Consider the following 72,089-nt stretch of genomic DNA (forward strand, 5'->3'; position numbering starts at 1 on the left):
CCTTGATCTTTGGCGCCGGTGGAGTCTTCTTAGTCTTCTTTGGACATTTACTCTTGTAATGTCTAAATTCCCTACACTCAAAACACATTATATGCAATTTACTTGAACTTAAAGTGTTTGAGTTACCTAGGGTCGAGGATGGATGGATGCTCTCTTCTTCATCCCTCCCGGAGGTAGAAGCTTCTTCTTCGTGCTCCGATCTTGAAGAAGAACTCACCTCCTCTTCTTCTTTAGATGTTGAGTGGCCCTCAACTTCTAAATCTTCTCCTCCATGATGTGAGCTACTTGGCTCACTTAGCTCCTCTTCATGGCTTGAATTTGAGCTTCCCTCATGGAACTTGGCCAAGTTATCCCATAATTCCTTGGCATTGTTGTAACCTATCTTACACAAGATGTTAGTAGGCAATGAAAATTCAATTATTCTCGTTACCTCTTCGTTGATTTCGGATTTGTGAATTTGTTCTCTTGTCCACTCCTTCTTCTCAAGTGGTTTTCCTTCCTTATCCACCGGAGGAGTAAAACCTTCTTGTACACAAAACCAATTCATTATGTTAGTCATAAGAAAGTACTTCATCCTTACCTTCCAATACGCGAAGTCGCCGCATTCGTAGAAGGGTGGAATGGTGATGTCTTCTCCATAGAGATCCATTCTCTAGCTTTGCTCCCACGGGTGTTGATCCGATGAAGAGCGACCTTGCTCTGATACCACTTGTTAGGATCGTTCATACTCGGCTAGAGAGGGGGGGTGTGAATAGCCGACCCCAAATCGTCGTTTCTTTCTACAAAACGTGTTAGCGCAGCAGAAAATACAAAGAAACGAAAGAGAAGAAAACCAAACCTTAACACAAGGATGTAACTCGGAGATTAGGGCTCCTACTCCTCGGCGTGTCCGTAAGGTGGACGAGTCCAGTCAATCCGTCGGTGGATGAGTCCCCGGAGAACCGGCTAATACAATATACTCCTTGTGGGTGGAGAAACCTCGCCACAAACGTTTGCAACAGCAAACAAAGAGTACAAGAACAGTAAGAAAAGCAATACAATATGAATATAATAGCACTCTACCAATTGCTTGCTTTCTTGTCGACTGGAGGTGAAGCAGCAACTTCATAACCCAAACGCAGCAGCTTGTCGACGACTGGAAGCTCATGCGAAGCTTCGGAGGCGAGCTCAATCAAAGCTCAGTTGAAGCAGAAGCTTCAACAGCAGGAGAACAGAAGTTCTAGGAAAAGAGAAGAAGAAGACCTTTGCAGCAGCAGCCCTCGACCCCTTTATACCTGCGAAGAAGACAGCGAAGAAACTAGCCGTTGCGTCGCAACGGATAGAACCCTGATCGGTCTGTGGACCGATCAGGGAACCTCCTGATCGGTCCATGGACCGATCAGGGAACCTCCTGATCGGTCCACAGACCGATCAGGGAACTTCCTGATCGGTCTGGGGACCGATCAGGCCGATCAGTTATCACACAGTATGCTACTGATGTGTTACTGATCGGTCACCAGACCGATTAGAATATTCGCGGTATCACTGGATCGATCACCAGATCGATCCAGCTCATGGTTTTCGCCCAAACCAAGTCCAAACCAACATCCGGTCAATCTTGACCTGTTGGTACATTGCGCCTAGCATCCAGTCACTCCCTTGACCTGCTAGGACTCCCCGCTAAGTGCCCGGTCAATCCCTTTGACCCACTTAGACTTTTCTCTCCGTACCAAGTATCCGGTCACTCCTATGACCTACTTGGACTTCCCATCACCAGATGTCCGATCACCCTTGATCCATCTGGATTTTCCCTTGCCCGGCTTCACTCACCAGGACTTTCCACACTGCCTAACATCCCAGTTAGGACTTTCCCACTGCCTGGCTTCACTCACCAGGACTTTCCCACTTGCCAAGCTCCCTGCTTGGACTTTTCCCGTGCCAAGCTCCCTGCTTGGACTTTTCCAGTGCCAAGTCTCCATACTTGGACTTTTCGCGTGCCAAGCTCCCTGCTTGGACTTTCCCAGTGCCAATTCTCCATACTTGGACTTTTCAGGTCAACCAGGTCAATCCTTGACCTAGGGTTGGACCAATAATCTCCCAACCATCTATTCTTGTCTCACATCAAGAATAGAACTCTCTCACGAGTGTCAAACATCAACATGCAACTCAACTAGGTCAACCTTGACCTAAGGTTGCACCGACAATCTTCCCAAGTCAAACATCAAAATACAACTCGAGTAAAGTCACCTCGAGTCGGGTCAACCAGGTCAACCTTGACCTAAGGTTGCACCAACACTTAGGATACATACTTTCGCTCAGAACAATACCTCTCACTATAGATGTCTGTTCAATGTTACAATTTGACATATTGAAGTGTTGTAGCATCTTAGTGATATAAGCCTCTTGAGATAAACCTAAAAGTCTTTTCGATCGATCTCTAATGATCTTCACTTCTAAGATGTACTCAGCTTTTCTCATATCTATTATGTCAAATTATGATAAAAGCCATGATTTGATTTCTATCACAGACTTTATGTCATTTTTAACTATTAGTATATCATCAACATATAATGATAAGATGACAAACTTTCCTTTTTCTTTTCTTAGATAAACACAATGATCCTCATTGATCATTTCAAAACCATAAAACAAAATAAATTCATTAAATCTTATGTTCTATTGTCTCAACGCTTGTTTTAGCTCATATATAGACTTTTTAAGTCTATATACTTTATTCTCCTGACCTTCAGCAATATAACCTTTTGACTATGCCATATAGATTTCTTCATCAAGATTACTATTAAGGAAAGCCGTTTTTATATCCATCTAATTTAATTCCATATCAAATTTAGCTACTATAGCTAGGATGACACGTATTGACACAAACTTCACAACTGGGAGAATGTCTCTTCATAATCAATACCCTCCATTTGGGTATATCCTTTTGCAACTAAACGAGTATTGTATCGATTAATCGATCCATATACTTTCTTCTTAATTTTGAGAATCCACTTATTCTCAATAACCCTTCAACTCAGAGGAAGATCGACTAAATCTCAAAATTGATTTTTTTCTTATAGACTTCATCTCCTTATCCATTAGAATTTTCCATTCTTCTCTAACTGAGTATCTTAAAGTTTCCTCAACAATTCGAGATTCCTCATTGTTAACTGGGAGAATCAATGTCTCATTCTCAATATCAAACCTTCTCCGAGAAATAATCTGACGACTACTTCTTCGTAGGTTAGACTGTTGAGAAACTAACTCATTTAACGACAAATCACTCTCACCCGATTGACTAGATTTAGACATCTCCCATAATACCTGATTTGTTAATAAAAGAATATTATCCTCCTCCTCTATTGCAAATAGAGGAATTGTCTTATCAACTTCACTCGTGTTGGGAACTCAGTTTTGAGAAAAGTAACATCTCTTGACTCTATTTCAAAGATGGTTCTATCTTGTCGCTCACCAATGAAGACATAACTCTTAGAAATCTCAGAATACCTTATAAAGATACATTTCTTACCTCTAGGTCCTAATTTTCTATATTCGTGAGTTTTATCATGAACGTAGGCAATTGACCCCCAAGGTCTCAAATTACTCACATCCAATTTTCTGCCTGTCCAACGTTCATATGGGGTAGATGGAACTGACTTTGAAAACACTTTATTAAATATATAGGCTGAAACTAATAATACATCTCCCCAATAAGAGATTGGCAAATTAGCCTACGCGATCATAGACCTAACTATTTAAAAAAGAGTCCTATTTCTTCTTTTAGCAATTTCCTTTTGTTGTGGAGTTCTAGGGATAGTTAACTGTCTAATGATCCCTTTCTCATTACACATTGTGTTGAACTGACAGACAAATATTCACCTCTACGGTCAATGCGTAAAGTTTTAACCTTACATTCCAATTGATTCTCAATTTCATTCAAGTAACTATTGAAGCAATATAATGCTTCAGATTTATAAGAAATCAAATACACATGACCAAAATGTATGAAGTCATCAATAAATGTAATAAAATAAGAACTTCCATTTCTAGCCTTCACATTTATTAGACTGTGATATCTGAATAAATTAATTGCAATGGTGATTCAGCCCTAATAGTCTTACCAAATGGTTTCCTAATTATTTTTCCAATGAGACAATACTCACGTATTGACAAGTTAATCTTAGCATGAGCTCACAATAGGTTCTCTTTAGCTAATCTATTCATTTGTTCTTGTCCTATATATTCTAGTCTAGCATGTCAAACTTCATCATTAATATCAGCATCACTCGCAAGAGTAATGTTTGAAAAATAATCATCATTTTCATAATTATTATTTGGTTCTATATCAAGAGCCATAAAATCATTTGATACAAAACCATTCCCAACTAACACGGAGTTAATCCGAAGTTCCACAGAGTGACTCTAAAAGTTTACACAATAACCTAAATCAAGAAAACTAGTAACAAAAACTAGATTCCGTCGAATCTGAGAAGCATATAGGACATTATGTAGAAACAAAGTACACTCACTAGATAGGTTGAGTCTGCAAATGTTAATTCCTTTGACTTTAATTCTTGCATTATTGCCCATATTGTTGCTAGTTAGTACTCGATGATACTCCATATATGTAGCTCGATCATGTGCTACATAGTTCATTGCTCCTTAATCTATAATCTACAAAGGATAAGAATCAGATAACAACACTGAACTTGCAACATAATATTCAAAGAAATAAGATAAACATAGATCTACCTTTTTCAGCTCAATACAATCTCGAACAAAATGACCCTTCTTGCCACAGTTGTAGCAAGTCACCTTGCTCTAGGTTTTTGTCATTATTTCTTTCCTTTCTTCTTGATTTAGTTTTGGACAGCAATAATACCAGCTTCTTTTCCTTTTCCCTTTCCTTTCTTAAGTCATCTTTTCTTATTCTTGAAACCAAAACCTTTAGCTACAAAAGTCAGACAAAAAATCCTTGCGGATTCAATCCTCTCCGCCTCCAGTTCAACATAGCATGAGACATCAGTGAAAGTCTTGATATTTTCACTATAAGTCAGATTCTGTTTCACCATTTCCTAAGAATTAGGAAGGGAACGGATAAGTGCTTGAACCTGTTGTTCATCAATCAACTCATGACCAACAGTCTTAAGCTCTCGTATTATATTACCTATTTCCCTCATATGTTGGGTTATGATAACATTCGAGCACTTTTTATAGCTGTCAAACTTAATTGTTAGCTGACGAAGCTTACTCAAACTTACTTCACTATACTTTTCTCTAAGGGCTGCCCAGACAGCATGAGTTAATAGTAATAGCTCATACTCGAATACCAAGTCATCCACCATTGAACTAATGAATATTCTCTTAGCAGTGGAGTCCTTCCTTTTCCATGCCTTATAGGCATCAAGGTCACATATATTCTGTGTTGTAGAAACATTAGCTGGTTCTTCCATGAACTGATTTACAATCTCTAGAACTTCTTGCTCCTCAAGAACATATTGTATCTTGAGATGTCAGATTTTGTAGTTATTGTTGGGGATCTTGTATGTGGTCTGTTAGAAGGGGGTTGAATAGCCGGTGCCCCCAAATTAATAGTTTCCTACACTTGTTAGTTTGCGCAGTGGAAATACAAACTAATATGAATACAAAGAAAGCTAAAGACAAGAAAGAGCAACCAAATAAACTGACACGTCGATGTAACGTGGTTCGGAGATAACTTTCTCATACTCCACGGTTGTCCGTAAGGTGGACGATCTCTCAATCCGTCGGTGGATTAGTCCCTGGCAAACTCCGGCTAGCTCAAGCCTCCTTGTGGGTGGAGAAACCTCACCACAACACTCACCAAGATCTCTTGGATTACAAAGAACTCTTGAGCACTTGTTGACTACTAATTAGGGTTAACCACCACTAATTTTGTCAACTTTAACCAATCTTCCAAGCCTTGGTTATATAAGCCACGGGTTGAAAAACTCCACTTACTGGTCGACTGGTAAAAGTGTCAATCGACTGGCCTCTGTGGAGATTCGACCGTTACAACCCAACGGTTCGATACCAGTCAACTGGCGAAAGTATCAGTCGTTTGCTCCACACTGCAAGCGAACAGAGTCATTCTGTTCTATCCTAATTGACTACCCAGTTGACTATACCAGTCAACTGTCATTTTCATCACTCGAATGGTACCCCGAGTATAGTCTCTCAGCACTCGGAGCCTCACCCTTACGACTCACTTAACTCTTCTTCATTGTAGCCTTGACCTCTTGCCTTCAAGCCTACTTCCTTTAGCTCTCGTCCCTCGGATGCATCTAAGCCATCCTTCGCGTATGCCTCGAAGTCGCTTCCCTCGGCCCTTGTCCTTACTGCCTTGTCCACGATCCCTCGGATGCTCCATCCTTCACCGAACCCGAAGCCATCAAGCTGAGTCATATATGTATCCTGCAAACCTGCACACTCACATACACATATCAAATACAAGGGTGAATCTAATTTAAACTCTTTGCCTAAATACCAAAACACATGGTCGCACAAACCGTTGGGATTGCTCCAACAATCTCCTCCTTTTTGATATTTGGCAATACGTTTAAGTTAGAGAAAACATAATAGAAAAATAATATGTTAAAAACAATGGACTTACATTGCCAAAGGTATACACTTGGACATACACTGTCGAATGGACTTACGTTGCCAAGGATACACATTTGGACTTACACCGCCGAATGGACTTACATTGCCAAGGCTACACACTTGGACTTATACCGCCGAAACAATATGCAACATGCATTGGAATCTATCCCAATGCTCCCCCTACACCTATGCTCCCCATTAAGCTAGAAATTTTACCATAGGGTTATTTAAGAACCTATCACAAGGCTCTCCCTATATCTATGCTCCCCATTGAGCTAGGAATTTCATGCAAAGACATTTAAGGTTTTCCCAACTAAACTTTACTTCTCCCCCTTTGCCTAATATCAAAAACCTCCAACATTATCCCAATTGTCGGAAACTTGATCATCAAACTGACCATAAACTTATGTATTTATCCCCCATGAATCTCATACATCTAAACGAGTTGACCTGGTCACTAACCCAGTGCTGAAAATAATTTCAGACTAGTACCAGTCGACTGACAAAAGTACCAGTCGACTGCCCTTATCGAAACAACACAGAAGCATTCTGTGTTTGATATGCATTGTTTCCAGTCGATTGACACCCTAATTCCAGCCTAAACAGCATTTTGAACTCAATTTCAGAAATGCATCAAAAATTTCACAAACATCCAAAAATCCTCAAATTTTATGGAGATGTATGTTTTACCTATGTCTACTTGGAAAAAAGACATTCAAAAATGTATCTATCACCAATTCCAAGATTGACACAAAATCCAAAACTAGCTAAATAGTTCAATTGAAGCTTGACCTAAAGTCCTAGTTTCGACTTCCTCTTGATGTATTTGCTCATACTAAACCACAATGTATTCCTAGCATTGGTTTATATGACATCTATACATCCAAAACCAATTATAATGCAATATGACCCCAATGTCATATTTCCTTAAATGAAACACAACCCGTGTGTGCCAATTCCCTAGATTTGAGACTCAAGTTCATCTCGAAACCATGTGGCACACTACATGGCTCCTGTAGACTCCCAAGTAAAACCCACTTGAGATCTATTGACCATGGGTCTCAAATTGACTCTTTGAGCTCCCCCTTGAGCTCTTAGCCTTAGCCACCTCCTTAGGTGACTCATCCACGGTTGCTAGGCCACATCGGTGCACCTCCGGTGACACTTAGCCTACAAACCTAATCTTTTTAACCTTGAACACCTTGTCCTTGGTTAATTTATTCTTACCATTAAATGACTTTCCCTTGACATTTATTAGCTTCTCCTTACTAAAGTCATATGCAACCCTAGCATAAGACTTTCCCTTAGTCTTGTAGACATTAGATCGGTTCCTAAACTCGATCTATCATTATTGGGTCTTTAGCTACCCAACACCATACTTAACCCTCTAGATCCAACCGTGAATCTAGCTAGGGTTTTCTCCAAACTATCAAGCTTTATCTTCAAAGCTTGATTCTCTCTTTCAAGGTTCCTAAACCTAGAGTCAACATGTCCACCATGGACATTCCTAAACCTATCCATTTTTCTAGGCATATGTCTTCCCTTCTTGGGATTTTTGCCTAGGTTCTCCATTACCTTCTTTTCCTTAGGTAATGAGAATCTAACATGTCTAGGTTTATCATGCATAAATTTTCTAGGATTTTGATCTACATTAACCATATTCCTATCATGATATTTAAATCCAATATTTTGCATAGGATAATAATGAAAATTATTCCTATCATGCATGGGAGTATAAGAATTTAAATTTGAATTACACTTCAAATTAGGGTATACCTCCCTTATCCTTGAAGCTCCCCCTCGACTTGAGTTTTTCTTCTTCTCCCATTTCTTTAGATGCTCTAACTTCTTGGGCTCTCCCTTGGGCATCTTGTGTGGTAGTGTCTCATCTCACCACACGTGAAGTATCTAATGTGTTTCTTCTCATTCTTCTACCTACAACTCAAATTAGATTCTAAAAGAATTGAATTTTGTTTAGGAGTTACCTCTTTCTTACCCAATGAGCACCTACTCTTGTAGTGTCCCTTCTCATTACACCTGAAGCACACAATGTGGTCCTTTGACTTTGCTTCAGTGGAGGTGCTCACTAGGTTGACCTCCAAGACCTCTTCTTCATCCATCTTGGATTCTTCTTCAACCCTTGAGGATGTTGATGATGCTTCCTCATCCTCCTTCTCCTCCTCAGATGTTGAGCATGACTCAACTTCCGGTTGCTCCACCTCCTCTCCTTAAGCAATTGAACCCATTTTCTTGGGCTCTTCTTCTTCTTGTGTAGGCATAAGTTCTTTTCCTAGAACTTTCTTTACTTTACTCTATAAATCATGGGAATTCTAGTATTCACCTACATCACTTATCGCATTCGGTGGCAAAATATCAATTAAAATCGATATTACCTTTGAATTTGCCTTTGCCCGTGACATTTTCTCTTCCGTCCAATATTACGGCCGGAGTTTCTTCCCTTTCTTATCTTTTGGGACTTCAAATGGTTCCTCAACAACCAACATGGTGTCCCAATCCATCTCGAAGAAGTTCTTCATTTTCATCATCCAAAAGGTGATGTCCCAAAGCTTCCTCCTTCATACTTTGACGGTTCTATCAAGTCAGTCATCTTCTTGTAATTGCTCTTCTCGACGGTTAGTCTGGTGAAGTACGACCTTGACTCTAATACCACTTGTTGGGGATCTTGTATGTGGTCGGCTAGAAGGGTGGTTGAATAGTCGGTGCCCCCAAATCAATAGCTTCCTACACTTGTTAGTTTGCGCAGCGGAAATATAAACTAATATGAATACAAAGAAAGCTAAAGACAAGAAAGAACAAGAAAACAAACTGACACACCGATGTAACGTGGTTCGGAGATAACTTGCTTCTACTCCACGGTTGTCCGTAAGGTGGACAAACCCTCAATCCGTCCGTGGATTAGTCCCCGGCTAACTCAAGTCTCCTTGTGGGTGGAGAAACTTCACCGCAACACTCACCAAGACCTCTTGGATTACAAAGAACTCTTGAGCATTTATTGACTACTAATTAAAGTTAACCACCACTAATTTCGTCAACCTTAACCAAGCTTTCAAGCCTTGGTTATATAGGCCACGGGTTGGAAAACTCCGCCTACCAGTCGACTAGTGAAAGTATCAGTCGACTGTCCTCTATGGAGATTCGACCGTTACAACCCAACGACTCGATATCAGTCGACTGGTGAAAGTACCAATCGACTGCTCCACACTGGCCGAGTGAATAGAAGCATTCTGTTCGCTCCCAGTCGAGTGTCCAGTCAACTATACCAGTCGGCTGTCATTTCCATCACTCGACTGGTACCCCGAGTATAGTCTCTTAGCACTCAGACTCTCACCCTTGCGACTGACTTGACTCTTCTTTATTGCAGCCTTGACCTCTTACCTTCAAGCCTACTTTCTTTGGCTCTTGTCCCTCAGATACATCCAAGCCCGCGGCTTGTCCCTAATGTCATCTTTCGCGTATGCCTCGAAGTCGCTTCCCTTGTCCTTGTTGTCTTATCCACGGTCCCTCGGATGCTCCATCCTTCACCAAACCCGAAGCCATCAAACTGAGTCATATATGTATCATGCAAATATGCATACTCACATACACATATCTGTTGGGATCCTTCGTACGGCTAGAGAGGGGGGTGTGAATAGCCGACCCCAAATCGATCGCGTTTCTTCCTACAATTCGTTAGCGCAGCGGAAAAACAAACAAGGAAACGAAAACAAGAAGATCAAACCTCAACGCGTCGATGTAACGAGGTTCGGAGATGATACTCCTACTCCTCGGCGTGTCCGTAAGGTGGACGAAGCCTCTCAATCCGTCGGTGGATGAGTCCCCGGAGAACCGGCTAATAATATACTCCTTGTGGGTGGAGAAACCTCACCACAATCTTTTGCAACAGCAAACAAAGGAGTACAACAATAGAGACAACAAACAAGAACAATAGAAATTGTAAAACACTTGCTTGCCTCTTGTTGTCGATGGAACCTTGATGAAACAGCGGCTTCTCGGATCCAACCTCAGCCAGAAAACTCACGCGAGCTTGGCGATGAGAGCTCAAAAAGCTCAAGAGCTCAGTAGTCGAAGAGCGAAGCTCAAGAAGAAAAGAAGTCTGTAGAAGCCCTCGGCCCCTTTATACTGCGAAGAAGAAACTGCCAAGCTTGCATCCTTGAACCCGATCGGTCTACGGACCGATCAGGGACGGATCTGTATCGAGGGACCGATCGATGATCTCCTTCTGATGTCTACTGATTGGTCCGTGGACCGATCAGGACTCCCGATCGGTCCACGACCGATCTAACTGGCGTGCTTAGCGACATCGTCTCGATCGGTCCCCCGATCGGGGGCATAACTGATCGGTGGACCGATCAGCTGCCTTCTTTCGCCTCTGTTGCTTGCGATCGGTCACCCGATCGATGCAAGAAACTTGATGTCGATCGGTCACGGACCGATCGAGCAAACATATCCTGGATCGGTCGGTGACCGATCCGAGCAATTTTGCCCAAACCAAGTCCCAAGACTTCAAACCAATATCCGGTCAACCTTGACCTATTGGTTCATCATGCTTAACATCTGGTCACTCCTTGACCCTGCTAAGACTCCCACCAAGTGTCCGGTCAATCCTTTGACCTACTTGGACTTTCCAACACCGAGTCCGATCATCCCCGATCCATCTGGATTTTCCAACACCAAGTCCGATCATCCCCGATCCATCTGGATTTTCCAACACCGGAAGTCCGATCATCCCGATCCATCTGGATTTTCCCTTGCCTGGTTTCACTCACGGGACTTTCCAACCGCCTAACATCCCGGTTAGGACTTTCCCTCGTGCCACTCACCAGGACTTTCCACCCGCCTAACATCCCAGTTAGGACTTTCTCATTACCTAACATCCCGCTTAGGACTTTTCCTTTCACGGCTTTACTCACGGGACTTTCCACACCTAACATCCCGCTTAGGACTTTTCCTCGTGCCAAGCTCCTGCTTGGACTTCTCCGTCCAAGTCTCCATACTTGGACTTTTCGATGCCAAGTCTCCATACTTGGACTTTTCCGTGCAAGTCTCCATACTTGGACTTTTCATGCCAAGCTCCTGCTTGGACTTTTCCAATGCAAGTCTCCATACTTGGACTTTTCCGAATCAGGTCAACCAGGTCAACCTTGACCTACGGTTGCACCAATAATCTCCCAAACATCTATTCTTGTCCCATATCAAGAATAGAATTCTCTCACGAGTGTCAAACATCAACATGCAACTTAACTAGGTCAACCTTGACCTAAGGTTGCACCGACAATCTTCCCAAGTCAAACATCAAAATACAACTCGAGTCAAGTCACCTCGAGTCGGGTCAACCAGGTCAACCTTGACCTAAGGTTGCACCAACAATCTCCCCCTTTTTGATGTTTGACAAAACTCATAATCAAGTTAGGTTAACCCGATAACCTAACTTAGGTTTCCCAACCATCTTCCAATGTCCATGTTCTTTCCTTGAACATTCTCTGGACATTCTCCCCTTAGGTTAACCCGATAACCTAACTTGGGTTCTCCAATAATTCTCCCCCTTTTTGACACACATCAAAAAGAATTCCAATGTTCTACCTTGAACATTCCTTGACATTCTTCCCCTAGCTTAGGTTAACCCGATAACCTAACTTGGGTTCTCCAATAATTCTCCAATGAACACTCTCCCCTTTTTGACACACATCAAAAAGAAAAAGGAGAGTATCAAGGTCAAGAGTTTCTTCCTAATGAAAGTCCCATACCTTTCATTGAAACTCTTAATTTCCCCCTTGATACTAAACTCAACAATCAACTTAGTGATAATCCCATATCACTAATCCTTAAAAGTCTTAAGGAGTAAAAACTCCTCCTAAAAGTCAACTCCCCCTTGACAATTAGGTAAAACTCCCCCTAAAGGTCAACTCCCCCTTGACCATTGCACCAATAATATCTTGGAGAGTTTCAAACCCTTAGAAACCTAAACCACAAACTTTCACAGCTGGAATTTCAGATATACAGTTGAAATTCAGCTTTTGGCATGCCCTGATCGGTCACCAGACCGATCAGGATCCCATTGGATCGGTCCCCAGACCGATCCACATTCACTGGGATCGGACTGCCTCACTGCCTCTTACTGGATCGGTCTCCGGACCGATCCACACTTCCCTGGATCGGTCCAGTGACCGATCCACTCCTTTCTGGATCGGTCCAGTGACCGATCCAAGATCCCTTATCAGAATTCCTGAATTTTTTACCCGAAATTCAGAAACCCATAAACAATTCTAGAAAATTTCAAAAATTATGAAACTTTTAGGATACACTCCTCATAACATATACTATCAAGGAAAAATAGTTTTCTATGAAAATAACTTCCATTTTTCAATCTTGATACAAAGTTCAAAAACTTTGAAATAGTTCAAGTTTAACTCAACTTTGTATCACAATGTTCAATGATGAATGCTATCACTAGGAAAGCTTCATCAAGGTTTTTCAAATCAATTTTAAAATGCTTTTAAAACCATTTGAATTTAGGACCATAATCTTAGGGCTAGATGTACATGACTTGTACACAAGCTTTCCCTATGATCCTTCGTTTCTTGAATTAGGCTCATCTAGGTACAAGACCTATGCACCTTGATCCTAACTCATGATCCTAATATCTCACACACATCTAAGATGTATCAAACCACATTCAAGTCAATTTGATGTGAGATATGGGTTTAGGTATCTTAGACTAAGGTCTCATGCATTTTCTAAACACAAATTTGATCTCAATATCAAAATGTGTTTTTCATCCTTAAATCAATTCAATTGATTATTAATGCAAGAGATGATGACATGGCATAAAGTTTGAGACTAAACTAACACATGACATATAGATAACCTAATCATTATCATGATATTTCAAATGATAATTAAATTAAATATGATGTCATGGCATGACATATGGCAACCAATCATGGCAAGTTAGCACAAATAAAATATCTAAATTCCCTATCTAAGTATCCTTAATCACTTAGCTAACTTAAATTCTAATCCTAGATTGCCCAAAGTGCTCCAAGAAAATGTCAAAACCCAAATTGGCATTTCTTGATCTCTTGTTTGATTTATACCATTTAAAATTTTACAAGAGTAGCACTTCTAAATTAAGGCCCGGATTGCCTTGATTACCTAAGAGAATATCAAAATCCCAATTTGATATTTTTCTAGGTTTTTCCAAATTGTGCCAATTGAGATTAAAAATGAGATTTCCAATCTTTAGGCACATTTAACTCTTCAAAGGAGTAAATGATAATTCATTTCATTTTCAAAGGTTCACAAAACCTTGAAAATGCTCCTTGAGTGTCAATTTCCTCAAAGTTGGGTTAACTACCCTTCTTATTGGAGTTGACACTCTCTAACCCATTTATGGGGTAGAGAAGATGCTCCTAGGAACCCAATACCTATTAGAGCTCATTGGGTTCACTAAATATTCACTAGGGATAACTTCCCTAGCAACCCTCCTAATGACCCTCTTAGGCTTTAAAGCCTTGGTCATTTGGGTCTCATCAAGGTCAACTATAGGGGTGACTCCCCTTGTGACCTTGGTAATGGTCTTCCTAGCCTTAGGTTTTGTTCCATAATCGAATGGAGCATTATGATAAGTGGGCTTGACCAATTGGGACTTAGGTTTGTGACCTAAAACTTTCTTGTCCTTGGACATTGGTTTTTGACCCTTAAACCCTAGAGATGACTTCCCTATGTTTTTAAGAGCCTTTTCCAAATTATCAAGTCTTGACCTCAAGACTTGATTTTCTCTCTCTAATACCTCAAGTTTTAATTTGTCATTTTCTCTTGAGATATTCCTAGGCATGTGTCTAGTCTTCTTGGGATTTCTACCTAGGTTTTCCTTAACTTTAGAAGCGTTAATCCTAGGGTTGGTATTTCTAGTGTTATCCTTGTTGGTGCAACCTTAGGTCAAGGTTGACCTGGTTGACCCGACTCGAGTTGACGTGACTCGAGTTGTATTTTGATGTTTGACTTGGGAAGATTGTCGGTGCAACCTTAGGTCAAGGTTGACCTAGTTGTGTTGCATGTTGATGTTTGACACTCGTGAGAGAGTTCTATTCTTGATGTGGGACAAGAATAGATGTTTGGGAGATTATTGGTGCAACCGTAGGTCAAGGTTGACCTGATTCGGGAAAAGTCCAAGTATGGAGACTTGGCACGGAAAAGTCCAAGCAGGGAGCTTGGCACTGGAAAAGTCCAAGTATGGGGACTTGGCACGGAAAAGTCCAAGCAGGGAGCTTGGCACGCGAAAAGTCCAAGTATGGAGACTTGGCACGGGGAAAGTCCAAACAGGGAGTTTGGCACGGGGAAAAGTCCTGGTGAGTGAAGCCAGGCAGTCGGGAAATCCTGGTGAGTGAATCCAGGTGAAAATCCTAGTGAGTGAAGCTAGGTGAAGGTGAAAGTCCTGGTGAGTGAAGCCAGGCATTCGGGAAAATCCTGGTGAGTGAAGCCAGGTGAAAATCCTAGTGAGTGAAGCTAGGTGAATGGGAAGTCCTAACTGGGATGTTAGGCGGTGTGGAAAATCCTGGTGAGTGAAGCGGTGAAAATCCTAGTGAGTGAAGCTAGGTGAATGAGAAAGTCCTAGCGGGATGTTAGGCGGTGTGGAAAGTCCAGTGAGTGAAGCAGCGGTGTGAAAGTCTGTGAGTGAAGCTGGGAAAGTCCTAGCTGGATGTTAGGCATATGGAAATCCTGAGTCAAAGGAGTGACCGGATGGCGCAAGGAAAATCCAGATGGATCGGGGATGATCGGACTCGGTGTTGGAAAGTCCAAGTAGGTCAAAGGATTGACGGACACTTGGGGAGTTCTAGCAGGTCAAGGGAGTGACCAGATGTTAGGGATGAAGTACCAATAGGTCAAGGTTGACCGGATATTGGTTTGGAAGTCTTGGGACTTGGTTTGGGCCAAACCCAAGCTCTGGATCGGTCACCAAACCGATCCAGTGATACTTGTTTGCTCTGATCGGTCTGGTGACCGATCAGATACCGAACAGAAGCTCTCTGTTCGGTTACTGATCGGTCTGGTGACCGATCAGCAAGCGAACAGAGGCAAAAGAGAGGCAGGCTGATCGGTCCACAGACCGATCAGGCCATGTCCTGATCGGTCTGGGGACCGATCAGAGACGATGTCGCTGAGGTTGGGATCGGTCTGTGGACCGATCCAGCTGTGGCCTGATCGGTCCACAGACCGATCAGAACCCGCACAGAAGGTGGGCAGCTTTCTGTGAAGAAAGCTGATCGGTCTGGGGACCGATCAGAATAGGTCCTGATCGGTCCCCTGACCGATCCAGGCACTAGCCGTTGCGTCGCAACGGCTAGATTTCTTCTGTGTTTTCTTCGCTTTCTTCGCAGGTTATAAAAGGAGGGCTACGGCTGCGAGCCAAACGTTTTTCTGCTCTTCTTCTGCTGAATCTTTTCTGCTTCCTGCTGAGCTTTGGTTGAGCTCTCATTGTGCTGAGTTCTGTTGAACTCGTCGAAGCTCTGCGTGAGTTTCCTGCTGGTGTTCTAGCTGCTGGATCCGAGAAGCTGCTGCTTCATCAAGGTTCCAGTCGACAACAAGAGGCAAGCAAGTGTATTACAATTTCTATTGTTCTTGTTTGTTTTCTCCATTGTTGTACTCCTTTGTTTGCTGTTGCAAAAGAGTGTGGCGAGGTTTCTCCACCCATAAGGAGTTTATATTAGCCGGTTCTCCGGGGACTCATCCACCGACGGATTGACCGGACTCGTCCACCTTACGGACACGCCGAGGAGTAGGAGCCCTAATCTCCGAACCTCGTTACATCCATCGAGTTTGAGGTTTGATTTCTTTCTTTGTCGCTTCTATTGTTTTATTTCCGCTGCGCTAACTCGACATTGTAGAAAGAATCGAACGAATTGGGGTCGGCTATTCACACCCCCCTCTCTAGCCGTACAAAGGATCCTAACAAGTGGTATCAGAGCAAGGTCGCTCTTCATTGGATTCACACCCGTGGGAGCACAAGCGCTAGAGATGGATCAATTCGGAGAAGACATCACCATTCCACCCTTCTACAACGACAACTTCGCATATTGGAAGGTAAGGATGATGTATTTTCTTAGGACTAATATGTGGAATTGGTTTTGTGTACAAGAAGGGTTTACTCCTCCAATGGATAAAGAAGGAGAGCCTCTAGAGAAGAACAAGTGGACAAAGGAACAAGTCCATCAATCAACGATCAACAATGAGGTAACTAAAACAATTGAATTTTCATTACCTACTAATATTTTGCGTAAGATAGGTGAATACAACAATGCCAAGGAGTTGTGGGATAACTTGGCCAAGTACCATGAGGAGAGTTCCACTTCAAGCCATGAAGAGGAGCCTAGTGAGCCAAGTAGCTCACATCATGGAGGGAGCGAGTTGGGAGTTGAGGGCTACTCAACATCCAAGGAAGAAGAGGAAGTGAGTTCTTCTTCAAGATCGGAGCACGAAGAAGAAGCTTCTACCTCCGGGAGGGATGAAGAAGAGAACATCCATTCATCCTCAATCCTAGGTAACTCAAACACTTTAAGTTCAAGTAAATTGCATATAATGTGTTTTGAGTGTAGGGAATTTGGGCACTACAAGAGTAAGTGTCCAAAGAGGGTAAGAAAGACTCCACCGGCGCCAAAGGTCAAGGAAGCCGGAGTCCCGAAACGCAAGGGCAAGGAGCACATCGTGTGCTTCCAATGCAAGCAAAGGGGACACTATAGGAGCCATTGTCCGAGGGGGAGGCAACCTCACAAGGGCAAGAGACCGGGCACATCGATAGGGGGAGCTAAGGCAAACCCTAAGGTAACCTCTAAGGTTCATTATTGCAATTCTAATAAAACTCATGCTAGTAGTTTTGTTGCAATTGTTAATAATGATAAGCATGTTAACTTTAGGAACCAATACATGTGCTTAGGAGCTAAACATGTTAGCCTAGGTAAGGATAACACTAGAAATACCAACCCTAGGATTAACGCTTCTAAAGTTAAGGAAAACCTAGGTAGAAATCCCAAAAAGACTAGACACATGCCTAGGAATATCTCAAGAGAAAATGACAAATTAAAACTTGAGGTATTAGAGAGGGAAAATCAAGTCTTGAGGTCAAGACTTGATAATTTAGAAAAGGCTCTTAAAAACATGGAGAAGTCATCTCTAGGGTTTAAGGGTCAAAAACCAAAGCCCAAGGACAAGAAAGGTTTGGGTCACAAACCTAAGTCCCAAATGGTCAAGCCCACCTATCATAATGTTCCATTCGATTATGGAACAAAACCTAGGGCTAGGAAGACCATTACCAAGGTCACAAGGGGAGTCACCCCTATAGTTGACCTTGATGAGACCCAAATGACCAAGGCTTTAAAGCCTAAGAGGGTCATTAGGAGGGTTGCTAGGGAAGTTATCCCTAGTGAATATTTAGTGAACCCAATGAGCTCAAATAGGTATTGGGTTCCTAGGAGCATCTTCTCTACCCCATAAATGGGTTAGAGAGTGTCAACTCCAATAAGAAGGGTAGTTAACCCAACTTTGAGGAAATTGACACTCAAGGAGCATTTTCAAGGTTTTGAGAACTTTTGAAAATGAAATGGAATTATCATTTACTCCCTTGAAGAGCTAAATGTGCCTAATGGTGGAAATATCATTTTTAATCTTAAGTGGCACAATTTGAGGAAAACCTAGAGAAATACCATAATTGGGATTTTGGTTTTCTCTTAGGGATATATGGGCAATCTAGGGTTAGATTTTAAGTTAACTAAGAGATTAAGGATACTTAGATAGGTAATCTAGGTATTTTATTTGTGTTAACTTACCATGGTTGTTTGCCATATGACATGTCATGACATCATGTTTAGTTTTATCATCATTTGAAATGTCATGATAGTGCTAGGCTAGTTTATATGTCATGCTTTATTTAAGTTTTCAAACTTTATGCCATGACATCATGACATTGGCACATGTTTTTACTTATGATATCATTATATGCCATGTCATCATCTCTTGCATTAATAATCAATTGAATTGGTTTAAGGATGAAAAACACATTTTGATATTGAGATCAAAGTGTAGTTTAGAAAATGCATGAGAACTTAGCCTAAGTTGACCTTAACCCATATCTCACATCAAATTGACTTGAATGTGGTTTGATACACTTTAGATGTGTGTGAGATATTAGGATCATGAGTTAGGATCAAGGTGCATAATTCTTGTACCTAGATGACCCTAATTCAAGAAATGGAGGATCATAGGGAAAGCTTATGTACAAGTCATGTACATTTAGCCCTAAGATTATGGTCCTAAATTCAAATGGTTTTAAAAGCATTTTAAAATTGATTTGAAAAACCTTGATGAAGCTTTCCTAGTGATAGCATTCATCATTGAACATTATGATACAAAGTTGAGTTAAAACTTGAACTATTTCAAAGTTTTTGAACTTTGTATCAAGATTTGAAAATGGAAACTATTTTCATAGAAAATTATTTTTCCATGGTAGTGTATGATATGAGGAATGTATCCTCAAAATTTCACAATTTTTCGAATTTTCTGGAATTTATTAGGGGTTTCTGAATTTCGGGAGAGGAAAAATCAGAAATCCCTGTGATCAGTGTCTGGATCGGTCGCTGGACCGATCCAGGGAGGGCTGGATCGGTCACTGGACCGATCCAGAGTGCTGTGGATCGGTCTGGTGACCGATCCAGTGAGGTCTGATAGCGTGCCAATGTGCTGAAATTCGACTGCATGTCTGAAATTTCGGCTGAAAGTTGGTTTTTAGATTTCTAAAGGTTTGAAACTCTCCAAGACATTGTTGGTGCAATGGTCAAGGGGGAGTTGGCCTTTAGGGGGAGTTTTAACTATTAGTCAAGGGGAGTTGACTTTTAGGGGGAGTTTTTACTCCTTGAGGATTAGTGATATGGGATTATCACTAAGTGGACTGTTGAGCTTAGTATCAAGGGGAAAATAAGAGTTTCAATGAAAGGTATGGGACTTTCATTAGGAAGAAACTCTTGACCTTGATACCCTCCTTATTCTTTTTGATGTGTGTCAAAAAGGGGAGAGTGTTCATTGGAGAATTATTGGAGAACCCAAGTTAGGTTATCGGTTTAACCTAAGCTAGGGGAAGATTGTCAAGGAATGTTCGAGGAAGAACATTGGAATACTTTTTGATGTGTGTCAAAAAGGGGGAGAATTATTAGAGAACCCAAGTTAGGTTATCAGGTTAACCTAAGGGGAGAATGTCTAGAGAATGTTCAAGGAAAGAACATTGGACATTGGAAGATGGTTGGAAAACCTAAGTTAGGTTATCGGGTTAACCTAACTTGATTATGGTTTTGTCAAACATCAAAAAGGGGGAGATTGTTGGTGCAACCTTAGGTCAAGGTTGACCTGGTTGACCCGACTCGAGTTGACGTGACTCGAGTTGTATTTTGATGTTTGACTTGGGAAGATTGTCGGTGCAACCTTAGGTCAAGGTTGACCTAGTTGTGTTGCATGTTGATGTTTGACACTCGTGAGAGAGTTCTATTCTTGATGTGGGACAAGAATAGATGTTTGGGAGATTATTGGTGCAACCGTAGGTCAAGGTTGACCTGGTTGACCTGATTCGGGAAAAGTCCAAGTATGTGTTAGGATCCTTTGTACGGCTAGAGAGGGGGGTGTGAATAGCCGACCCCAATTCGTTCGATTCTTTCTACAATGTCGAGTTAGCGCAGCGGAAATAAAACAATAGAAGCGACAAAGAAAGAAATCAAACCTCAAACTCGATGGATGTAACGAGGTTCGGAGATTAGGGCTCCTACTCCTCGGCGTGTCCGTAAGGTGGACGAGTCCGGTCAATCCGTCGGTGGATGAGTCCCCGGAAACCCGGCTAATAGATACTCCTTGTGGGTGGAGAAACCTCACCACAATCTTTGCAACAGCAATAGAAGTACAAATAGGAACAAGAAAACAAGAACAGAAATGTAAACAACACTTGCTTGCCTTCTTGAAGTCAGCAGGAACCCTGGTGAAGCAGCAGCTTCTCGGATCCAAGCCTAGCTAGAAAACCAGCAACGGGAAGAAGCTCACGCAAAGCTTTAGCACCCAACGAGCTCAACAAAGCTCAGCAGGAAGAAGAAGCAAAAGCTTCAGGCAGAAGAGTACTTCCAGAAAGAAGAAGAAGAAGCCCTGTAGAAGCCCTCAGCCCCTTTATACCTGCGAAGAAGAAACAGCGAAGAAACTAGCCGTTGCATCGCAACGGCTAGAACACTGATCGGTCTGCAGACCGATCAGCCTAGGCGCGTGAAGCTTCTGTTTGTCACCTGATCGGTCCCCAGACCGATCAGGTGTCGCGATCGAAGCCCTGATCGGTCTGTGGACCGATCAGGGAACCTCCTGATCGGTCCATAGACCGATCAGTCTTCGGCTCCTCTCGCCACTGATCTCTTCCTGATCGGTCTGCCGACCGATCAGGCCATGGGTGGATCGGTCAGCAGACCGATCCACGGTTTTCTTCTCGCAAGGTTGCGTTGCCTCCTGATCGGTCTCCAGACCGATCAGATTGCAATCAGTGAGCCACTGATCTGATTCTGATCGGTCACCAGACCGATCAGGGCAAACGCAGTATCACTGGATCGGTCACCAGACCGATCCAACTCCTCGGTTTAGAGTGCCCTCTCTAACCTAGTTCGGAGAACGAGCTACCGAGCCCTCTCCGACTCCATATGCCAAGCTTCACTCACTTGGACTTCTCAACACCAGATGTCCGATCACCCTTGATCCATCTGGATTTTCCCTTGCCCGGCTTCACTCACCAGGACTTTCCACCTGGCTTCACTCACCAGGATTTCACACTGCCTAACATCCCAGTTAGGACTTTCTCATTCACCTAGCTTCACTCACTAGGATTTTCACCTGGCTTCACTCACCAGGATTTCAATGCCTGGCTTCACTCACGGGACTTTCCTGTCTGGCTTCACTCACCGGACTTTCCTTCTAGCTTCACTCACCGGACTTCCACAGCCTAACATCCATCAGGACTTTCCATTGCCGGCTTCACTCACCAGGACTTCTCCGCCAAGTCTTCATACTTGGACTTTTCCGTGCCAAGTCTCCATACTTGGACTTTTCCCGTGCCAAGCTCCTGCTTGACTTTTCAGTGCCAAGTCTCCATACTTGGACTTTTCCCAAGCTCCTTGGACTTTTCCGTGGCAAGTCTCCATACTTGGACTTTTCATGAAGCTTCCTGCTTGGACTTTTCCATGCCAAGTCTCCATACTTGGACTTTTCGATGCCAAGCTCCTTGGACTTTTCCGCCAAGTCTCCATACTTGGACTTTTCCGAATCAGTCAACCAGGTCAACCTTGACCTACGGTTGCACCAATAATCTCCCAAACATCTATTCTTGTCCCATATCAAGAATAGAACTCTCTCACGAGTGTCAAACATCAACATGCAACACAACTAGGTCAACCTTGACCTAAGGTTGCACCGACAATCTTCCCAAGTCAAACATCAAAATACAACTCGAGTCAAGTCAACTCGAGTCGGGTCAACCAGGTCAACCTTGACCTAAGGTTGCACCAACAGTATGGAGACTTGGCACGGAAAAGTCCAAGCAGGGAGCTTGGCACTGGAAAAGTCCAAGTATGGGGACTTGGCACGGAAAAGTCCAAGCAGGGAGCTTGGCACGCGAAAAGTCCAAGTATGGAGACTTGGCACGGGGAAAGTCCAAGCTTGGCACGGGGAAAAGTCCTGGTGAGTGAAGCCAGCAATGAAATCCTGGTGAGTGAATCCCGGTGAAAATCCTAGTGAGTGAAGCTAGGTGAAGGTGAAAGTCCTGGTGAGTGAAGCAGATAGAAATCCCGGTGAGTGAAGCCGGTGAAAATCCTAGTGAGTGAAGCTAGGTGAATGGGAAGTCCTAACTGGATGTTAGGCGGTGTGGAAAATCCTGGTGAAGCCAGTGAAAATCCTAGTGAGTGAAGCTAGTGAATGAGAAAGTCCTAACTGGATGTTAGGCGGTGTGGAAAGTCCCGTGAGTGAAGCCAGGTCCTGGTAAGTGAAGTCAAGCAGTGGGAAAGTCCTAACTGGGATGTTAGGCAATGTGAAATCCTGGTGAGTGAAGCTGGTGAAAGTCCCGTGAGTGAAGCCGAAGGGAAAATCCAGATGGATCGGGGATGATCGGACTGGTGTTGGAAAGTCCAAGTAGGTCAAAGGGATTGACCGGACACTTGGCGAGGAGTTCTAGCAGTCAAGGAGTGACCAGATGTTAGGGATGAAGTACCAATAGGTCAAGGTTGACGGATATTGGTTTGGAAGTCTTGGGACTTGGTTTGGGCCAAACCCAAGCTCCGGATCGGTCACCAAACCGATCCGGTGATACTGTTGCTCGATCGGTCCGGTGACCGATCGATATCAAAGCTCTGTTCGATTCTTGATCGATCAGTGACCGATCGCCAAACGAGGCAAAGAGGCGGTGATCGGTCCACGACCGATCAGGCCATGTCCTGATCGGTCCGGGACCGATCAGAGATGATGTCGCTGAGGTTGGGATCGATGCGTGGACCGATCGGTATGCTTGATCGGTCCACGCCGATCGTAACCCGCAAGGTGGGCAGCTTTACGTGAAGAAAGCTGATCGGTCGGGGACCGATCGAATAGGTCCGATCGGTCCCACCGATCAGACACTGCCGTTGCGGCAACGCCAGATTTCTTCTGTTTTCTTCGCTTTCGCGAGTTATAAAAGGAGGGCTACGGCTGCGAGCCAAATGTTTTTTCTGCTCTTCTTCTGCTGAATCTTTTCTGCTTCCTGCTGAGCTTTGGTTGAGCTCTCATTGTGCTGAGTTCTGTTGAACTCGTCGAAGCTCTGCGTGAGTTTCCTGCTGGTGTTCTAGCTGCTGGATCCGAGAAGCTGCTGCTTCATCAAGGTTCCAGTCGACAACAAGAGGCAAGCAAGTGTATTACAATTTCTATTGTTCTTGTTTGTTTTCTCCATTGTTGTACTCCTTTGTTTGCTGTTGCAAAAGAGTGTGGCGAGGTTTCTCCACCCATAAGGAGTTTATATTAGCCGGTTCTCCGGGGACTCATCCACCGACGGATTGACCGGACTCGTCCACCTTACGGACACGCCGAGGAGTAGGAGCCCTAATCTCCGAACCTCGTTACATCCATCGAGTTTGAGGTTTGATTTCTTTCTTTGTCGCTTCTATTGTTTTATTTCCGCTGCGCTAACTCGACATTGTAGAAAGAATCGAACGAATTGGGGTCGGCTATTCACACCCCCCTCTCTAGCCGTACAAAGGATCCTAACAATCCTTACCTAGACTAATATGTTTAGCTCCTAAGCACATGTATTGGTTCCTAAAGTTAACATGCTTATCATTATTAACAATTGCAACAAAACTACTAGCATGAGTTTTATTAGAATTGCAATAATGAACCTTAGAGGTTACCTTAGGGTTTGCCTTAGCTCCCCCTATCGTTGTGCCCGGTCTCTTGCCCTTGTGAGGTTGCCTCCCCCTCGGACAATGGCTCCTATAGTGTCCCCTTTGCTTGCATTGGAAGCACACGATGTGCTCCTTGCCCTTGCGTTTTGGGACTCCGGCTTCCTTGAACTTTGGCGCCGGTGGAGTCTTTCTTACCCTCTTTGGACACTTACTCTTGTAATGTCCATGTTCCCTACACTCAAAGCATATTATATGTAACTTATTTGAAATTGAAATGCTTGAGTTACCTAGGTTTGGGGATGGGTGTGAGCTCTCTTCCTCATCCCTTCCGGAGGTAGATGTCTCTTCTTCTTGCTCCGAACTTGAACAAGAGGAACTCTCCTCCTCTTCTTCCTTGGATGTTGAGTAGCCCTCAACTCCCAATTTGCTCCCTCCATGATGTGAGCTACTTGGCTCACTTAGCTCCTCTTCATGGCTTGAATTTGAGCTCTCCTCATGGAACTTTGCCAAGTTGTTCCACAATTCCTTGGCATCGTTGTATCTACCTATCTTATGCAAGATATCACTAGGTAATGAAAATTCAAGAATTTTCGTTACCTCGTCGTTGATTGTGGATTGGTGGATTTGCTCTTTCGTCCACTCCTTCTTCTTGATAGGTTTTCCTTCCTCATCCATCGGTGGGGAAAACCCTTCTTGTACACAAAACCAATTTAACATATTAGTCCTAAGAAAATACATCATCCTTACCTTCCAATATGTGAAGTTGTCGTGAGACTCGTAGAAGGGTTGAATCGTGACATCTTCTCCATAGAGATCCATCTCTAGCCCGTGCTCCCCCGGGTGTTGATCCGTCGAAGAGCGGCCTCGCTCTGATACCACTTGTTGGGATCCTTCGTACGGCTAGAGAGGGGGGTGTGAATAGCCGACCCCAAATCGATCGCGTTTCTTCCTACAATTCGTTAGCGCAGCGGAAAAACAAACAAGGAAACGAAAACAAGAAGATCAAACCTCAACGCGTCGATGTAACGAGGTTCGGAGATGATACTCCTACTCCTCGGCGTGTCCGTAAGGTGGACGAAGCCTCTCAATCCGTCGGTGGATGAGTCCCCGGAGAACCGGCTAATAATATACTCCTTGTGGGTGGAGAAACCTCACCACAAAGTCTTTTGCAACAGCAAACAAAGGAGTACAACAATAGAGACAACAAACAAGAACAATAGAAATTGTAAAACACTTGCTTGCCTCTTGTTGTCGATTGGAACCTTGATGAAGCAGCGGCTTCTCGGATCCAACAGCTAGAACACCGGCAGGAAACTCACGCAGAGCTTCAAACGATGAGAGCTCAGCAAAGCTCAAGCACACAGCAGTGAAGAGCGTAAGCTCAAGAAGAAAAGATGTATTTAGTAGAAGCCCTCACCCCTTTATACCGCGAAGGAGAAGCAAGAAACTAGCCCAACTCGCAGGAAGAGAACTCGATCGGTCTACGGACCGATCAGACTGTGCTGATCGGTCCCCGGATCGATCAGTAAGCACTGTGCGTACTCTGATTGGTCTGTGGACCGATCAGGATACCGGATCGGTCCGCATCGATCCCAACTCGGCCGTGCTTCCGCGATCGTCTCGATCGGTCCCGCATCGATCAGACATGGCCTCGATCGGTCCGTGGACCGATCACCGCTTCTTTCGCCTCGTTGCTGCGATCGGTCACCGCATCGACAAGAATCGAACAGAGCTTCGATCCGATCGGTCACCGCACCGATCGTAGCAAATATATCACGGATCGGTCCGGTGACCGATCCGAGCTTGGTTTTTGCCCAAACCAAGTCCCAAGACTTCAAACCAATATCCGGTCAACCTTGACCTATTGGTTCATCATGCTTAGCATCCGGTCACCCTTGACCGCTAAGACTCCCACCAAGTGTCCGGTCAATCCTTTGACCTACTTGGACTTTCCAACACCTAAGTCCGATCATCCCGATCCATCCGGATTTTCCAACACCGTAGTCCGATCATCCCCGATCCATCTGGATTTTCCAACACCAAGTCCGATCATCCCCGATCCATCTGGATTTTCCTTGCCCGGTTTCACTCACCAGGACTTTCCAACTGCCTAACATCCCAGTTAGGACTTTTCCACTGCCTGGCTTCACTCACCAGGACTTTCCACACTGCCTAACATCCCAGTTAGGACTTTCTCATTGCCTAACATCCCAGTTAGGACTTTTCCACTGCCTGGCTTTACTCACCAGGACTTTCCACACTGCCTAACATCCCAGTTAGGACTTTTCCTCGTGCCAAGCTCCTTGCTTGGACTTCTCCGTGCCAAGTCTCCATACTTGGACTTTTCCAGTGCCAAGTCTCCATACTTGGACTTTTCCCGTGCCAAGTCTCCATACTTGGACTTTTCGCGTGCCAAGCTCCCTGCTTGGACTTTTCCAGTGCCAAGTCTCCATACTTGGACTTTTTCCCGAATCAGGTCAACCAGGTCAACCTTGACCTACGGTTGCACCAATAATCTCCCAAACATCTATTCTTGTCCCATATCAAGAATAGAATTCTCTCACGAGTGTCAAACATCAACATGCAACTTAACTAGGTCAACCTTGACCTAAGGTTGCACCGACAATCTTCCCAAGTCAAACATCAAAATACAACTCGAGTCAAGTCACCTCGAGTCGGGTCAACCAGGTCAACCTTGACCTAAGGTTGCACCAACAATATCAAATACAAGGGTGAACCTAACTTAAACCCTTTGCCAAAACACCAAAACACATGGTCACATAGACCATTGGGATTGCTCCAACATTTATCACTATATAATTTTTCTCCCTTATTAAGTTCAGCTATGATGTTCTTAGTTACCGTAATCTACAATAAATAAATACATTATTTATTATTTCAGTGTAATTCATATATATGTAATTAATTATTGACTCAGTGTAAATTAGAATTAGTTTACAAAATCAAGTGGTAACTATATTTCCACTCATCATTTGTATGTTCCAATCCAATCAATATTGATCAGTTATATTACACATCCCATCAAATGAACTAATTATTAAATAAACTAATCATGCAATGGACGTATCATTAAATAAACTAATCATTTTGTTATAATTGTTAACACATAACATTCTTTTTCCAATTTTGTTAACACATAACATAACTTTCATTAAAATAGCACTGTTTGTACATTACAACAGTTTGTATTACATGATTTTATTAATATGAGCTTAACATTGAAGAGTTTTCAGTTCTGGACAAAGATAGAAGATGGGCTCTAGTTTAGTCATTGCCGGAACATTTCTGTGATATAGCACACCAACTATGGGATCATTCTGAAGGGCGCATCTCATATTCAAATATGTGCAGGGAGTTACTTCAATTAGCATGGAATCCTAAAGAATCAGAAGAGGATCCATATCTCGAAGAAATAGATCCTGTAGAATTTGAGGAGGATCTAGAAATGGATCCCACAAAATTTGAGGAGGATCTAGAGATGGATCTTGAAGAATCAGAGGAGGATTCGGAAGAGTATGTAGAAGATCCAGAAATAAATCTGAATATGGATTTGATGGATGATTCTGAAGCTGATCATGCCTTCATCGAGTCCGGGATGAACAGGATAACATTGCCCACTGCACTAGTATTTTTCCTAGTGGGAGTGGTGCTAACATATCTTGTAAAGTAGAGTTCAGTCGATCACTATGTGTGGACAACATTAAGCTCATATGAAAAAAATCATTAAAATAGCACTGTTTGTACATGAGCTTAATAATATAAGCGTTAAGCTTGTAATAATAGTTTGTATTATATGATTTTATTAATATGAGTTTAATGTTGTCCACACATAGTGACAATGAAAACAACTGAAATCTATTTTGCAAGATAAGCTAGCACCACTCCCACTAGGAAAAATACTAGTGCAATGGGCAATCCGATCTCGTTCATCCCGGACTCAATAAAAGCAAGATCAGCCTCAGAATCATCCATCAGATCTATTTTTGGATCTTCCACATACTCTTCCGGATCCTCTTCTGATTCTTCAAAATCCATCTCTAGATTCTCTTCAGATTTTACGGGATCCATTTCTAGATCCCCTCAGATTCTGCGTGATCTAGATCCTCTTCTGATTCTTTAGGATCTCATGCTAATTGAAGTAACTCCCTACACATTTCTGAATATGAGATGCACCCTTCAGAACAATCTCATAGTTGGTGTGCTATATCACTGAGATGTTCCGACAGTGACTGAACCAAAGCTCATCTTCTATCTTTGTCTAGGACTAGAAACTCTTCTCGTTCGAGTTGCTAGAATATCCGATCAAGTCGATTGATGAATCAGGTCATAATCAAGCTCTTTGATTTCCTCTCAAAGCTCATGTTATCGTTCATAGCGACTAACCATCGTGTATATTGTCCGTGATATCTGGAATTTAAAATAATAATATTAGTAAAATCGACAAATAGTAACAAAATCGATCAAATTCAATTCTCACATATGTATGAAACAATATACATATAGAATACATAAACAAATAAGAAAAACAAATTTTCTTATACTTGAGATGTTCCAGTTGACTAACACACTAATTGATCGATCAAGCAACTTGATCCTAAATCCTTATCCTTATTGGAACTAATCCAATTGGGATGTTCAGTTATTTTTTTAAAATATAAGCTCATTTAATTAAACCATTCTTATTTATTTGGTTAAATCAACTAATAGTTTGAACCAGATTAAAATTTACTTAGACCTTCCTAATTAATATGGTCTAATTTAGATGAACTAGACCGGTTCAGATTGAACCAGTAAGTAGTCATGTAAATCTAAATCCAAACATAATTAATTGAAAAATTAAAAACACAAAATTAACATTCTGTTTAATTTTGTTTTTTTCGCATGACACAGATTTTATATATATTTTTTTTATTCAATCGATTCAATATTTTATTAATCATTCAATTTAATGAATCGTTTGATTAATAGATTAAAATATGAAAAAAGAACTTTGACACGTGTTTACTAAACTTGAGTGAATTTATTTTTTTACTTTATGATTTAATAAAATTAAAAAATTTCTTAAACAATATTTGACGGTAAAGACATCCGTAGTACCTCTTAAATATGTTTACATTCTGTTATATCATTATCATATCAAAAATTAAAACTTTATTTCTTTTAAAAATCATTCTCTATTATCATAAAATCTTTCTTTTCTAAAAAATTTTACTTCTTTTAAAATTCTCTCTCTATCTTCTCTCCATTATTTTTTTTTAAATCTGGTCCAAGATTTTAATACAGGTTTAAAAAAAAACTATAAATCCCATCTATATAGAGAGGGAGAGATTTATATTAAGAGATACATTGTATGCTATAAACCTCTCACTGTAGATGTCCTAACAAATATTATTCATATTGGGACGAACTGTGACTAACGTCTCGCTCTGCTGGTAATTGCCAGCATTTCTAAGCGATCGCCAGCACGTTCACATGTCACTAGCCCAGGCGCCGGCGCTTGCGTCAATCCCGGCGACGGAGAGAAAACGACTCAGTCGCCCCTTTTTTTTTCAACTCAACTACGCTGCAAAGGCCACGATCTGATCTATCGCCGATCGCCTGAGGGATTTTCTCCTCTCCGGAGCAATGGGCTATGATACCATTGTTTATTGTAATAAACAAGTTCGTATGAAACGAAATGAACTTACAATATGCACGGAGAAGAGGAATTCGCTGATCGGAGAATATCACCGCTGTATTCTGATGATGATACCGCGAATAAAAAGCTATTGTTCCGGAGAAGATCAACATATAGGAACTTCACCTTTTTCTACAAATCAAATCCCACTCGTTGGATTTCTCGTTTGCCGATTGCTGCGATCACTCCAATCCGTTGCCCTTTTCCGATTGCTCTATGTTGTGTTAATCGTTTTGATTCTGTATTAATCTCGACTTTAATGCATCAGTGTTCCACTTGAATAAATTTTATTCCGACTGATTCGGTATTCGTCGTGCACATGTCATATCCGCACACGAGTTAACATAGTTTAGATACACCCACGTGTGAGAAAAAATTTCTCCTTTGTATTTTTTTACGTCGTTAATACATGTGAATCAATATAAATCAATCAACATGTCATGAAACTCTTAATATAAGACTAAAATCTCATTCAATTTTCATCTTTTCTCCATTCACATCTATTCAACACGAATATGAAGAGCGGAGGCGTTGGCGATCCCGGTGAGGGGGAACAGCGGAGAGGGGAGGAGCCGCAGGCGCTTCGATCCTGTTCCGAACTAGGAGATACCTCCGAATGACATCCAGTCGGTGTCTGTCGCTGACCTGTGATGGCTCGGGAGACAGGTGCGTCGGAGGTGGTTAAAGCCGTCCAAGAGATCGGCGAGGGAGCATTCTTGTCAATGCGGCATCGGCCAGGCGACAATGCGGGTGGGGGCCACGTTTACCTTTTCTGGCGTGAGGCTGCTGTCCTGCGGGCCCAGATCTCCATAAAAAAATTAAAAATGAATTAGTGGATCATTTACCTAAATTATAATTCGAAGAGGGACGGTAAATCTAGGAAGATCATAATCATAATTAATTATAATTGAATTATGATCGAATTATAATTATAAATAATATATTTATAAATAAGATCATAATTAATTATAATTGAATTAGGATCTAATCATAATTATAAATAATACCTCCACTGTTTTTGAAAGATCTACTCTCTGTCGGACACGTGGTTGAATTTGTATTTCTCGAGTCACGCCTCCAACGTCTATAATGAAATTAAAAATAAAATTCTTTTTTAAAAATAAACATCATTTTAATAATAAATAAATTCTATAGGGGACTAATAAAAATAGGTGTCTTCTTTATTTTTATTCAAAACACAAGATATAAAAAAATAATTTTATTATGGGTAATGTCTTTTAACATATATATTATGCATTATTGAAATACATATAATTCTAAGTAGCACACTCAAAAATCAAGTTCTAAAAAATTAGTTCCATTATGAACACTTGCCCCCGGCAAGGCACAGTACTAACTTACGTAGGACATCTCATAGGCTTGTGATCTTACCATCTACGTTTTTAAAATTTACTAAATCTATGAAAAAATTCAGCATAACCAGACCGATCACCTCCAAAATTAATCCAATCACCAATAGTTATATATTCGAATTCCAAAAAAAACACATTCTAATCCATCTGATGAAATATGAAAAATCAAGACAACCGTTTCATCTGGTACATTGTGGCCTAGTTCTTAATTCATACATGGCATTCCAACACGTTCGATGCTCGCCGCGATGGATTAAAAACACATTAAGCCACGAGCAAGAATAAAGTCCAAAATCCAATAAAAGTGACAAAATGAAGAGCTGCTCTGCTATAAGCAGATAGTCTCCAAAATTATACATTCAATAAGAATAACCAGAGCACGCTCCTAAGCACTATCACAGTTGTTTAGATTGATCACAAATTCAGCTAAAAAGGCATAACCAATTCTTTGAAGGTCCTCAAATTATATGATCGAGGAAGAAATAAACAGTATGGAAGCAATCTAAGATCAGCCAAAGTCTCCCTTGGATCAAGAACTTCATTCACTTCAGTATCGGCCAAATCTCACTAACACCACAATTGAGTTTCCCACACGCCCACCTCTGCATGGTGTTGTTAGCTGCAATGGGATGAAGAAACGGCACATGATGATGCTAGTTACTTTTCCACATGGTCACCATTGGATCTTGAGGCATTGGAGCTCGAGGATGGAATTCAGCCATACTATCTGCAGCCGTTGCTACTTGTTTGGGCAGTCTGATGCACGATGACCAGACTGGCCACAGTTAAAGCAAGCCCCTGCAAATCCTCTGAGAAGAATGCAAACAGAAATATTAGGATTTTGTACAAATAACAATTCTTGTAATTCATTGTTTGAAGGATTATTGTTCCTTTTAAAGAAAAAAGATAGGACAGAATTTGTAGGAATTACTGTGAAACAAATTTTACTAGGAGGAATCAAAGAAATTAATACGTTTTACAACAATGGATTCTACAATAAGTTACCAATGCAATTAGCTAAGTTATTTAACAGACCTGTGAACATCAAAATAAATCAACGAGAAACCATTTGATTACAGAGACAGAAAACTTCATGTTCGATTACTACTTTAGATAGAACATAAACTTTCAGTTGCTAAGGGCTGGATTACTACTTGGAAGATATGAGGTAAAGGAGGAAAAGAAACAAAAATACCAAAGCAGCTTAGATCAAAATTTAGACAATTTTCTCAACATAGAAAATCTTATCATGCAGTGGTTGCAAATTCAATATTTTAGTTGACCATATCAGCAATTAATTCCCTCCAAATCTGATGGCCATATAATGGATGGACAATACCTTTCTTGGTTTCCAAATGAGGGTGTACGACTTGATCTTCTTCCACCAATTAGCCAGTCCTCTTCACTATCTCTTTGTGGCTTAGAGGTTCGAGACCAGCTACTGTCAGTTTTGGAGGTCCAGCCACCTCGTCCAGACCTATTATCACTGTCATATTTTTGTCCACCCCAAGTTCTTGAAACCCTCTGACTTCGTTCAGAAGAACCACCACCTTGTCCATGGCTAACATCACTATCATATTTTCGTCCACCCCAATTTCTTGAAACCCTCTGACTTCGCTCCGAAGAACCACCACCTCTAGAACTCCACTCCCGGTTTGAAAACTTTCCATAAAAGTCAGTGGCAGGACCATCATCTTGCAGGATAGGGAGCTAAAAAGGCACAACACACGAAAAAAGACATAGTTACACAGTCATTTTAATAAAACGTATTGAGTGGATTAAAGATTACAACTAGATATGCCAGGAGGACAAGCAAATAGCAATTAAGATCATCTACTTGGGCTTGTATAGATTAGGTCAAAAAGTAAAAGGAAATTGAGCATCAAATCTTAAGCAGCATACTATATATAATGATTGAAGCTTAAGTTCTCCTAAGCATCTACAAATACAGTAGCTAGACCATCCAGTGGCAAAACAGCAGCAAAGCTGCCAGTAAAATCTAAGTAATATACAAATCATGTGAATCCAAAGGAAAAAACTATGCCAGAAATCTAAAGGATCGTTGTCATTCCATGAACACTCTAAAAACACCCACATCCAAAATCAGGCTCTATACAAAGATCAACTTAGTTTCACGAAATCGAAGAGTAGCCTTCATTTTAGAAGTTGAATGAGATTAAGGAAAAAATTAGATGAGAATACGAAGAAGAGGACTACCTTGGTGATCTTGACTATAGAATTTCCGGGAGGCAATTGCTTAGTTAACAATTCTTTAGCAATCTCTTCAGGTATATCAAATACAGCACCTTGAACCTGCAAAGAATTGGCAATAGTTATTATTATGATGGATATTTTAGGACAATGTTTATTTAGGAATCTTTTGCAAACCCTTCAGGTAAATCAAACAGTACCTTAAACCTAAAAGAGCATGGCAAATGTAGTGATTTGTGTTTAATGTCGAAAAATAGCAAAGTGTCTGGACAATTTCACTGTTTTCAATTGTGATACCCGTATAGTTGATACATATTAAACTCAGGGCTGAAAGTTGCTACATAGTTCAACTTTTATAAAGCGATGTAAATCTACCAACAATGGCTTGGTCTAGTAATAAGTGAGCTAGATTTGAAAACCTTTCGGCTAAAGGTTGGGGGTTCAAATTTGCATAACAGCACTATTGAGAGGGTTTAAGCTTGTCGCTCTTGCCCTGAACAAGAATTATTTTACATCTAATGAAATGATGTGAATCTCAAAATCAACTATTTATACAGTTTTCCCCGTCGCGCTTAATGTGACTGCTTCAAAACAGGCATTTCCACTGAATCCAAGATAAAATCATTACCCGCGTGTAAACACTGAATTCAAAACCAATTACAATTTTTCACTACTTTAGTCAATAGATGATACATATGCAAGATTACGTCATGTAGTATGCACGTAGTGTGTAGTAGTCAGACATTATTTAGCACTCTAGTTTCCTCACCCTTACGCACAACTAGATGCCATTTGTGTGCCAGGTGTCTATTTTGGCCGAAAGGAAAAAGAGAAGCTAATTCAAATGCATGAAATCAGGCCGTTTACATATATATTCCACAACATTCATATTAATACAATCTATGAAGCTCTTTTCACCAAATACATATCACAACTACAAAAGCAAGAAAATAACTCATCACAAGTATTGGAACCCACCACCTTTTTCATTCAACTAATGACTGAGAAAAACAAAATATAACATGAATAAGTAGCCGCATTGATATATGAAATCAGGAAATTAAAATTTGAAAGTGAAAAAAGACTATTGAAATGTACAAGCAATAAACAACACAAAATAAAAAAGGAAAGCTACGAGAACAAAGAAAAAGGGAATGACATGAAAATAAATGATTGTTCTATCAGGACATTGCAAATGTTGCATGAAATAAATCCAAGATAGAAACTTAAAACAGTAACAAAAAGCACCAATCATGAACATATTTGAAAGGGGAAATGCATGTGGCTTCATAAAGTACAAACCCTTTGATCTGCAATCATGTATATTTTGCCCACTTCATCAGCGGCATTAGGATATACGTCAGAAAGAAATCCAGTAACAGATCTTGCAGACAAGTACCCTCTTGAATATTCAGGATCACGTGTTAATTGAAATGTCACCCATCCCTATTCATGACAGATAACTGAAGTTCAAAATATAACCGAGAGGCATCTAACAGAAGCTAAAGGAGTGCACAGGTTTCCAAAAGGTAAAGAACCTATCCAGCATTTAAGCAATTATGCTGGAGAGTATTCTTGTAAAGATGGAAACTTGGCATTATCTCTATGCAGGGGGCAGAAAATAAACAAATAGATAGAGAGAAACTATTTTGCTAACTAGATCAGATATGGTCTTGCTTTCTCAAACTAAGGATGACAATATAATCCAGAATTCCATAAGCAAACACAGAAACTGCAAGCCAAAATGTGTAAGATGAGATCCCATTTTCACCTGTTCATGGCTGATAAGAGAACGAGATGAAAGTGGTTGAGAAAATCCACTTAAATGTGCCAAAGCAGAAGCAAGAGCTTGTGTTCCTTGTTCATTGGTCAATTTTTGAGCAGTTGGAAGGAAATACTGGATTGAATCTTGGTGAACACCTTGAAGAGTGGCAACTACTTGCTCAGCTGATGATTCCAATACCTCTTGCATTGAAGGTGGGCTTATAAACTCAAACCTGCATCCCACATCATGTTCAAGAGATTTAACTGTTCTCCGCTGGCTACTAGTAAACATCAAGATTGCAGTGCCTTCTTTTCCAGCACGTCCAGTACGACCAGATCGATGTACAAATGTCTCTGGATCATTTGGTAGTTCATAATGAATAATCTACAAAAGAGAAAAGAAAGACAATGATTATAATTCTATAAGCTCATGAAAACATATTGCAGAAAACTATGTGCAGATCAACATGAAGCTTATTAACTGATAGAACAGACAGTGACAAACAATATCAAAACAAAAACATAACAAAATACCAGATCAACATTTGGTATATCTAGGCCCCGAGCAGCAACATCAGTTGCAACTAACACAGTGAATTTCCCTTGACGAAATCCATTCAAGGTTCTTTCTCGCTGATGTTGTGATATATCCCCATGCAGTGCCTCAGATGCAATACTATTACTCAAGGCCATGGATACTTCATCAGCGTCCCGCTTTGTCTGAGTAAAAACAATGGTTTTCCCACCCTTAGCATATACCTGCACAAGAGAGTGGTTAATTATGATATGTTTAAGCACATGGAAACATCATAAGAGCATGCACTTCCAAAAAGCATCAAAATACCATTTGCAATAGTTTGCAAGGAAAATATTTTATAGATAAAATGTTAAGCAAAAAATTTGCACAGACAGTATATTGACAGATAAGTAATCCAACGAAGATTTATTTTGGAAAACTATTTGACTCCTTTTAAATAATTAACTAGTGCCGACTGCAGGGAGAATCAATTGGCAATCTTTAAATGGCTTTCTTGAAAAGAATAGGCATGTAAAAGATGAGAATGCAAAAACAAAAAAAATCTATCTTTACAATTTTGCTTACTAAATTTTACAAATTTTGCAATGTCTCCACACTTTGCTCATTAAAATGACATCATCTTATGAAATCTAGAAAAGCTCAGCATCAGATGCTAAACAACATGTGCTAGATATTTTAAAGCATGAAAGGCAAAATATGCTGCACATGGCAATTGGGCTTTGCAAACCAAGAGAGTAACAAAAAAGGAGTAACAGGACAACAAGTCTCTACAATAAAAATATCCTAAGCGTACCGTAATTAAGTCACTCAGAACAGTGCGCTTTGAAGTTGCAGTTGCTGATATGGCATAAATTTTAATTCCTTCTGCTAGCTTCTCATCTCGATCACCAACCTAGGTCATAAGCATATTAAAAATACAATTTGCAAGAGGCATAATCATATACTTGATTCCACAAAAAAATAAAATTAAAAAAAAAAATAACAATTTGCATACCAAGTCAATTGTCAGAGGGTTGTTTAGGTATCTCCTGGACAATTTCTTAACCCAATCAGGCATTGTTGCAGAAAACAACATATTTTGACGTTGAGGTGGAAGTTTCTTCAATATTACTTCCACATCTTCTTCAAATCCAACAGCTAGCATTTGATCAGCTTCATCCAGAACCAAATACTGAATCTCTCCAAGCCGAAGGCTATCATCATTGATAAGGTCAATTATTCGGCCAGGAGTTCCCACAACTACGTCAACACCACGAGAAAGTGAAATTTTCTGAATATTGTAAGAAACTCCTCCATAAACACAGACAGTACTCAGATTAGATGCAGATTCATTGATTTCCTTCTCCACCTGTTTGGCCAATTCTCTGGTAGGGGCAAGAACCAGAACCCGGGGAAGACGACCTGACAGCCTAAACCAACCAAGGAATGAAAATGAAAAATGAGTTATTTCAAGCACACAACTAAGCATGACAATGAGATTTTTAGAAAAGTAGGCATCTTGACCTCTTCCTCCCTTCTGCCTCATCATCCTCACTCAGCCGTTTGATTATGGGAATTCCAAACGCCAATGTCTTTCCGGTACCAGTCTTAGCACGTGCAATAAGGTCTCGACCTTCAAGAACAGGAACCAAAACGGCCCTCTATAGAAAGGCAAATTAAGCATGTTAAAATGCCAGATATAAAAGCAGTTCATATCAAAATCAAGTTGGCAGTGAATCGAACAGTTCAAACAAGAGTTACGAACTCGCGGAAGGGAGAAAAAAAAATCACTGTTTTGGCTTCACCTGAATGGGGAAAAGATGGGTAATCCCTCGCTTCTCGAGGGTACTAACTAGCTGCTGTGACAGGCCTAATCTGGCAATGGCGAGCTCATCCTGGTCCACGGAGGCAGTGGAGCCCTCTTCGCCCTCTTCTCCCTCCTCAGAGTTGTAAGAGTCAGAGGCGTATTCCTCCTCCTCGTCGCTCTCCTCGAGCGGAGACTCGGGGAGGCCACGGAAGCCCCTGAAGGCCTCCTCGCTGAGAACGGAGTTGGGAGAGGCGACAGAGGAGGGGACGAAGAGGGGGAGAGCGCGAGGAGCTCTCGGAGTGGTAGAGAACCAGGGGAAAGCGAAGCCCCTGGCGGCGGAAGCAGGGAGCTTGAGGAGGCCGCCGGCGCCCGAGGGTGAAGAGCCGTTAAGGGAAGAGGAGCAGTAGAGGGACGATACGCCGATGGTGAAACTGAAGGCGGCGGCAGCCATGGTGGAGTGGAGGAGGAGGGATAAGGTGGCAATGGCAAGGGTTTTTGGTAAGGGCGGTAACGAATGGCCTTGCGAGACTGCACCTCGTGCCCTGTCGCCTGCTTCGACTTATAGAAGGAGAGGAGAAAACAGATCATTGGGTGGATCAAGAAGAAATGAGGAGAAAGCCCAAAGCCCACATCAACTCGATCCACTTACCCTCTTTGGGAGGAGGTGAGTGAAAGGGAGTGGGTAAATAGGGGTAGTAAAATTTTTCTCCTAGTTCAGGAGGGAGTGAATTACGAAGGGGAAAGGGAAGAGAAGGGTAATGTTTTGTTTATTTAAAGGAGTGGATGATAGATGGATAAAATAAATCTAGGGTTATAGGAAGAGAATAGAAATAAAAGGAAATCTCTTCTTTTACATACTTGTTTACCTTGATTGAGAAAGGTGAGTATATGTAGTGTAATTTTTATAACTAACAAAGGATACATGCATCATTTTTTTTAATATATAGCGTAATTTTATAAGTTAAAAAGGGTGCATGCATTATTTTTTGTATATGGTGTAACTTTGTAAATGAAAAATGGTGCATACGTTATTTTTTTTCCATTTGCTATTTTCTGTCTGATTTTGAGGTAATCAATTTTAGCTCTAAAACTATCTGTTGATGGATTGTGTTTTTTTCCCTCTGAAAATTTTATTTTCACTATGAAAAATTTTCCTTTGTTTTGTTTTCTGATCTCCCAAGTAGACAAAGCTTACTCTTGCATACTTGGGAATTAGTGAAATTTCTTACACCCTAATTTGGGATGTAATGAAGAGGAAGGAGAGGAATGTAGAAATTATTCTAATTTTATCCTTATTTTTTTCGCATACAGATTTATTTTTTTAAAAGAGGATATCACCCTAATTTGGGATGTAATGAAGATGAAGGAGAGGAATGTAGAAATTATTCTAATTTTATCCTTATTTTTTCGCATACAGATTTATTTTTTTAAAAGAGGATATTTTTATAATTTTATATATTTAATCTTCATTTCCTTCCTCCCAAACAAGGGTAAAATAAATTCTTTATGCTCTATTTACTCCAAAGTATGGATGAGGAAGGAAAAGTAATCTATGGTGGAAAACTATCGTCAGAGGAAGAGAAGAGAAATGATGAAAAAAAAACCCTTCCTTTGTATGCTTGTTTATTTTGATAGAGGAAGGTGGATACATGCGACGTAATTTTATAAATAAAAATGGTACATGATATAATTTTATAAGTTAAAAATAGTACATGCGTCATTTTTTAGTATATGATGTAATTTTGTGAATAAAAAAGCGTATATGCATCATTTTTTTTTCTATCCATTGTTTTTCGTCCGATTTTGAGATTGTCAATTTTGACTCCAGAACTATCCGCTGATGGATTATGCTTTTCTTCCCTTTGAAAATTTTAATAACGTAAATGGCAGAAACTTTTCCTTAATTTTATTTTAAGCTCTCCCAAGTAAATTGATCATTACTTCCCCTCCCTTCCCCTTCTATTAATGAACATTTCATCATCTCATCCAAATAGAGGCTTACGGTCTGTTTGGGAGAGGATGAGAGAAAGGTAAACAAAGGGAAAGTGACATTTACCCTTGTTTGGGAAAGAGGTAAGGGAAGGAGGAAAGGAGAGAAGGAGGGGAGGGGGACCTTTTCCCTTCCCTCCTCCTTCCCTTCCCTTTTCATTATTTGATATTTCAGGTATTGCAATTAACACTCTTAATTCTCTATCAATTTACTATTTACTTATTGCTCAAATAATTAAGCACCCAAAAATGATCTAAGAGCTTGTTAATTTACTCATTTTCTTTATTCTTTCATATTCATCTGAGTGATGGGTCTAGATCATATCGATTAGAGGAAAGTTTGTCATGTTAGTGAAATCTCATTAGTGAGTCAAAGTCACATTCATATAGATTTATTCTTATTTATAGAGGTTTTATCTATTGATATTGAATTGATGTTGATTCCATTAAACTTTGCTAGTGAGCTTGACATTGCAGTCTCTCAAGAAGACATCACTCACAAATTCAACAAGCGTCGAAAAGCTTTTAAAATGCCTAAGACTATGCTTGCTTAAGCTTTGTTTCTCAAGGAGTGTCACTGGCAAACCTAAATGAATTTGATTGTTTTTTCTTATTGTCTAACCTAGTGAATCCTCAATTAGTATCAAGGAAAATCTTTAAAAAGATTCTTAGTATTGCCACACCTAAAAATTATCTAAGGTATAAAATGCATAAAAACATGTAAATTGTGAATTGTTGCTTTAGTTCCTAAGACATTTTGCATCGTAACATCTTTTATACTCCTTTTCTTTTCCTTATGCTTTTGTATACCCAAGTGTAGCTAGGGTTTTGCTTAAACACCCTACTATATGTTGGGATTTTGTAGTGAGGTGCAATCTGAGCATGATTAGAACGACAATATATCACCGTTTTGACGAAGTCAAGGTTAGAGTTAGACTCTCTCTTTAAGACTAATTTGGTCCGCACACGGTGCTCACGGAACATGGCAATCATCTCCCAAGATACAACGACTTTATCTTGTGATAGCAGCACTACAAATCGCAAAACCTCTAAACTAAAGAAGCTTTTTAAACTCTCTAATGCAAGTATGAAATGGAATGCTTATTTTGCTTGAAAGTAATTGAGTGAGTGAAATGAGGATGTGAGGCACCTTATTTATACTAGATGAAAGGGTATAAGAACCTCTTGGCTCAATTAGATCTCATCCATCCATTTTGAATTGGATGATGTTGATCGCATCTTTTCCTAAGAGACACACCACCTCTTCATTAGATGCCACCATTTGGAAATCAATGAATGAGATTTAGTCATCCAAAGAGCATTTAAACCTTTCAAGTTGAATGAACAAGATTTGTCAATATTGATCCAATGATCAAGATTTAATTTCTCATTTACATTAAATTTTCAACAATCCCCCATATAAATAAAAGTTAATACATGCATGTATCACATAAGGAGAGTTCAATTGAAAAATTATTGCATCAAGAGATGTAGCTTGTGGCTTTGAACCTTCCGTAATAGAGGAGACAAACACATAAATTGTGAATTGTTGTTTTAATTCCTAAGACATTTTGCATTGTAACATCTTTGATACTCCTTTTCTTTTCCTTATGCTTTTATATACCCAAGTGTAGCTAGGGTTTTGCTTAAACACCCTACTATATGTTGGGATTTTGTATTGAGGTGCAATCTGAACGCGGGCAGAATGACGGTATATCACCGTTTTGACGAAGTTGAGGATAGAGTTACACTCTATCTCTTTAAGACGAATTTGCTCCGCACATAGTGCTCATGAAATATGACAATCGTCTCCCAAGATACAATGACTTTATCTTGCGATTGTAGCACTGCAAATCGCAAAACCTTTAAACTGAAGAAGCTTCTCGAACTCTCCAATACAAGTATGAAATGAAATGCTTGCTTTGCTTGGAAGTAATTGAGTGAGTGAAATGAGGATATGAGATATCTTATTTATACTAAATGAAGGGATATAAGAATCTCTTGGTTCAATTAGATCTTATCCATCTATTTTGAATTGGATGATGTAGATTGCATCTTTTACTAAGAGACACAGTACCTCTTCATTAAATGTTACCCTTTGGAAATTAATGAATAAGATTTAGTCATCCAAAGGAAACTTACACCTTTTAAGTTAAATGAATAAGATTTATCAATCTTAATCTAACGATCAATATTTAATTTCCCATTCACATTAAATTTCCAACGATTGTATGTCTTAATCATTCCATTAGTCATGTAATCAAATTGTTTATCCTTCCAATTTTTTACTAAAGTATTTCTTAGCTATAGATACAACTAAGATGCCATAGGGTCCTACACCCAATAAGTTTAATTATATTAAAAAGCTATACTTACCTAAAATGGAATCCATAATACCTATATTAAACAATTGGGGTGCACTTAATTTTCGAATGAGAATAAGAATGAAAATAATAGAAATGAAAAATAAAAATGAAAAGATTTTCTATCTTCAATGGGCTAAGTAATGAGTCATCTTTATATTTTGAGGATTGAATCTATAGAATCCACCATCAATTCCCGCAAATTAAATACTAACTTTTCATTCTTTTCCTATTTCTAATTCTCATTCTCATTCAACCATTTCATCCAACTAAGCACCCCTTAATAACTATATATTAATGGAAAAATTCTTATACTCATTCTCAACTATAAGGCATTAAATGATTTACAATAATATTTTATTCATAAACAATTTATACATATTATACTGAATAAACAATACGCAATCATTTATTTACATAAAAGCCCTCGTATTTATGAGCCAAACTACTTGCTTTGTTAAAATACACCAGCATGTTAAAATGCAAGCAATTATAATATTTTTTTCCTTTTTTTTTTTTTCCACTTTTAATTCCTTTCCTTCCAGTCACGCCTCGGAGACTCTATACCACCTTTCCCGTTTTAATCGGACGGATAGTACAGATTTTCTGATGCGTTCCATTCCGCTAGATCATTTTCGTCCATTGGATCATTATACACCATATTCGGTAGGAAGTTGGGTGCAAAAGGAAACTTAGATATCCATCAACCCCTAAATTCACTCCTTTCTTCTTCTTCTTCTTCTTCTTCTTCCCCTCCTCTGTGAAGTGCTGGATTTGAAGCAGAGGAGAAGGATCGATCCACGGCTTCTTGTGTAAGGTTTCGATCTCAGACGGAGCGGGGACGATGGGTGCGGTAAAGGCCGCCGTTGGGGACGCCCTTATCACGTTCGTTTGGATGTTCTGCATCTCCGGCCTGGGTTTCGCCACCTTCCTCATCACGGCAGCTCTCGAAATCCAAGGCGCCCATTTCTCCCTCCTCCTCACCGCCTCCCTCATCTTCGTCATTGTTTTCGCCTTCAACGTCATCGCCGACGCGATGGGCGGCGCCAGCTTTAACCCCACCGGCAACGCTGCCTTCTACGCTGCGGGATTCGGAGAAGACACTCTCATCTCGATGGCCCTCCGCTTCCCTGCGCAGGTAGCGATCGACCTTTCTTTCCTTCTCGTTCTCGCTGATGGATCGATTGATGAATTTTGCGGTTCCTCGCAGGCGGCCGGCGCAGTCGGTGGGCTCTTAGCCCTCTATGAGGTTATGCCGCCGGATTACAAGCACTTATTGGTCGGGCCTTCGTTGAAGGTAGATTTGCACACGGGGGCCATCGCCGAGGGTGCCCTTACATTCGTCATCACCACGGCCGTGCTTTGGATCATCTTCAAGGGGCCTCCGAGTTCGTTAGTCAAGGCATTGATGATCACCATCTGCACACTTGGGGTCATTACTGCTGGCGATAGTTACACTGGACCGTCCATGAATCCTGCAAATGTAAGCACTACTTTCTTCACTGTGTTACCTTCCTTCTTATGCCATAACCTGTATATAATTTTCTCACCGAATCTCTCTTAAATCTATGTTAACTGATTTTTCTTTCTATTATTTTTGTTAATTAAGTTACATAGAATAGGACATTGAATCCAGAGGGATATGTGATGGAATATCTTGTACATTTTAACAAAGCAATCATACGGATAGTGTGATAGTATTATTTAGACAGAAGGTGAGGGAAGGCATCTTCTATCAAGTGGCTTCCCTCATAAAGTGTGACCTTTGCAGCACTTGGAAAAAAAGTAGAATCTTTAGGTTTTTATGAATGCGCAATTTATCTTCTTATGCTCTTAGAAAACTTACATAGTGGGTTATCGATTTGCTGTTGTGCTTCTTAGTACTAAAAATGTTCTTTTGATTTTTTACCCAAATATCTCTCTGACTATCATTCTTGTCTTTCAAAATATTGTTAAAATGAAGGGGAAATCATATGATTCTGTAGATGGCAAATTTAAGGCCAAGTAGTTTCACAATTGCACAATCATCAAAGATCATACTGTTTATGTTAACATAAAGCTCAATTAGGTACTTGAAGGAGTTTCAATGACATGTACTTTCGACTTTATGGTTGTTTTCTCAAAGTATTGGGTTCTTTTTGTTTTTAGTTTACTGCTTCCAGAAAATATAATTTAAAATTTGTTTGTTTTCTGACACCATGTTTTTTTTTGGCACTGAAGATGCTTGATCTTTCCCCAAAAGGAAATAATGGAAAATGTTAAGAGATGAAAAATCAGAAAATGTAAACAAAACCAGTAGACTGTTTCCTTATTCAAACAATGAACGTCTCGGCTTCAGTGGGTTAGGATTGAGTTTAAATTGGAACCAAGTATTCAATCTCAAATCAATATGATAATTTAATTTTCTAATTAATATATATCAAGAAAAATAATCTTAGTTATATATCTGAATTCTTAGTTTGAGTAAACTTGGTTTGTGAATCATCAATTTCATTTAAAATTCTATGATCTAGATATATTCTAATGTAATTGATCCAGTGACAACATACTCATCCTTCCAAATAACACTTCTATTTTGATAATGTTTGTAAGTTCATTGAGTACTGAGGCGTCATCATCACACCTTCAGGCTACATCTACCATTCGTCCATTAGATGTGCATTATTTGTTGACTCCTCTCATTCTGTGTTAGTGTCTAGATGTAGTTAAATTACTGATTGGTCATAAAATAGCATTGATGTTGGAGTTATGTCCTCCCAGACCACAAGACGGTGTTAAACATACATGTATAGAACTTTCAACACTTAAAGGATCTAAGGTTCAGGGCTGTTATTTTACTCATGTATCACAATTAAGGGATGCTAAACCAGCCAATAAATCTCAGTACACAATGTTATTTCAAGGATTCCATTATAATATCTTGATATTTTTTTTTACTTGTTGAAGTAAAATGATTGCTGGATCATATAATTAGCCGTCATGTTAGTTTACTAGCAGATGCTGCTTTATCATATAATTTGATGGGATAATGCCTAATCATATACTGATGAGGTTCTTCTAATTTACAGGCATATGGCTGGGCTTATCTCAACAATCGTCACAATAATTGGGAGCAATTCTATGTCTACTGGATCTGCCCTTTTATTGGTGCTATTTCTGCAGGTTGGTTATTCAGAGTCGTCTTTCCCCCTCGCCCACCAGTAAAGGCTAAAAAGGCATGACGAGGTCAAGTTATTTTGGATTGATTTAGATTGGAATAACTTTGTTAAAATGATAAGTTGGTTAGTGATTCTGCCAATGTTTGGACAGCTAGAATGAGATAAGGATGGAGGTGAATAGATTGGCCAAACTGTATCGAACATTTATTGATTTCAATACCATTATGCCTTTCTTGAAAGATTTTGAGAATTAATTCTCAAAACCATTTCAAAATATGGTCAATAATTGGATGGTCTGTTAATTAAATTTGAAATCGTGACTGATTCTTTGATAAGGCATTTGCAACCTCTCAGTCATATGTTACACATTTTATGGAAATGTGTATATAAAGATATATGGTATTTTGGATCTCTATGCCTAATGTTTTGTTAAAAATAAACTATCATATTTGATTTGTTAAGGTGTTGAAGATCCAAATTATATTTTTCATATCTTTAAGAAAGCCAAATACATGAATGTCATTTTATTAGTCTCTGTCTTGATATATTTTAATTAAATTCTATTTATAACTTTTTACAATAAAACATATAATATTTAAATTAAAGTTTTCTTCAAAAATTTTGAATTTGAAGATATTTAATAAATTCATTTGATTTAAAAAATATACATACATTTATATAATTTGAAATATTAAATGTCTAGCATGATCATAGCAAATATCTCCTAATTAAAATTTTAATTTGTAAATTTTAAAAATAACAATGAGGGTGATGTCATATTATTTTATTGCTTAAATTAATTATTTAGTTCATTAAAATTATTTATGCAAGTAATAAAATATATGGTTATTGATTGTTGTATTAATCTATAATTTTAAACAACTAACTTAATGTCTATTGTCTTGTGATCATTTTCACGGTTTGGAGAGTAGTAAAGTATTCTAATCACATAAAATCAAGACATTTGTAATTGATCATGTGTAATATATTAAATTTGATCTAAATTTTTATTATATATATATATATATATATATATATAGATAATAAAAATGTCAAATTATTTTTCATAATTTATACATAAGGATTAAGAAATATAATATAATTTGATAGTTTTGTTATTAAGTTGTATGAATCTATTTGAATTAAAATTACAATTCACAAATAATTTTTATGTCATTTGATTCAATTTTAACATTAGGTTTTATGAATTTTGATTCATATTACATATCTTACATTGATAATTGATCATGTCTAAAATCGGTGGAGATGACGCATTGGGCTGATGACTTTATCATTGACTGGGAGAAGACTCTGAGATGGAGAAGGGATGATACCCGACACTCCTTCCTACGCACACCATAAAGAGAGCAAAGGAGAGTGTTAGAGCAAGAACTAGGTAGGGGGTTCCTAGCGCAAGCATTCCGACAATCAAGTCAGTACAATAGCCAAGCGAAAGGTGGAGAGGAAGATGAATAGTAATGCATGCGTACTATAACATTGTAGAGCATACCTAGTCAACAGAGAGGACCCCTTTTTATACTGATCCTCCGAACCTCCATAATCGCGAGGTGTCAGAGAATATCTGATATCAGAATATGCCGAATAATGGAATATGTACGACCACCCTTCGAAGAAGGTTTCGTTTAATGCACATGAATCGTCTTTTGTAACCTTTGTATTAATGAGGTGGCTGAGAATGCTTGATGTTAGAATATGCTAAGTAACACTAGACAATGGAAGTTGTACAAATCCCCTCAGAGGAAGGTTCCCTCACATGTATATGCTATGGTAGTGGAACATATTCTAACGAGTAGCTGTTATTCTTTGACAGGTTGTTGTGATTCTCTGACAATGTTCTCCTGAAGGTAGCCCAACCGGCCGGGAGGCAGTCCAACCAACCTAGTAGCCAATCAACTGTATGATGGGAGACTGATACATGAGAAGTGAGGAGCTTAGCCCCATAGGTCTGCTCGACACATTAGGTTGACTGACCATATACTAAGATTTGTATTGTAAAAGCGGGGAGCTACGTCCCGTATGCCCGACCAACTCTTGGGCCAACTGACTATATACTAAATGCCTTAGTGTTGAGGGGTGTGGAGCTACACTTTGTAAGTCCGATCAACTCTTGGGTCGATCAATTACATACTGAATGCCTTAACATTGAGGAGTGTGGAGCTATGCCTTGTAAGTCCAATTGTCTCTTAGGCTGACCAGGTTTATTTTGCGTATCTTAACATTGAGGAGTGAGAAGTTGAGCCTCGATGAGAGTCACTCGTTCAACTGCATAGTAAAGAGATTAATGATGTGATATTGAAAATGTTAGTGAGTCGACCTCTAGGGTTTCGATGTTTGACAATATACCTAAGTCTGGTCAATTTGAACAAGAGTTAATCCAAACATGACTTGATGTTTGGAAAAGAATAGTCTAGTCAGGACTAGATGACTAGCAAGGAGAAGTCCTAATTGGAGGTTAGGCAAAGTGGAAGTCTTGGTGAGTGAAGCCAGACCCTAGTGAGTGAAGCTAGGTAGTGGATGGAAGTCTTGGTGAGTGAAGCCAGACCCTAGTGTGTGAAGATAGGGAGTGGATGGAAGTCTTGGTGAGTGAAGCTAGGCCCTAGTGAGTGAAGCTAGGTGATGGAAGTCCTAGTAAATGAAGTTGGGCCATAGCGAGTGAAGCTAGGTGGAGAAAGTCTTGGTGAGTGAAGTCAGACCCTAGTGAGTGAAGCTAGGTGATGGAAGTCCTGATGAGTGAAGTCGAGCCCTAGCGAGTGAAGCTAGGTGAAGGAAGTCTTGGTGAGTGAAGTCGGGCCCTAGCGAGTGAATCTAGGAGGAGGAAGTCTTGGTAAGTGAAGTTAGGTAATGGAAGTCCTAGTGAGTGAAGCTAGGTAACCCTTGGGGGAGATAACCCTAGGTTATACTTGAATTCTATTAACACTGTTTTACCTTACCATTTTATCTATGTGATAACTCAGTGTTGCAGGGAAGTTCAGCTAGGTCGACGGGCTGATCGGATAGCTGGCACGAAGTCCAGATAGGTCAACGGGCTGACCGGATGTCTGGCAGGTAAGTTAAGGTAAGTCACTGGAGAGGAGTGACTTGGTGAGGATGCATTCCCCGTTCGAGGGAGCAGTAGACGTCAATCCAACTTAGAACCATTTCGGGAATCTAAGTTGAGATCGTGACTAGATTCTGGTCTCGGGGAGATAGAATCTAATTACTATTTTTCTGAATATAATTGTACTAACACTTTGTTTTGCAGGGTAGTATAAATTGTATTTTGGCTCGAACTAACATTTTCTTGTAGGAAAAAGGTGTACTGGAAAATAATGGTCCAGGCGCCCGGAAGGGATCCGGGCATCCAGAAGGCAAATCTTATCTCAACAGCTTGGAGCGCGCTGATTGGTTGACCGACATCACGGTCCAGGGGCCCGGAAGGGATTCGGCCACCTGGAGCACTCCTATAAAAGAAGGCCTCCACCAGAACTTCAACAACAACTCTCTTCTGTGATTGCTCTCGTGCGTGCTGCTTCCAAGACGCTTTTGCTACGTTGCAAAGCCTCTCCGACAACTAAGTGATTAAGTCTTTATTTTATTGTTGTCGGTATTTTCATTCTATAAATTCTTGTACTTATTACGATTTATTAGTGATTGCCTAACGAAAGCACTCTCACGTGCGGGCTTTGGAGTAGGAGTCAACGAAGGCTCCAAACCAAGTAAAATTAGTTTGTGTTAGCATTGTGACTTTTATCTTTCCGCTGTGTACTCGTTTTAATAACGAATTTTTAACGATTGCTATTCACCCCCCTCTAGCGTTTTCATGATTCAACAAGTGGTATCAGAGCAGGTACTGCTCTGATTTGGTGCAACCACCAATCAGACATAAGGGGTGAAATTCTTTTTCATTTTTTTTGGCTTTAAGTTTTTTGATACAATCCAAACTGGTATCGTTACTGTTTTGGAATTTTTCTTCGTAGTAAATTAAACTGAATTGGTGTTGCACCAATTCAGTCTTAAATTTCCTTTTTCTCCCATACTGCTAATCCAAGACCAAGTCTTGGGATCTTTTTCCTTATTTCCTTGTGTACAAGATTAATGTCTCAAATCGAAGGTTTCAACACAGTTCGTCCTCCTTTGTTCAACGGTGACGACTTCCCCTACTGGAAGAAGCGAATGAAGGTCTATCAAAAGACCAACTTTGACCAATGGTTTAGCGTCACAAGAGGCTACGAGGCGCCTGTCGACAACTCCAAAAATCCATTGGACCCGGAACAATGGAATCCGGACATGAAAAAGAAAGCCCAGACAGACTTCAAAGCCCTCAACACATTGTAATGCGAGCTAACGAAAGAAGAGCTGAACCGAGTGGACTCACACCAAAATGCAAAAGAACTATGGGGCAAGCTCATCCAACTGTATGAAGGAATGAGTGGTGCCAAGGTAACCAAACAAGACCTCTTCTTAAATAAATTATTTAATATTAAGATGCAGGAAGGAGAATTCGTGAGTCAACTCCACGCGAGGATCAAAGACATCCTCAACGGACTTCATACCATCAACCACCAAATGGATAACCACGATCTAATAAGGTACGCCCTAAATGTGTTTCCTCGAAATTCATTGTGGGCATCCATCGTGGATGCCTACAAGATTTCGAAGAACCTTTCAAAGTTAAAATTAGATGAGCTGTTTTGTGAACTTGAGTTACACGAGCAAACTAACGTCAACCGAGAAAGTGTTGCTCTTTTTGCAGGTTCCTCCAAGGAAAAGACAAAGACCAAGCCTGAACCTGAAGATGAGTTTAACCAAGATTCAGAAGACGAAGAGTACCTAGTGAACCTGGTAAGAAAGATGTTCACTAGGAGAAAAAAGAACTTCAATAGAAAAGACCTGCAAAAGATCAACTCCACTGATGAACCAAGAAATGTGACCTGCTTCGGGTGCAACAAGAAGGGCCACTACAAGAACGAGTACCCAAAATTGAAGAACGACAAGTCAAAGACAACTAAAAAGAAGGCACTCAAAGCAACGTAGGATGATTCATCTTCAAAGGAATCGGAAGTCGAAGAGCAGAAGAATCGAAGCTACTTCGCACTAATGGCCTGCGAATCAGAATCGGAGGACGAATTGGAAGACGGGTCCGAACCCGAATCGAGTCACAAGTTCGTACTCATTTCTGAAGGTTCCGATGAGGTAAATTTTTATTTAAGCAGAAAGTTCTTTAAAGTTATTTCTTGTTTAAATAGAAAATTAACCGAACAAGAAAATCAAAATAAATTGCTCCTTGAGGAAAACCAACAACTCAAGGAACAAATTGAAAAATCTAATCCAAATTAAGTTTTAACACTTGAGGAGGAAAATTCAACACTAAAAGATGAAATTAACAGACTAAAAGGGCTATTAGAAAACTTTACAACTAGATCTAAAAATTTAGATCTTATCTTAAATAATCAAAAGGCTGTATACAATAAATCTGGACTTGGATACAAGTCAAACTCAAATAAATCATTTATATCACTAATAACGCAAAATAAAAAATAAACCAAAGCTTGGGTTCCGAAAGCGTGTTTAACCATGCAAGTAGGAATTAATCAATATTATATACCTAAAAATAAAATATATAATGTAAAATCCAAAAACCCAATTCAGAATTCTAACTATAAAATTAAATCAACTAAACAAAATGTAACGACCACCCTGCTCACTACTCTCTAAAGGTGATCGTTACGTAACTACTATAGATTCTTACTTAACTAATATAGCAAACTGTACTTAAATTTTTCTAGAAAACTTAAAATTTCGGCAGAGTATATGCAGTTCAGCAGGACTTGAATACAATACAATACTCCAAATTCTGACACGCACATATAACTCATAATAGCAGAAACATATGAAACTATATTTAAATGCAAACACAAAAGTATCTACTTATTAAACAACACTCATCTTAGCATGTAATCTAAAACAAGAATAATCTCAAATGACATGGAATATAAGGTACAATCTCAAATGTTTCTTATCCACTAAAACACGGAAACTTAATAATGCCCCAAGTCTCTCCCATAGTCCTGGCATCACACATTCATCCGCACCTCCTTGTCGCCTTCCTTTGCTATAGCTTTTCCTTACCTTTATTTGCAGTAAGAGGAAAATGTAACTATAAGCAAAAATGCTTAGTAAGCGCTATCTAACTCACAAAACTCGGATATGCATGTATACAAGAAGAAACTAGAAACTGAATGCTTTAAAAGAAAACATATATAGCTGCTCATGTTAATCTAGTAGCAAAGGAAAACTAGAAAGTATACCCGTGCATATCTAGTGGAAAAGGAAACTGGTCATGCTCAACTCATAGCAAAAAAAACTAGGAAATAAATCTGCTCATGCTCGAATCAATAGCAAATAGAAAACTACTTGTCTAATAGCAATAAGAAAACTGCACTGCTAAAGAAAAACTGCACTAGAATTCTGCACTGCTAAAAGTACTAAAACTAGGAGCTAAATGAAAATTAATAATTCTGCAATACTTCATTTGTGGTACACGCCTACTGCTACACAAGAATTCTAAGAGCTAAATTTAAACTAAAATATGCTCATGCTTCATTTGTGGTACACGCCTACTGCTACACAAGAATTCTAAGAGCTAGATGCAAACTAAAATCTGCTCATGTTATTCCAATAGCAAAGGAATCTAGAAAATCTGCTCATGTTATTCCAATAGCAAAGGAAACTAGAAATAAAGGAATCAATGCTGCACGGAATCAATGCTGCATGGAATTAATAGAATATCATGCTTACTAAATAACGAAGAGGCTAAATTTGCAATGTTATTAAACAGGGCTGATCATATTTATTAAATAGCAAAGAAAACTAACACTATGTACTTAGATTAAGGGTTGTTCGTGCCACTACATAGCACAAAAAGGTCTAAACAGAAATGCTAAATATAAGGTTGTTCGTGCCCAATAAATAACACCAAAAAGATCTAAACTTGTAGGAACTTTAACTTCTATAAAACTTGCTTTAGAAATTCAAATAATAATAGCTTTATACTTCAAAATACTAATAAAGCTTCTCTGGGGCCCAGGCTTAGTACCAATGCGCGCTCCCTAATAGGGACTGTGGTAGCTAGTCACCAGTCCTATGAGGGTAAAGACCTTGGTCTTACCAGGGCCAAGACCTTGGAATTGGTCACCTGGATTTGTTTAACGACAACCTTGGAAGTCAGGTACTAGCCTTTTTAAAATAAAATACTTGTTATCTTTTAATATTCTTACAATAAAATGTCTTGGCATTCCTTTGGGCACTTGGTGTGCTGCTGATCCCAATACTTAAAATTTAAGAATCCTATCAAGACCTTGGTCTTTTCTTACTTATAGCTACTCATAATCCTCAAAAAGGGTTTAATGGAACACATAAACACTCCACCAAAATTCATGGCTATTCATGCTTATTAAATGGCACAGAAAATCTAGGACTTCATGCACAAAATGAGAAATTGTTCAGGTTCATGAAAGTAGCATAAATTCTGTAATTTCATGCTCTAAAATAAAACTGCTCATACTCGTTGGATAACTTGGAATTAATTAAATCTGCACGTTCATGGTAGGGTTGTTCATGATCAGGGAACATGGAAATCCAAGGTTAACATACCAAACTTGAAGCTAATCATGTTCATAGTATTAGCAAGGAAAAACTAAACTACAAAGTACACTATGTATATAAATACAGCAATGCTAAAAACTGAATCTTCAAGAAGAAAACTTTTCATGCTCATCTAATAGCAAATCACTAAAATTTGCATACTCATGATATACAAAAATAAAACTGCATGCTGGAAGATAAGTCTAATCATGCTCAATAAACTAATCAGGAAACAAATAAAACTAATATTGCATGCTTCAAATTAAAAGGAACTAAACTTGCTGACTCTAAACATAAGTGAAGCTTGTTTCATTTGTTCCAAAAACTTATACTTTATTACTTGAAAATAATAATAAACTTGTCTCTTGGGCCCATGCTTAGTACCAATGCGCGCTCCCTAATAGAAACTGTGGTAGCTAGTCACCAGTCCTACGAGGGTAAAGACCTTGGTCTTACCAGGGCCAAGACCTTGGTCTTACCAGGGCCAAGACCTTGGAATTAGTCACCTGGAGTTTCTTTTACGATAACCTTGGAAGTAGGGTACTAGCCTCTTAAAATAAAATACTTTTTATCTTTTATTACTTCTAATATATAATGCCTCGGCATTATTCAAGCACTACGCCTGCCTTTGATCTTCAACTTCTGGAATTTGGGATTAAATCAAGACCTTGGTCTTTTCTTGCTTAAACAGATTCTAAAACTGCATACAAAGCTTAACTAAGAAATTACATAACATGCTAATCGAAATTCTGCATTCTCAACTAACAAATTTCTGCACTAGAATGTTAACCAAAAATCTGCACTTGAAATGTTAATTAAAAATCTGCATCTTGTAGCTCTAAAGGGTTGTACGTGCCCTCTTCTTACAGTACAAGCAAAATTTAAAGCTTATTGGAATGAAAGCCTATGTAGAGCCTAATTTCACTTCAAATGCTTAGCACGAACAAACCCGAACCTGCTGAAACTAAAAATCCTTGCAAACATATTGACAACCTAAACTTACATAAAGCAACAGATTTTTTTTTTAAACAAAACATAATGCAATGCAGAAAGAATTTCTTAAACTACTCTTAAACACCTAAAGGATTTACTTAAACACCCATTCTTATGGCAACAGATCTTAGGGTTTTCATATGGCAACAGAATTCTTCAAGCATGCTTCAAAACAAAGAAGAAAACAAGATTTGAAACCTCAATTCATGGCAGCAAACAAGATCTTTAAGCATGTTACAACATATATGCAAGGAAGAAGGAAAAGAATCTTGAATCTACCCTTAACCCTCTAACAACTAAATCCGTGCTGCTAATCATAAAACTGTAGAATGAAATGTTTTTATAAGAATTGTAGAATGAAATGCTAACTATAAGGATTGTCTGTGCCACTTTATGGCACCAATCCGAACTGCACTTATTGAATTGGAGTAATTCATGTTCGGAATTTGCAAAGGGATTTGTAACCGGGATGCTATACTACGCAACCAATGGATCTAACACTGCATGCTTAAAAACTAATAACAAAAGAAATCTATTCCAAAATCTCTACAAGCTGAAATGCTAAACTACATGCCCATTTGAACAATTTGTTCATTTTCCAAACCTAAACAAATCTGAAATTGAGATTCACGGCAGCAAACCTCAAGAACAACACTCCTACTGCATACTTCGGCCAAACAAGAAGAAAACAGAATCCGATAGCTACTCTTACCGCAGGTGAGAAGCACTTACTATGGTTTCTTGGACTCACAACCCAACGAGAAGAACTTCTAGGGCTCGGAGACTTGCAAATCTCAACCTCTTCCTCGTGCCTACCGTTCCTTCTTGACGAGAGGATCTTAGATCCGAGAAGAGCTCACGGAATCCCCTTTGGCCGGCCGCCGGAGAAACCCTAGCTTCCTGCTGCATTTTCGCCCGAGCAGAGATGGCGCACGCAGAAGAGAAGAGGAGAAGAGATTTGCTCGAAAATCACTTAAGTTCTCTCTTTATTATACCTAGGGTTTTTTTATTCTATGCTATCCCTTAATTATATTTCGCTGCCTATCTGATCAGCATCGCCCGCTTGGGCACTTGGTCAGCCGGATTTGCTTAAGGCTTGGTTCGGCCGGAGGTCATGGGTTCGAACCTCGGCCGTACCTATTTATTTTTTGAAACTTCCTCCTTTTGGTAAAAATACCAAACGAACTCCAAAAATTGCATAAAAATACTCTAAAAATTTCTAAAAATCTCTAGAATATTTCTAAGGCATTTCTGAATATTTTTAATTACTATTAAGACTCGAAATGAGGAAATTTGGGTTGTTACAATTCCCTATACCTTATAAAAAGTTCGTCCTCGAACTTAAAATAATTCTAGATATTTCTATCTCATACTGTCCTCACACTCCCAAGTAACTTCCTCGTGCTTCTGATTCTACTAGATAACCTTCACTAGTGGCACTTCTTTATTCCTTAGTCTCTTAACTTCTCTGTCCACTATCTGTGTAGGTCTACTCTCATAGCTAAGATCCTCCTGGATCTGCACTGACTGAGGCTGAATCACTTGGCTAGGGTCGTAGAGACACTTATTTAGCATAGAGACATGAAATACATTATGTATTGCTGGCATGTCTTGAGGTAAGTCCAGCTTGTATGCTACTTTCCCAATCCTTTCTGTGATCAGGTAGGGTCCTACGTAGCGGGGACTTAACTTGCTCCTCCTGCCAAATCTTATCACTCCCTTCATAGGAGCGACCTTGAGAAAAACTGAATCCCCTACTTGGAACTCAAGTGGCCTACGACGTGTGTCAGCATAACTTTTCTGTCTACTCTGGGCAGTCTCAATTCTCTGCCTGATCTTCTGGATAGCCTGAGTGGTCTCATCTATCATCTCAGTTTGAATGTCCAGCTCTACTTCCATTTCTTTTCTTTCACCTGCTTCTTGCCAGTAAATGGGTGATCTACACTTCCTGCCATACAACGCCTCGGAAGGTGCCATCTTGATGGTGGCCTGATAGCTATTATTGTAGGAAAACTCAGCTAAGCATAGCTACTTGCACCCAACTTCCCTTGAAATCTAGTGTACAAACTCTGAGCATATTTTCTAAAATTTGATTTATTCGCTCTGTTTGTCCATCAGTCTGAGGATGGAAGGCTGTGCTGAACTTGAGTTTGGTGCCTAATGCGTTCTGAACACACTCCCAAAAGTGAGAGGTGAAACGCCCATCTCTATCAGAAACAATAGATTTAAGAACTCCGCGAAGTCTGATCACCTCCTTAACATATAGCTGTGCCAACTGCTCTATAGAGTGGGACACCTTGATGGCTAGAAAATGGGCAGACTTGGTCAATTTGTCTACTATTACCCATATCGCATCATATCCATTTGTAGTTCTTGGAAGACCTGTTATAAAGTCCATGGATATTTCTTCCCACTTCCACTCTGGTATTGGGAGAGGCTGTAGAACTCCTCCTGGTCTCTAGTGCTCTGCTTTGACCCTCTGACATGTTAGACAGGTACTGACATATTTTGCTACATCCCTCTTGAGTCCAGACCACCAGAATCTCTACTTCAAATCTTGATACATCTTGGTGGAACCAGGATGCATAGAGTATAGGATGCATAGAGTATGGTGTACTATGAGCTTCTTCTAGAATCTTCTTTCTCAATTCCTCATCATTAGGAACACAAAGACGGCTCCCCTGATAAAGAACTCCACTGTCTGATACCTGAAACTTTGAATTTTCTTCTTTTTGTATCCCTTGCTTGATCTTCTGGATGTCTGGATCTTCACTTTGCTTTCTCTATATATCCTCAAGCAAGGTAGACTCTAAGGTCAATGCAAAGAGTTACCCATAAACAATTTTGACTTCGAAATCTGATAATTCCTTTTGCAGTGGTAGTGCTAATGATGACAATGACATCAGAGTTACACTGGACTTTCGACTTAGTGCGTCTGCCACTTTATTAGCTTTACCTGGGTGGTAGAGGATTTCACAGTCATAATCTTTAACCAACTCTAGCCACCTACGCTGTCTCATGTTTAAATCTTTCTAAGTAAAGAAATACTTCAAACTCTGATGGTCGGTGAAGATTCTGCACTGAACTCCATACAAATAATGTCGCCAGAATTTTAGTGCAAAGACCACAACTACCAGCTCAAGATCATGAGTGGGGTAATTCCTCTCGTAGTCTTTGAGTTGTCTGGAAGGATAAGCTATAACCTTCCCTTCTTGCATGAGAACAGCTCCGAGACCCATCTTGGAAGCATCACTGTAGATGTCAAAACTTTTGTCGCTCTCTGGAACAGTTAGAATGGGAGCACTGGTCAGTCTTTTCTTCAATGCCTGAAAACTTTACTCACATTTGTCTTACCATTCAAACTTCTTGTTCTTCCTAGTTAGGGCTGTTAGTGGAGAGACTATCCTGGAAAAGTCCTCCATAAACTTTCTGTAATATCTAGCTAAACCAAGGAAGTTTCTGATTTCCCTGGCATTCTTGGGCCTACTCCAGTTGTTGACCGCTTCTATTTTGGCAGGATCCACTTGAATACCTTCTTTAGAAATGATGTGACCTAGAAATGCCACCTGCTCCAACCAGAACTCGCACTTCGAGAATTTAGCATAAAGCTGCTTTTGCTGAAGGGTCTGCAGTACTATTCTCAAGTGCGTGTCATGCTCCTCTAGGGTTCTTGAATAGATCAGAATGTCATCGATGAACACGATGACAAACTTGTCAAGGTATTCTCTGAACACTCTGTTCATTAAGTCCATGAAGATCGCAGGTGCATTAGTCACTCTAAAAGGCATGACTACAAATTTGTAGTGTCCGTATCTGGTCCTGAAAGCTGTTCTGGGTATATCACTTTCTTTCACCTTCAACTGATGGTACCCAGAGCGCAGATTTATCTTAGAGAACATTGTTGCCCCCTTTAACTGATCAAATAGATCATCGATTCTGGGCAGTGGGTACTTGTTCTTGATTGCCACTTGATTCAGAGCCCTATAATCTATGCACATCCGCATAGATCCATCCTTCTTCTTGACAAACAACACAGGAGCTCCCCATGGTGAATGACTAGGGCAGATGAAGCCTTTGTTAAACAGCTCCTGAAGTTGTTCTTGTAACTCTTTCAACTCTGCTGGAGACATGCGGTATGGAGCTTTTAAAATTGGACCGGTACCAGGAATCAATTCAATTTCAAACTCCACTTCTCTGTTGGGAGGTAGTCCAGGTAGCTCTTCTGGGAATACCCCTGGATACTCACAGACTACCCGAACATCTTCCTGCTTGGGTCTTTCTTATTCTTCTGCATTCATAATGTACGCAAGAAAACCAGTACATCCTCTAGCTAACATTTGGTGAGCTTGTCAAAGGAGATAGGAACTTCTTAGTCCTCCTCCTTGGGACTCCCGTATGGCTCTGCTTGTTGCTGAGGTACTTTGAGCTTGTTAGGACATGCTTTAGCCAGGTGTCCTTCTTGACCACACGAATAACATCCAGTCATACTCAAAAGACAGGCTCCTGGATGTACTCTCCCACATTTAGGACAGGGAGGGAACTTGGTCTGCTTGTTTGTTGAACCTCCCTTCTTGTTGCCCTTCCAATTCTGCTTGCTTGCCTGGGGTTTCTGACTCCCTGCTGTCTTGTCCTCTATCTTGACTCGCTTGAGTTGCGTTTGTTGTGCCTTGATGCTGATCAGATAGTGCTCAGCAACTAATGCTCTGCTGAACAGCTCTTCACCAGTCTATGGTCGGTGAGTTCCACTACTCACATTAAGTGTTATTTCTGGCATTTCAAAGTAGAATATCTTAATTATTTATTCTTTAAATGCCTTGGCATTTTAACAAACACCTTGTGTGCCAAAATCCCTAAAGTCTTGACTTTGGGATCTACTTAAGACATTGGCCTTTTTCTTTATTTTCTTTATCTTTCTTATATTTTTCTTAAACTCAAAATACTGATAGGGTATTTTTTTTTTCCCATATGCATCTATATGTGAAACTAACTAGGTAACACACAATTATGCATAGAACACAAAAGAAATCTGCACATATAAATAAATATTTCTAAGGATTTCTCTATACTACAAATAATAAAGGAAGAGCATAAAAGAAAGTATAAATACATTCTTACTTGAAGACGACAAGGTTTGTGCTGATGTGTGATGCTGGAGAATAAGAACTACTCTGATACCAACCTGTAACGACCACCCTTCTCATTACTCTCTAAAGGTGACCGTTACGTAACTACTATAGATTCTTACTTAACTAGTATAGCAAATTGTACTTAAATTTTTCCAGAAAACTTAAAATTTCGACAGAGTATATGCAGTTCAGCAGGACTTGAATATAATACAATACTCCAAATTCTGACATGCACATATAACTCATAATAGCAGAAACATATGAAACTATATTTAAATGCAAACACAAAAGTATCTACTTATTAAACAACACTCATCTTAGCATGCAATCTAAAACAAGAATAATCTCAAATGACATGGAATATAAGGTACAATCTCAAATGTTTCTTATCCACTAAAACACGGAAACTTAATAATGCCCCAAGTCTCTCCCATAGTCCTGGCATCACACATCCATCCGCACCTCCTTGTCGCCTTCCTTTGCTATAACTTTTCCTTTCCTTTATCTGCAGTAAGAGGAAAATGCAACTATAAGCAAAAATGCATAGTAAGCGCTATCTAACTCACAAAACTCGGATATGCATGCATACAAGAAGAAACTAGAAACTGAATGCTTTAAAAGAAAACATATATAGCTGCTCATGTTAATCTAGTAGCAAAGGAAAACTAGAAAGTATACCCGTGCATATCTAGTGGCAAAGGAAACTGGTCATGCTCAACTCATAGCAAACAAAACTAGGAAATAAATCTGCTCATGCTCGAATCAATAGCAAATAGAAAACTACTTGTCTAATAGCAATAAGAAAACTGCACTGCTAAAGAAAAACTGCACTAGAATTCTGCACTGCTAAAAGTACTAAAACTAGGAGCTAAATGAAAATTAATACACTACAACAAAAACTGCAAACGACAACGGATATTATCCGTTGTCGTAGGGTGAAAAAACCGTTGTAACTGAGGGCGTTGTAGAATGTATGACCCTACGACAACGGTTTTGAATCCGTTGTCTTTGTAGACATTTGACAACGGTTTTTATCCGTTGTTGTATATATGCTCAAAATTTGGCTACGAAGGATACGACAACGTTTTAAAACCATTGTAATAGATAATTTCAACAACAGAAATAAACCGTTGTGGTAGACTTTTTTTACAACAGATATAAACTGTTGTGGTAGATAATATTTAACACATTTTATTTTTTTACAACAGTTTTAATATATTTTACAACGGATAAAACTGTTGTCTTTTATCATTTTTTACAAAAAAATTTCGTTGTGGTTTACCTAGTTTTTACAACATTTTTAACTGTTGTCTTTAATGTTCATTAATACCAAACAACCAATCTTATTTTATTATAAGCAAACCACTAATACAAAACTAAATATTTACTACATTAAATCCAAAATAAACATCCATATATAATTCATCTTGTAGCCACATATACAAAAATATACAAAATGAGTTGTTACTCATCAAAATGAACATATTTTCCATTACTGTTCTCCATATACATTAAATCACATGTTTTCCATTTGCTGTTCTCCATATGACTTTTAATTTACAAATTAGCAAGGCAAGCTACATACTAACAAAGCTCACTTCTTGCATCAAAAAAACTCAAGCCTCACGAATTGCCGACCTGCAAGAGAAAAATTTAACAAAACTTATCAAATTCCAGAATTCCATATTATAGTATACATAACAACACGAATTCCTGGAAAACAAACAATACAACATAGAACAGATATTAGGTGTTGTTTCATGCTACACAAGTCAAACAAAATGATACAAATCAGTGTGTATCAAGAAACAGTCGGCAACATCCATTCATGCAGGACAAAATTACATTATACTTAACACAAAAGAAGGAATGATCTTTTCTTCCTTGAGAATTATACCTCCTTGTCACTCGTTTGACCAAACTAACATGCAGTATATAGAGCAAACTATTAAGAAATCAAACTACAGAATATAGATGTTTTCTATAAAACGTTAAAGATGTAAACTCATCCTTACCACCTTGCATACATGGAGACTGTGAGATAGGAGGAAACACAGGATTGAGTCATGGCATATAGATGAAAACCATAAGGAGAGAACAAACAAGAAATTTGTAGAGCAACTCATAAGATACAAAAGGTCATCATCTAACAATTCATAAAGAGATAACTTCCACATTGTCAGTCCTTGCATAATTCAAAAACAAATAAATAAGCTACTTACACAACCCAACCATTATTAATTTTGGAACACAAAGAAACATACCAAGAAACACTGTTCGATGCATGTTTGGCAACCATTTTTTAGGAAAAGGAAGTATAAGTCCTGACCATAGATAACACATGGTTGCCAAACAAAATTATAAAGACACCACGACTTTACCTATAACTAAATTCACAAAATGTTTAATCAGCAAGATAACACATGGATGTATATTAGGTATTGACATATCAAAGCAAAAGATGAGAACAAAGAGAGGCAATAAATAAGGGAAATGTCAGCTAATTCTGCTCATGGTAGAAATGCAAGAATGAAGTATTGAGAAAAGGAGATAGCTAGCTGTGAACAAACAAATTATTGGCACTGAGGAATCAAAATCAATACGTCATGGAGTCACAAACAAAGTGTTAAACCATCTTTTGAAGTCTAGTAATTTATACCTAGTAATGAATATAGTCTGTACGCAATCCACCCATTCAGACCACAACATCACTGAATCTGCCCATAAATCACATGTTTTCTATTAATGTTCTCCATATGTAGGTACTGCATGAACTGTAACCAGAGAATAAATATTTCGCATAGCTCTAATATCTTGACATGAGAGAAGGATTTCCAGAATTTCAGGACAACACTCAATGTCTGCAAAACATAAGAGAAAAAATTTATTCAATATAAACTTATGCAATACAAACTTATAGTCTCTAAGAAATAAAACTTATGCAATACAAATTCTTGTTGTGGCATTACTTAATTAGTCACAGTCAAGTTGTAGAATTAATCATGTTCTAGATAATAATGGTGAGGAACCTTTCTCTTCAAATAAGCAAGGTCACTGTTATAGGCTTCCAATGTAGCACCTTCATCTCCTTGTATCATATCAGGATGAGCCTCTAAAATGGAAAATGTATTTAGGAATAACATTCATGGTCAATATGAATAACTAAATAGCATTTGGATTGAGATTGTTCTAAATTGACTTGGATACCCAACAACAGTGATACCAAAATAATCTCCATACTTAGCTCGAATATGCTGCACCTGTAAGCCAATTGCAAAATACATCCATTAACACAATAAAAAAATGTCTAAAATAAGATAAACTTTCTAGTACAAATACTTAATCGCTAAAAAAACAAGACTATTACTTTCATTGGTCATGGAGACCATAGCCCACATATTTAGTTATGTATATTTCAAAAGGACAATTTACAAAATTAGTATATCTTGATGTTCAGTGTTCAGTCAGTGAAGATAAAAGATAAAGAGGATTCTCAACAAAGGCCACTTGCGAGCTATTAAAATCCCCATAAATGAAGCCAAAAGACTTTAAAATGTATGAAAGAAGTATACCAGATCAAGGGCGCATGCAAATCCACCAGCCACTTGAACAAACTTATCTTGACCATGAGGAGGATCCCCCTTGAGTGCCAGGACATTTTGAATACCATTGGCCTTGATGGTATTCAGAGCATGGTCGATCTTCTCCACAGGCATATTCATGCATGTTAAGTGCATAATAGTTTCCATGCAGACCTGCAAAAGGAAGTCAGGAACTCACGAACAGCAAGCAAAATTGTGGTCTCAAAATATGCCTTCGAGCTTGTGGATTTGGAACTATTGGGCCATAAATTTTGTATAAGTAAATTCACGAAAATGTTCTTCCTTAGAATAAATTCACCACGAGAAATATGAAATCCCACGAAGTTAATCATTACAACTAGAAATTCAAAGTCCAGGACTGCAAGCCATCACAGTTCAAAAAGGGAAAAGTAGATGTAATATGACAATAAATTCAACCATCAGCAGTCTAGAAAACAACAAAGATTCAAGACAAAAGAGCTACTAACGAAATGACCTTGATATTGAGCTACAAAGGAACTAGTTTACCTTTAATGCTATCGCAATAATCACATCCAGAGAGAATACACAAATCAATGAACTAATCCATAGTGAGTCTTAGCTCTTCAAGAACCTGAAAAATAAGGATGAGAATAAATACAGTAATTCAATTAGCAATAAGCAGAATAAATATACCTTTGAAACTTCAAATTTCATCACATAGATTTTTTTGGAACTAGGATCCATTAAATGAGGGAAAAACCTTGGTGCCCCAAAAGTTAAAGTATCCATATATGTCTTCTGAGGCAACCGCAAACACCTAGAGATTGCTAACAAATAAATATGTTTAAGATTTTAAAGTTAAAAAAATAAAATAGATTGTGTTACATTGCATCATTTTACCTTGTCACTTTTGCAAAGAGCTGCACATTGAGCTTCTTCTTCATAGGGTGCCTTTAGATCAGAAAGATGAGTTTAGCTTCTAAAATAAGAGATACAATACTTATATATTAAGCAATTGCATGCAGCTTTAGGAAATGTTTGCAAGAGAAAGTAAAATTGTATCATTGTTAGTTCAAATTCTTGTAGCAAGGATAAAGAATTCAATAAGTGAAAGTGGACTAGTTTACCTCAATAGTAGGCACACCTATTAGTCTTAAGAGACGTTTACAATCTTCATTATGTTGTTTGGTTACCTGTGAAAAAACTCTACAGTCAGCTACTGGAATCAAATTCTTCAAGAAAGTAATTTGAAAGTTCAAAATATATTTAAAGAAACTTTATTTAAGGAACTTCTACTGCCGACTTGTTTTAAGTATCTGATATCAGCAGCTAACAATAGCAATAAAAGAAACAATCACAAATCTACCTAGACAAGATAACATGTTATTATGATATTAATAGACATCAACTTATGCCCTTGAGAAACATAGGATCACATTATTACCTTAAAGAAAATCCAATTAGATGCACATCTTATTAAAATTTTAGTTTTTTAAAATTCAGGAGAGCTGGTTAATGGTATACAGGACCATGATTAATGAATTAAAATCAGAACTTCTTATCTTAATACTGACTAAACAACAAAAGGAGTATAGAAGAGGTCACATGCTAATTTTATGGTGGAAAGCAGATCAAACTTGGATCATTTGTTATCTTTTCATAATCTTCTTAATGTAAGACTGACTTCGACATCAAAGATTCTGTTGCCTTCTCTAGGCATGGAAAAATTAGCCTATTTTGAGTAAAACTTGTTGACTCTCTTTGTTAGAAAATGGACAGTCTTCTTGGAGCATATAATGTAGAAATATACATCTCTGACTCTGCTGTAGTTCTATAGACATGAACAAAAACAACAATAAACAAGGATGCCATGGCTAAAATCCTGATGCCTTTGCAGTCTACTATAGACCCTGCAGAAGAAGCTTGCTTACATGCGAAATAGACGTATGTTTTCATATTCTTCTCCAATCTATGAATTATTCTGATACATCAAGGAACAACCAAAGCCTGTAGCGGCAGCAAAAGCTACTAAATTGAACTAAAAAAGAAGAAATGGCGATTTTTTTTCAAAAGGAAAAGAAAAGAAAATACTAATTTGGAAAACTCCGTCGACATAAAAAAAGCAACTTCTCCAAGGATATCTACATGAAAGGATGCGCACAATTTCGGCAAAATCCAACAATTCTCGCCTACAATTTCCACCAAATTCCAACCACGAGAAGCAAAGCACCAGCAAAAATCAAAACTTTACCTGACCTCGATAGGCGACGCCACCGCAAGATTAGGGCCATCATCAGTCGAAGCAATCGGTGCTCCATCATGGATCGATCCCAAGCCAGAGTTTTTCCAAAATGATTCGGAGTGACACAACGAAGCGAGTTGGGAGCAGGAAAGGAGGAGGAGGAGGAGAAGGACAAAGGGAAGGCTGCAAGGCCAATCAAGATCGATTTGGTCCACCATTTATTTCTTCTCCACCAGAGAGAGGGATCAAACAAGAGAGAGGATGAGGATCTTCTTTGCTTTAACCGCTAGCCAACCCACGTTCTACTTATTTACAAGCATAAACAAGCAGAGGGCGCCGACCTGGAGGAGCACGGGCTGCGGCTTCCCACCGCTGTCCTCTTCGCCTCTTCCCAGCAGCGCGAAGAGCTTGTGCGTGCTGCTATATAGGGAAACAGGTTCAAAGAACCCTCTTCCAAGGCCAGACGGCGAAGCGGCGGCTTGCGCCCTAGAGAAGGCGATGAAGACTGCGTCGTCGCTCTTGTCGATGACGAAGCTGGCGCTACCTGCATTGGCACGCAGGCAGCGGGTCCAGGCTTGCTCCAGAAGAGGGGAAGATGCAAGGAGCACACCAAGGACATGGCCTGTCTCGAACCTTTAGGAGGCAAAGGTAGACAAATCAAGAGTGAGGGTGAGAGTGAGAGAGAGAGGAGAGCACACCGTCGTGGAGGAAGATCCAGCGGTCGGCAGGATGGTGTGAAGAGATTGTATGGGGAGAGGGAAAGAAAAATGGCATAGGGTTTAGGAACGCGAAGGGGAAAACACGGCGCCGAAAAATATTCAGAGAGAGGGAAAACAAAACTGCGCTAGGGGAAAAAAAAGACCAAATTCAATTACAACGGTTTTTTCAAAACTGTTGTCGTAGCCGCTAAAAACGCGGATAAAGACAACGGTTTATAAAACCGTTGTAAAAAGTGTTGTCGTTTTAAAAAAAAGTCGCTCAATGACAACAGTTTTGCTAAAACCGTTGTCTTTTATATTTAATGGGGAGTTCAAAGACAACGGTTTTGGCAAAAACCGTTGTCTTTGAGCAAATACGCAACGCTTTCTCTTAAAATCGTTGTCGTAGGGGTGTTGTCGTTTGCAGTTTTTGTTGTAGTGATAATTCTGCAATACTTCATTTGTGGTACATGCCTACTGCTACACAAGAATTCTAAGAGCTAAATGCAAACTAAAATCTGCTCATGCTTCATTTGTGGTACACGCCTACTGCTACACAAGAATTCTAAGAGCTAAATGCAAACTAAAATCTGCTCATGTTATTCCAATAGCAAAGGAATCTAGAAAATCTGCTCATGTTATTCCAATAGCAAAGGAAACTAGAAATAAAGGAATCAATGCTGCACGGAATCAATGCTGCATGGAATTAACAGAATATCATGCTTACTAAATAACGAAGAGGCTGAATTTGCAATGTTATTAAACAGGGTTGATCATATTTATTAAATAGCAAAGAAAACTAACACTATGTACTTAGATTAAGGGTTGTTCGTGCCACTACATAGCACAAAAAGGTCTAAACAGAAATGCTAAATATAAGGTTGTTCGTGCCCACTAAATAACACCAAAAAGATCTAAACTTGTAGGAACTTTAACTTCTATAAAACTTGCTTTAGAGATTCAAATAATAATAGCTTTATACTTCAAAATACTAATAAAGCTTCTCTGGGGCCCAGGCTTAGTACCAATGCACGCTCCCTAATAGGGACTGTGGTAGCTAGTCACCAGTCCTATGAGGGTAAAGACCTTGGTCTTACCAGGGCCAAGACCTTGGAATTGGTCACATGGATTTGTTTAACGAAAACTTTGGAAGTCGGGTACTAGCCTTTTTAAAATAAAATACTTGTTATCTTTTAATATTCTTACAATAAAATACCTTGGCATTCCTTTGGGCACTTGGTGTGCTGCTGATCCCAATACTTAAAATTTAGGAATCCTATCAAGACCTTGGTCTTTTCTTACTTATAGCTACTCATAATCCTCAAAAATGGTTTAATGGAACACATAAACACTCCACCAAAATTCATGGCTATTCATGCTTATTAAATGACACAGAAAATCTAGGACTTCATGCACAAAATGAGAAATTGTTCAGGTTTATGAAAGTAGCATAAATTCTGTAATTTCATGCTCTAAAATAAAACTGCTCATACTCGTTGGATAGCTTGGAATTAATTAAATCTGCACGTTCATGGTAGGGTTGTTCATGATCAGGGAACATGGAAATCCAAGGTTAACATACCAAACTTGAAGCTAATCATGTTTATAGTATTAGCAAGGAAAAACTAAACTACAAAGTACACTATGTATATAAATACAGCAATGCTAAAAAATGAATCTGTAAGAAGAAAACTATTCATGCTCATCTAATAGTAAAGCACTAAAATTTGCATACTCGTGATATACAAGAATAAAACTGCATGCTGGAAGACAAGTCTAATCATGCTCAATAAACTAATCAGGAAACAAATAAAACTAATACTGCATGCTTCGAATTAAAAGGAATTAAACTTGCTGACTCTAAACATAAGTGAAGCTTGTTTCATTTGTTCCAAAAACTTATACTTTATTACTTGAAAATAATAATAAACTTGTCTCTTGGGCCCATGCTTAGTACCAATGCACGCTCCCTAATAGAGACTGTGGTAGCTAGTCACCAGTCCTACAAGGGTAAAGACCTTGGTCTTACCAGGGCCAAGACTTTGGAATTGGTCACCTGAATTTTCTTTTACGACAACCTTGGAAGTCGGGTACTAGCCTCTTAAAATAAAATACTTTTTATCTTTTATTACTTCTAATATATAATGCCTCGGCATTATTCAAGCACTACGCGTGCCTTTGATCCTCAACTTCTGGAATTTGGGATCAAATCAAGACCTTGGTCTTTTCTTGCTTAAACAGATTCTAAAACTGCATACAAAGCTTAACTAAGAAATTACATAACATGCTAATCGAAATTCTGCATTCTCAGCTAACAAATTTCTGCACTAGAATGTTAACCAAAAATCTACTAGCCAGGGGTGGAAAGTCCTAGTGAGTAACGGCACGGCCAAGGGTCGTCGGTCAACGACATGAGAGGTCGCCAAATGGGCCGACGACATAAGGGCCGCCAGTTGGGCCGCCACAAGGGCCGCCCAAGAGGCCAAAGGGCCGGGTCGTTACAATAAAAGGCGCCTTTTTATGCCACTCACTTGGCTACCAGGATTCATAAACTTTAGTACTTAAGCCTAGAGGTTTAGAGTTCGAATCCTGGGGAAGGCAAAAATCCACTGGCCAGGGGTGGAAAGTCCTAGTGAGTAACGACACGACCAAGGGTCGTCGGTCGACGACATGAGAGGTCGCCAAATGGACCAACGCCATAAGGGTCGCCAGTTGGGCCGCCACAAGGGCCGCCCAAGAGGCCAAAGGGTCGGGTCGTTACACAAAAATCAAATAATAGAAATAACTATAGAACCAAAATAAAACTAAACTATCAACAAGTTGATTACAATTATAAAAGTAATCGATGCAAACCCAAAACTAAAATTTAACCCAGATAAATAATTTAGGGGAGGTTCCAAACTAGTTGACACTTCTAAAAATAACCTACCCGGTAGGGTAATTAGGATTAGCTTAAAAAGAGACTAAGTTTAACTTGACCTACGGTACTGGTGAAGTTTTGGATGATAGTAGGTTAGGGAAACTCAGTTTATGCATGTCTAGGAAGATATAACTTCGACCTAGTGCATTTGGTTGAGTGGAACTAACTGAAGCTACCCCTTACAGATCCTAACCAGTTAGACCAAGGTTTTGTATTAAGTTTAGTATATAAAACTATTTAGAAAACCTCGAAGACATGACTACTCTAATAATGTCGAAGTGACTTACCATAACCCAGAAGTTTATTCAAATAATACTTGTTTGTTAAACCCAAAGCTAAACCTTAATCTGACACAAAGTTAAACCAAACCTTGAAATTAAACTTAATTCATCTCTCAAAATCATATGATTTCCTAATTTAAAATATAGATTAGGTGAAATGACTAAGGAAAATTATTAAATTTAAATTAAATTAAATTAAAATTAAAATAAATTAAATTAAATTAAAATTAAATTAAAATTAAAATTAAAATTAAACCTAAGTTAAAATTAAACTAATTTAAAAACTATCTTAAAAAAAACTAATTTTAAAATTATTTGAAAAATTATTTTAACTTAAAAATTATTTTAGCATAAAAATTATTTTAACATATAAAAATATTTTAAAAATTAACTTAAAAATTTATTTTAAAAATTATTTTAACTTAAAAATTATTAAAAAAAATTATTTTAACTTAAAAATTATTTTAAAAATTATTATAACATAAAAATTATTTTAACTTAAAAAAATTATTTTCAAAATTAACATAAAAAATTATTTTTAAATTTATTTAAAAATAAACTTAAAAATTTATTTTAAAAGTTATTTTAAAATTAATTTAAAAGTTATTTTAAAATTAATTTAAAAATTATTTTAAAATTAAATTAAAAATTTATTTTAAAATTTATTTTAAAAATTAACTTAAAAATTTATTTTAAAATTAACTTAAAAATTTATTTTAAAAATTAGTTTATCATAAAAATTATTTTAACTTAAAGAAAATATTTTTAAAATTAACTTAAAATTTTATTTTAAAAATTAGTTTATCATAAAAATTATTTTAACTTAAAGAAAATATTTTAAAAATTAACTTAAAAATATATTTTAAAAATTATTTTAACTTAAAAATTATTTTAACATAAAAATTATTTTAACTTAAAAATTATTTTAAAAAGTATTTTAACTTAAAAAAATTATTTTATAAAAGTATTTTAACTTAAAAAAATTATTTTAAAAATTAACTTAAAAATTATTTTATCTTAAAAATTATTTTAGAAATTATTTTTACTTAGAAATTATTTTAACTTAAAAATTATTTTAACTTAAAAAATTATTTAACCTAAAAATTATTTTAATAATTATTATAACTTAAAGATTATTTTGAAAATTATTTTAGCTTAAAAATTATTTTAAATTTAAAAGTATTTTAAATAAAAAAATTATTTTAACTTAAAAAATTATTTTAACTTAAAAAATTATTTTAACTTAAAAAATTATTTTAACTTAAAAAATATTTTAACTTAAAAATTATTTTAAATTAAAAATTATTTTAATATAAATATTTTTTGAAAATTAACTAAAAAATTTATATTAAAAAATTATTTTAAAATTATCTTAGAAATTTATTTTAGAAAATTATTTTAAAATTAACTTAAAAATTTATTTTAAAATTAACTGAAAACCCTATTTTAAAAATTATCTTAAATTGTTTTTTTTTAAAATTATTTGAAAACAAATTAACTTCGAATTTATTTTAAAAAATCCTTTAAAAATTATTTTAAAAATCTTTTAAAAGTCATTTTAAAAAATCTTTAAAAATTATTTTAAAAATCTTTGAAAAGTTATTTTAAAAATATTTTAAATATTATTTTAAAAATATTTAATATATTATTTTATAAATCTTTTAAAAGTTTTTTAAAAATTATTTTGAAAATCTATAGTAATTATTTGAAAAATATTTAAAAAAAATTAAAAATCCTTTTAAAATTTATGTTAAATTTTTTTTGCCTAATCAACTTTACTTTAAATCATTTTAAATTAAACTTAATTTTACATTAAAACATTAATTAAAATTTTAACTACTTTATCTTAATTAAAGAACCTTAAAATTATTTAACTTTGTTCAAGAACTTTAATAAATTTAACTCTGAATTAATACTTATGTTAAATATAAAAACCAAAAAGTGAAATAAATAATAAAAATATTATAACTAAGATTTTCATTAAATCAATTAATACAAAATTTATGTTGTTTTAATCAAATAAATATTAAATTGAGTTACTTATCATTGAGTTAGTAACAAATCAATTTTGAACTTATTATGGATTAATTTAAATAGCCTTATTTTAATCAAACTTATATAAGCAAGTATATAGAAATTCTTATGCAAATAATGCTCTCGCAAAAAACCATGGATATCAATAAATCTTAAATTTATAATCACCTATTCTTTGTTATTCTTTGTTAGATACATCCTTTGGTTCATCCATCATAATATAAAACTTAGAATTTTTAATTTCATCATGGAATTTATTTTTGATCCTATTGTTAGGATCCTACGTACTCGGCTAGAGAGGGGGGGTGTGAATAGCCGCCCCAAATCGCTCGTTTCTTTCTACAAATCAGGTTAGCGCAGCGGAAAAATAACAACAGAAACGTAAATGGAGAAATCAAACCTTAGACGCAGCGATGTAACGAGGTTCGGAGATGAAACTCCAACTCCTCGGCGTGTCCGTAAGGTGGACGAAGCCTATCAATCCGTCGGTGGATGAGTCCCCGGAGAACCGGCTAATATATACTCCTTGTGGGTGGAGAAACCTCGCCACAATAACTCTTGCAACAGCAAGATAGAAGTACACAAAATACAAAGAAGCACAAGACAATATGAATGTAAAAACCAACACGCTTGCCTTCTCGTCGACTGGTTGAAGCAGCAACTTCACGAGACGCCTACAACAGCAGGAACCCAGTCGAAGAAGCTCACACGAAGCTTCGGAACTCAACAAAGCTCAAGAGCACAGCAGCAGCTCCAAGAACAGGAAGAAGGAAGAAGAAGAAGAAGTAGCACCAAAGCCTTGATCTCCTTTTATAACCTGTGAACCTGCATAGCGAAGACAGAAGCCAGCGGAGAAGACGGAGCGACCCGTTGTGACTCAACGGTCGAATCGTGGACCGATCAGGCTCCACCCTGATCGGTCCAGGACCCTTCTGATCGGTCCCTAGACCGATCAGGCCCTGGGCTGATCGGTCCCTAGACCGATCAGGCCCTGCGCTGATCGGTCCCTAGACCGATCAGATTGCTCCACAGAAAGTTGCCCAATCTTTCTGTTCGTTTCCTGATCGGTCTGTGGACCGATCAGGCCATATCTGGATCGGTCCACAGACCGATCCCACCTCTCTCGGCTGCGTCTCTGATCGGTCCCCGGACCGATCAGTAAGCTCACAGAACCGATGGCTTTGCCTTCTGTTTGTTATCTGATCGGTCACCAGACCGATCAGAAACACAACCGTATCACTGGATCGGTCTGCAGACCGATCCAGAGCTTGGTTTTTGCCCAAACCAAGTCCCAAACCTTCCAAACCAATATCCGGTCAACCTTGACCTATTGGTACATCATGCTTAGCATCCGATCATTCCCTTGACCTGCTAAGACTCTCCACCAAGTGTCCGGTCAATCCTTTTGACCCACTTGGACTTTCCTCTTCGTGCCAAGTATCCGGTCACTTCTATGACCTACTTGGACTTCCCATCACCAGATGTCCGATCACCCTTGATCCATCTGGATTTTCCCTTGCCCGGCTTCACTCACCAGGACTTTCACCTAGCTTCACTCACTAGGGTTTTCACCTGGCTTCACTCACCAGGATTTCCACAACTGCCTGGCTTCACTCACCAGGACTTTCCAACTGCCTAACATCCCAGTTAGGACTTTCTCA

At 38.7% G+C, this 72,089-nt stretch overlaps 2 protein-coding genes across 2 annotated transcripts; one reads left to right on the forward strand and one right to left on the reverse strand.

The window, feature by feature from the left end:
- Positions 1-31,423: 31,423 nt before the first annotated feature.
- On the reverse strand, positions 31,424-37,962 carry LOC122015423 (DEAD-box ATP-dependent RNA helicase 3, chloroplastic-like). Its single transcript, XM_042572294.1, has 10 exons — positions 37,416-37,962; positions 37,135-37,271; positions 36,626-37,040; positions 36,425-36,523; positions 35,628-35,852; positions 35,101-35,478; positions 34,632-34,775; positions 33,336-33,431; positions 32,458-32,828; positions 31,424-31,927 (listed from the first exon to the last, which is right to left on the reverse strand). The coding sequence occupies exons 1-10, from the start codon at positions 37,866-37,868 to the stop codon at positions 31,858-31,860; spliced, it is 2,388 nt and encodes a 795-aa protein (XP_042428228.1). The 5' UTR covers positions 37,869-37,962; the 3' UTR covers positions 31,424-31,857.
- Positions 37,963-42,506: 4,544 nt separating this feature from the next.
- LOC122017971 (aquaporin SIP1-2-like) lies at positions 42,507-45,181 on the forward strand. The gene is made up of 3 exons (XM_042575704.1): positions 42,507-42,907; positions 42,980-43,252; positions 44,838-45,181. The coding sequence occupies exons 1-3, from the start codon at positions 42,614-42,616 to the stop codon at positions 44,988-44,990; spliced, it is 720 nt and encodes a 239-aa protein (XP_042431638.1). The 5' UTR covers positions 42,507-42,613; the 3' UTR covers positions 44,991-45,181.
- Positions 45,182-72,089: the final 26,908 nt, after the last annotated feature.

This window comes from Zingiber officinale, chromosome 8B, assembly GCF_018446385.1.
Source record: "Zingiber officinale cultivar Zhangliang chromosome 8B, Zo_v1.1, whole genome shotgun sequence".
Lineage (NCBI taxonomy): Eukaryota > Viridiplantae > Streptophyta > Magnoliopsida > Zingiberales > Zingiberaceae > Zingiber > Zingiber officinale.

Bases quoted from the DNA above. Each gene is read 5' to 3' on its own strand.
- LOC122017971 (XM_042575704.1), top strand. From the start codon at position 42,614: ATGGGTGCGGTAAAGGCCGCCGTTGGGGACGCCCTTATCACGTTCGTT. The intron at 42,908-42,979 runs GTAGCGATCGAC...GGTTCCTCGCAG, and splicing joins CCCTCCGCTTCCCTGCGCAG to GCGGCCGGCGCAGTCGGTGG. The intron at 43,253-44,837 runs GTAAGCACTACT...TCTAATTTACAG, and splicing joins CGTCCATGAATCCTGCAAAT to GCATATGGCTGGGCTTATCT.
- LOC122015423 (XM_042572294.1), bottom strand. From the start codon at position 37,868: ATGGCTGCCGCCGCCTTCAGTTTCACCATCGGCGTATCGTCCCTCTAC. The intron at 37,041-37,134 runs GTCAAGATGCCT...TGGTTGGTTTAG, and splicing joins GAGGCAGAAGGGAGGAAGAG to GCTGTCAGGTCGTCTTCCCC. The intron at 31,928-32,457 runs GTATTGTCCATC...CATTCTTCTCAG, and splicing joins TCATTTGGAAACCAAGAAAG to AGGATTTGCAGGGGCTTGCT.